This window comes from Pecten maximus, chromosome 15, assembly GCF_902652985.1.
Source record: "Pecten maximus chromosome 15, xPecMax1.1, whole genome shotgun sequence".
Classification (NCBI taxonomy): Eukaryota; Metazoa; Mollusca; class Bivalvia; order Pectinida; family Pectinidae; genus Pecten; species Pecten maximus.
Genome location: NC_047029.1, coordinates 31,259,131 through 31,320,078, shown reverse-complemented (window position 1 = coordinate 31,320,078; position 60,948 = coordinate 31,259,131). Strand labels below are relative to the sequence as shown.

General features: G+C 34.8%; 2 protein-coding genes across 3 annotated transcripts; one reads left to right on the top strand and one right to left on the bottom strand.

Moving 5' to 3' along the window:
- Nucleotides 1–589: 589 nt before the first annotated feature.
- Nucleotides 590–42,142, top strand: LOC117343212 (probable N-acetylgalactosaminyltransferase 9). Of its 2 annotated transcripts, none has more exons than XM_033905551.1 (11): nucleotides 590–941; nucleotides 14,262–14,428; nucleotides 14,553–14,730; nucleotides 26,042–26,242; nucleotides 28,963–29,080; nucleotides 29,389–29,476; nucleotides 30,236–30,333; nucleotides 30,599–30,733; nucleotides 31,776–31,883; nucleotides 34,019–34,150; nucleotides 34,775–42,142. In XM_033905551.1, the coding sequence occupies exons 1-11, from the start codon at nucleotides 604–606 to the stop codon at nucleotides 34,871–34,873; spliced, it is 1,662 nt and encodes a 553-aa protein (XP_033761442.1). In that variant the 5' UTR covers nucleotides 590–603; the 3' UTR covers nucleotides 34,874–42,142. The 2 variants fall into 2 exon arrangements, with proteins under 2 accessions (XP_033761442.1, XP_033761441.1); XM_033905550.1 differs by lacking the exon at nucleotides 26,042–26,242 and adding an exon at nucleotides 25,332–25,535.
- A 214-nt stretch (nucleotides 42,143–42,356) lies between these two features.
- On the bottom strand, nucleotides 42,357–56,188 carry LOC117343214 (adenylosuccinate lyase-like). Its single transcript, XM_033905552.1, has 13 exons — nucleotides 55,984–56,188; nucleotides 55,543–55,755; nucleotides 55,213–55,257; nucleotides 54,832–54,911; nucleotides 53,560–53,731; nucleotides 52,669–52,715; nucleotides 52,217–52,307; nucleotides 51,706–51,775; nucleotides 51,285–51,432; nucleotides 50,324–50,414; nucleotides 49,144–49,233; nucleotides 43,260–43,436; nucleotides 42,357–42,694 (listed from the first exon to the last, which is right to left on the bottom strand). Exons 1-13 carry the CDS (start codon nucleotides 56,140–56,142, stop codon nucleotides 42,608–42,610), a joined length of 1,470 nt encoding a protein of 489 aa, XP_033761443.1. The 5' UTR covers nucleotides 56,143–56,188; the 3' UTR covers nucleotides 42,357–42,607.
- Between the last annotated feature and the right edge of the window lie 4,760 nt (nucleotides 56,189–60,948).

Here is a 60,948-nt window from a genome sequence, read left to right as displayed (position 1 = left end):
CGTATGTTTTATGAATAAGGTCAAATTCCGTTTACATTATGCAAATAAATAAATGTGTTATTTTGTTATTAAAAAGACAATAATACTTTATAATCCTTAAAGTAAGACGAAGTAGCTAGGTTTAAATGCTAAAACGGCTGGAGTAGCGACATGAATGAAATGACGCTGCAAAATGGCCAAATTAATTTGATACCACTTAAGAAAGTGCTAGCCTTATTAAATAACCTAAATGTGTCGAAAGTAGGGCAGTATGATGACTTTAAAATGTTAAACCTGTCAACTATGTACCCTTAATATAACCAGAGTCTCTGATATAACCTCTCTGGTCGGTGTGACGTAATCTCTATCACAAGTCATATAACTTGTTTAATCTTAATGTAACCATAGTGCCTTTTTTTTCTAAAAACTACAAACTATCATCAAAGCACATCACTGTACGATATATAATTATAATATGGAAATAATTTCTAATAACGGATTCCCGAAGAAATCATACCGTCTTTCGGATCGAAAATTACTGATTTTTACGTTCGGATTTCATCGGGTGTTTACACATCTACAATACATAAAGCCAAAACCGTCCAGGTGAGCTACACTGACAACATGAATTTGCCACGTTTCCTCAGAAGAAAACGGTTAAGTTGGAAAGTTTTAGCAATAATCGCGTTATTAACGATAGCAATATACGGGTATATATACTACTATCGTTCAGCAGATCTACCAAATCCGAAAGTTTACCTTAAAGAGCGACGAAAACGCTTCATAGACTACAAGGCATCCGAGTCAAACAGGAAGGGTCTTGGAGAAAAAGGCGAACCTGTGATTTTAGAAGGAGAAGAAAAGGCATTAGCAGCATCTTTATTTAAGAAGGAAGCATTTAACATCATTGCCAGTGATAAAATATCATTAGAGAGATCAATCAAAGATGTACGAGATTCAAAGTAAGTATATCATAGAGAAGGCAAAATGTTTATAAACCTGCTGAAAACCACGCATTCGTCTTCTGACTACAGATCTACTGAACTGTCAAAAGCTATAATTTGTTGGATTGCATGCTTATTAATTATGCTGATCGTAGAAATACGAGATTTTATATGTGAAAGAATACTCCATATATATAAACATCAGGAATAATAAACGCATGCTGAAAATCCAAACTCTTGAAAGACGAAACTTCATTAAAACTGACTATAGACTACAGTAGTCTAGATGTTAAAAAATGTGATATTCAGATTTTGTTTTGTAAAATAAACTAGTTAGGTTGATTATAATTATTGCACTGACTCTTTTGCTTCCCCTTATACATGTGTAGCGGGACTGGACTGGGTCGACCATCGGTGACCAGGTGGCTCAATTGGTAGAGCTAAAGCTTCCGGCTAGTGTTCGGAGGTCCCTGGTTCGAACCCTGGTCTGGCCGCTACATTTTCTCCTCTCCTGTTACAAAATTGACACCCAGCTAAAATATCCACAGTGGTGGTATAAGGGTCTAGCGTGTCTTCGAGGGCGAAGACTTGGAAAAAAGGAGGGAGGTGTGTAGCGGTACTGGACTGGGTCGATCATACAGTAATTTAACCAGGTAGCTCAATTGGTAGAGCATCCGGCTAGTGTTCGGAGGTTTCAGGTCTGAACCCCAGTCTGGCCACTACATTTTCTCCTCTCGTGTTTTCCCCAACCTGATATAATGTAATTTTTTTCAGATTTTGATTTGGTTCAATTTGAAAACTGTTATTTATAGCATCGCCACTTGGCACAGGGTTGCCAGTCCTTCCACAAAATCGAAAAAATCTGATTGTGCTAATGGGCTGTAAGGCCAAAAGTCAATAAAATGTATTGAATTTATTGCTTAACATGCCGAACTCTGTTTGACAGAGAAAAAATCACGCCAAACTCTGTTTGACAGAGAAAAAGCAAGTCAAATTTTGCATGCTTGCATCCATTAACTTATTCAATGATAATCAACATCAAATGCAAAACCCTTGAAAGTTGTGAACATATGAAAACTGTTCCTGCTAGTTAATGTATAGGTATGTGTTTGTCTTGATTTACCAAACATTTTGTCGATATTGGCTCTGATAGTTCAAACTCTGAAGCATAATTTCATATAATTTCATCAATGTTTGTTTAGTTTTGTTCAAACTGACGGAAGGTTTACCGCACATGCGAAATTGATGCATTAAAACACGAAAAATAACTGAATAGTTGAGTGTCACGTATACCCAGCTGTTAATTATAAGACACGGAAATATAAAGCTGTAGCTATAGAGAGACTTTCTCTTTAGCTCATGACAATTTGGTTTTAATTTCAGTGTTAAAATGAATTCATTAATTTAGCACAGGGTCTCGGGTTCAATCCCAAGTTGATGAAAAATAATGTCCAGTCACCATGGCCACTGCAGGGCTTTTTTGGGGTTGATTTGGGGCCGAAATTCTGCCCCATTCCCAATTGCAAATTTGGATATTTTTCCCAATCTGACCAGTTGAAATTCCCAATCGAATGATCTATAAAAAACTATGTCTTTGAAAATCCAGATGGTGCCGTCCTGTCTACGTTTTATTGATTATTCTGGCCTGATGAAGGGAGATAATGCTCTAGAGTCTTAATGAATATAACATAGATCCATATTTGTGTCTACTTGTTATTTTTACCATTATGCCCATTTTTCCCAATTTACCTGTTGCCACACATTTTTTCCCAATCCCAAAACCATAGGCCCCATTCCCAAAGTAGTGAAAAAAAAACCTGCACTGTATCATATATAGTAGTCATTGGGATACTGAAGTGTAGTTAGCGAGGACAGTGTAAATTTAAACATTAATTACCATTATTTATAGGCTAACATTTTTGTCACACTGAGCCTTGGAAGTCTTTGATACTTTTTGTGACTTACTTGACATCCAGCAGTAGATCCTTGAGGGTATGATTTTTGCTCCTGAAAATTGGATCTGACTCTTATATTAAAGAGACATGCACATGGCCATGGCTATTTCGCTATGGTCTTGATGTTCAGATTTCTGAGAAATAATGATTTGACTTCTGAAATTGCTAAAAATTTAAATGGTGAACTGGATGCCCTGTAGTATAATAATTTGTGTTGTCATACATTTACCTTACACCTGTGCACACCAACATATACAGTAGTGCTAGACATTTCCCTGTAACACATACAGAATAAACACGATGTTTTGGAAATATTTATCAAAAGAAATTTATACTATGTTGCGAATTACAATTTCGAGATAACCTTCTTTTATTTACGACCTTATGTCTTTGATGCTCAAAATGACAACTTTATAAAAATACATTTTCACTGACATTATGAAATCTGGGTGTCGGAAAGGTGTAAAATTATTCTTCGGAAAAGAAAAAAACTGTAGTTGAGCTTGATAAGAAATTATACGGGGGCAGGCTCCTATGGAGAATTAACATGACTGGAAACAGGCCCTTTAAACATTAATTACCATTATTTAAAGGCTAACATTTTTGTCACACTGAATGCCAGCCTTTGAAGTCTTTGATACTATTGACATTTTCCTGTAACACATACAGAATGAAATATTTGATCCGAGAGTCTGACCCTGAGATAACTTAAATTAATATTACCCCAGATCACTTCAGATATAAACGATGAGGAGGTCAGACGCTAAATATATAGTTGCATATTCAATATAGCTATAGGTCCATGAGAGTGTCAACTAGCCCCTTTGACCATGCATTCCTGTCATAATCAACTGTCGCTTATTTGGAGGAGTCCATTCACTCTAGATCTAAATTGTTTCATTAGAATTCTGAAAAGTTCTTTAACCTTGCATTCATACCAAAGTTAAATAAGTTCATTATCAAAAGCCCACATACATAATACGATACCATTATTTTGTTAAATAAACCCATTGTTGTACAGGTTTTGGGATCAATGCTATCTGGCAATTTTCACCAAAAATCTTCTGCCTAGTTTCAAACCTTGACAGGTGTAAACACCTCAGGTGTATAATTACATTATGCACTCTCACTGCCAGTGGCTTGTCTATATATATAGCTATTGTATTGTATAAACTATGTTTACAAATAAAAGCAATGGCTATAGGCAGTATAAATGCAATTTTATCATGTATATATTGTAAATTGTCCAAATTTCTTATCTAAATGCAGTTTTCCGTACATCTGTATAAACATTATGACACATGCCACTTTTACTTTGGTGTTTTAATGGTGTTTTAATAATGTCACGTCATACAAAGGTAATAGGTATAGTTCAAGTTCAATTGTTTTATTTACATGTCAAGCATTACTTGTCGAGCAATGATTACAAGTAATTACATGAAATCACAATTGTGAATTGTTAATTAAAAGATGCCCAGCCAAATATGGCTTAATAGATAAGATGCTGAGCTCATAAAACACATATAACTAAAACCTACCAATCTTCATGAAAAACACAGGTACATGTATATATATAACCATTAATATGGAGGAGTGGCAAGTGCAAAATCAGTTTGGACCACTTTGTTTCACCTGTATGTGTGGGCCGATACTTTGAACCTCGAACTTGCCTTAAGGACTGCAATGATGCTGAATTCTTCTCCTGTCCTGTCAATAGATAGAGCATGGAAGGGCTAATTATGAGACACAAGGTTTTATTACATTTTCACCAGTGCAATATCGAAAAGTATTCATTCTATAACAGTGAAGTTTTTCACTAGTGAAAAATATGACTTTTTCTGGTTTGGCCAATCAAAACTCTGCTTACAAACAACAATGGGAGAACTTTAAAGCTGCCTTGGTAGATTTTGCTATAAATTTATATATACATGTATATGATATAATTATATATTAATTAAAGGAACATATATATTAGTTTATTTCCTGTTCAAATGATTGGTTAAGATGTAACATTTATTGTCACTGAATCAAGTTTGTTGCTATGATTTGGTAAACTTTGAAATAGCAGTAGCTATAAAATGTCAAAATTGGCTATCATGTGCAATTTATTTATTTCATTGTTATGTATATCAACCATATATCGGTTGATATACATATGTTGTTAAAGATGAATGGATTTCATTTAAAAAAAATACAACAAATAATTGTTGAAAAACTGATTTTCATGTGGCAGCATGTGTTTTATAAATGTACTAAATTATTGGGCAATGGTACAAGTTTTATATTTAAAAAATATGTTCATAGATTTGTATATTAAATGTTGCTAAAAAATAACATCAAACTCCTACATGTACAGTATTTTTTGTTATTGTTGATTTGTGGTTCTCCAGCTGTCTCTAAACATAAGGTACACATCTATAGGTGTTATGTTCATTTCCACTGGTAACATCATTTATATAATGATGTAACTTGGCCAGATGTGGGGCTGGTGATTGGTGACTAGCGAGCCACGATGGGCCCATCGTGATGGAAAAAATTGAATATTGAAATTTTGAAAAGTTAAAATGAAATCACTAATTCCGTGCAAAAATATAAAATTTAATAAAAGTCACTAATGGTATTTAAAACCTATTTTTTTGTTAAGTCTATATATATACACGAAAGTATGTATCTTAAACATTATAATCAGAACAACAATTGTTCTGGTTTGTTTAGATATGAGAAAATATTAAACTCACACACTTGAAACTGCAATTTTTACAAGGTTTCTTAACATCCACTGTTAAAGCCTTTCAATGGAAATAAGATATCATTCAATGTGTACCTGTTTTGCATTAAATTCATAATAATCTAATTTGCATGTTTCAACACTTTAAAAAAGCTCTAACTTAAATAGGTATTCCTGCAAAATTTACTTTATTTCTCTGTAGCATTGATCTATTACTATATTTATTCATTTTGTCCAAATTCAAATGTCATAGATATTGTTTAAATATTAGAATTATATATAGCCTTTCTTCATTTCAAAACATTTAATTGGTTATTCACCAATTCTGAAAGACCAATAATCAATCAAGTTGAAGGATCTGGAACCAACATGAAATTTTGGCTCCCAGTAGGGTGTAGGTTTTATAATTGTAGGGCAGTGGGATAACATTTTAAATTTGCTGACTGAACTGAAATAGACACGGTAGGGCTAAAAACACCTAATACCTGATCATGGTCAAACCATTTAGCTAAATAAATAAAGCATGTGTAAACATCGTGTATTAAATCATTTGAAACCGTCATTGATTTAAAAATGTAGTCTCTTTGATAAATTGTAAAACATTGTTGACATTTCACAATCAATTATGTGATGGGTATGTGTTAGGTAGAGTTACATTGATTGTGAATCCCCTAATGATGATGTACATATTACAAATTAGCCGGACATAAATCTGCACTGGTTGTTAAAAATTTAGGAAAAACTATATCGATGATGTGTTCTTTCATTGAGTGATTATATGCAATACTTGCAGCTTCGTTAACGTTAAAGTTTTGTTGAATATCATTACAATTACTCGCATTTCAAGTTTTGTTGAATATCATTACAATTACTCGCATTTCAAGTTTTGTGGAATATCATTACAATTACTCGCATTTAAAGTTTTGTTGAATATCATTACAATTACTCGCATTTCAAGTTTTGTGGAATATCATTACAATTACTCGCATTTCAAGTTTTGTGGAATATCATAACAATTACTCGCATTTCAAGTTTTGTGGAATATCATTACAATTACTCACATTTCAAGTTTTGTGGAATATCATTACAATTACTCGCATTTAAAGTTTTGTGGAATATCATTACAATTACTCGCATTTCAAGTTTTGTTGAATATCATTACAATTACTCGCATTTCAAGTTTTGTGGAATATCATTACAATTACTCGCATTTCAAGTTTTGTGGAATAGCGATCATTACAATTACTCGCATTTCAAGTTTTGTGGAATATCATTACAATTACTCACATTTCAAGTTTTGTTGAATATCATTACAATTACTCGCATTTCAAGTTTTGTGGAATATCATTACAATTACTCGCATTTCAAGTTTTGTGGAATAGCGATCATTACAATTACTCGCATTTCAAGTTTTGTGGAATATCATTACAATTACTCGCATTTCAAGTTTTGTTGAATATCATTACAATTACTCACATTTCAAGTTTTGTGGAATATCATTACAATTACTCGCATTTCAAGTTTTGTGGAATATCATTACAATTACTCGCATTTCAAGTTTTGTTGAATATCATTACAATTACTCGCATTTAAAGTTTTGTGGAATATCATTACAATTACTCACATTTAAAGTTTTGTTGAATATCATTACAATTACTCGCATTTAAAGTTTTGTGGAATATCATTACAATTACTCACATTTAAAGTTTTGTGGAATATCATTACAATTACTCGCATTTCAAGTTTTGTGGAATATCATTACAATTACTCACATTTCAAGTTTTGTTGAATATCATTACAATGTACTCGCATTTCAAGTTTTGTGAAATATCATTACAATTACTCGCATTTCAAGTTTTGTGGAATATCATTACAATTACTCGCATTTCAAGTTTTGTTGAATATCATTACAATTACTCGCATTTAAAGTTTTGTTGAATATCATTACAATTACTCACATTTAAAGTTTTGTGGAATATCATTACAATGTACTCACATTTAAAGTTTTGTTGAATATCATTACAATTACTCGCATTTAAAGTTTTGTTGAATATCATTACAATTACTCACATTTAAAGTTTTGTGGAATATCATTACAATTACTCGCATTTCAAGTTTTGTGGAATATCATTACAATTACTCGCATTTCAAGTTTTGTTGAATATCATTACAATTACTCGCATTTAAAGTTTTGTGGAATATCATTACAATTACTCACATTTAAAGTTTTGTGGAATATCATTACAATTACTCGCATTTCAAGTTTTGTGGAATATCATTACAATTACTCGCATTTCAAGTTTTGTGGAATATCATTACAATTACTCGCATTTCAAGTTTTGTGGAATATCATTACAATTACTTGCATTTCAAGTTTTGTGGAATATCATTACAATTACTTGCATTTCAAGTTTTGTGGAATATCATTACAATTACTCACATTTCAAGTTTTGTGGAATATCATTACAAGTACTCGCATTTCAAGTTTTGTGGAATATCATTACAATTACTTGCATTTCAAGGTTTGTGGAATATCATTACAATTACTCACATTTCAAGTTTTGTGGAATATCATTACAAGTACTCGCATTTCAAGTTTTGTTGAATATCATTACAATTACTCGCATTTCAAGTTTTGTTGAATATCATTACAAGTACTCGCATTTCAAGTTTTGTGGAATATCATTACAATTACTCGCATTTCAAGTTTTGTGGAATATCATTACAAGTACTCGCATTTCAAGTTTTGTTGAATATCATTACAATTACTCGCATTTCAAGTTTTGTGGGTTATCATTACAAGTACTCGCATTTCAAGTTTTGTTGAATATCATTACAATTACTCGCATTTCAAGTTTTGTGGAATATCATTACAATTACTCGCATTTCAAGTTTTGTGGAATATCATTACAATTACTCGCATTTCAAGTTTTGTGGAATATCATTACAATTACTCACATTTCAAGTTTTGTGGAATATCATTACAATTACTTGCATTTCAAGTTTTGTGGAATATCATTACAAGTACTCACATTTCAAGTTTTGTGGAATATTACAATTACTCGCATTTCAAGTTTTGTGGAATATCATTACAATTTCTCACATTTCAAGTTTTGTTGAATATCATTACAATTACTCGCATTTCAAGTTTTGTGGAATATCATTACAATTACTCACATTTCAAGTTTTGTGGAATATCATTACAATTACTCGCATTTCAAGTTTTGTGGAATATCATTACAATTACTCGCATTTCAAGTTTTGTTGAATATCATTACAATTACTCGCATTTCAAGTTTTGTGGAATATCATTACAATTACTCACATTTCAAGTTTTGTGGAATATTACAATTACTCGCATTTCAAGTTTTGTGGAATATCATTACAATTACTCACATTTCAAGTTTTGTTGAATATCATTACAATTACTCGCATTTCAAGTTTTGTGGAATATCATTACAATTACTCGCATTTCAAGTTTTGTGGAATATCATTACAATTACTCACATTTCAAGTTTTGTTGAATATCATTACAATTACTCGCATTTCAAGTTTTGTGGAATATTACAATTACTCGCATTTCAAGTTTTGTTGAATATCATTACAAGTACTCACATTTCAAGTTTTGTGGAATATCATTACAATTACTCGCATTTCAAGTTTTGTTGAATATCATTACAATTACTCGCATTTCAAGTTTTGTTGAATATCATTACAATTACTCACATTTCAAGTTTTGTGGAATGTCATTACAATTACTTGCATTTCAAGTTTTGTGGAATATCATTACAAGTACTCACATTTCAAGTTTTGTGGAATATCATTACAATTACTCACATTTCAAGTTTTGTGGAATGTCATTACAATTACTTGCATTTCAAGTTTTGTGGAATATCATTACAATTACTCGCATTTCAAGTTTTGTTGAATATCATTACAATTACTCACATTTCAAGTTTTGTTGAATATCATTACAATTACTCGCATTTCAAGTTTTGTGGAATATCATTACAATTACTCGCATTTCAAGTTTTGTGGAATATCATTACAATTACTCGCATTTCAAGTTTTGTGGAATATCATTACAATTACTCACATTTCAAGTTTTGTGGAATATCATTACAATTACTTGCATTTCAAGTTTTGTGGAATATCATTACAAGTACTCACATTTCAAGTTTTGTGGAATATTACAATTACTCGCATTTCAAGTTTTGTGGAATATCATTACAATTTCTCACATTTCAAGTTTTGTTGAATATCATTACAATTACTCGCATTTCAAGTTTTGTGGAATATCATTACAATTACTCACATTTCAAGTTTTGTGGAATATCATTACAATTACTCGCATTTCAAGTTTTGTTGAATATCATTACAATTACTCGCATTTCAAGTTTTGTTGAATATCATTACAATTACTCGCATTTCAAGTTTTGTGGAATATCATTACAATTACTCACATTTCAAGTTTTGTGGAATATTACAATTACTCGCATTTCAAGTTTTGTTGAATATCATTACAATTACTCACATTTCAAGTTTTGTTGAATATCATTACAATTACTCGCATTTCAAGTTTTGTGGAATATCATTACAATTACTCGCATTTCAAGTTTTGTGGAATATCATTACAATTACTCACATTTCAAGTTTTGTTGAATATCATTACAAGTACTCACATTTCAAGTTTTGTGGAATATCATTACAATTACTCGCATTTCAAGTTTTGTGGAATATTACAATTACTCGCATTTCAAGTTTTGTGGAATATCATTACAAGTACAGTGGAACCTCTATAAACCGAACATGCATGGGACATGACTATTTGTTCGGTTTATAGAGGGTTCGGTTTGGAGAAGTTGATCGAAAAATGACCGGTCAAATTCCGGATATAATTGGTTGGACAATGTTTTATTAGAATGCACCCGATTACAAAACTTAGACAATTTGGATTGTCTGAATAATATGCATATTATGAAAGTTAATCAATGTTTATACTGCAGAATATATAAGAAAGGCAAATGACTATAACAATAGTTTTAAACAGTATTTTCACATGTACAACTACACTTTACGGTCGGCCTACATTTTGTTACATCCGGTGAAGCTTCGTCATGTGGATGGGGCCAATAGTCCGATACGGAATATTTTACACATCAAATAATATTAAAGGGTGTGAAGATGTTTTGTTTCAATATCAATTACAATTGATCAGATGATACTGGTCGTATTTCCGACATCGCTGTTGTCTAAAAAAAACATCACGGGCTTCTTTACGAAAACAACCCCTTTTGGGCCTCATTTAAATTAAATGCGAAACTCGGGCTTCTAGCTCTACTTGCATTGAGAAGATAAACGAACCGACGCGCTTCAATGAAGTGTGGCATTGTTTCATAACTGTCGTGTTGATTATACACTAGGCCTTCCGTCATAATGCACCCTTGGGGTATATATTGGATACCTGTACAAATCACCTACGTAGGTCCCGAGACAATAAAGCTTCACACAATACCCGTCACAGTTGTTGTTTCACGGTTGACTGGCCTGACCTCGTGTCATAATCGCTCAGGTAAGGCCGGTTTTCAGAAGTAATTTTTGGTATATTTTAACAGGAACCGGACACAAAATCAGTCCGGTGTTCGGAATTCAGAGGGATCGGTATTTGGAAGTTTTTTAATACTATAATAAAGAAGGACCAATTCCGTACAATGACAATTCGTTCGGTATTCAGAGGTGTTCGGTTTTTAGAAGGTTCGGTTTTCGGAAGTTGCACTGTACTCACATTTCAAGTTTTGTGGCATATCATTACAATTACTCGCATTTCAAGTTTTGTTGAATATCATTACAAGTACTCGCATTTCAAGTTTTGTTGAATATCATTACAATTACTCACATTTCAAGTTTTGTGGAATGTCATTACAATTACTTGCATTTCACGTTTTGTGGAATATCATTACAAGTACTCACATTTCAAGTTTTGTGGAATATCATTACAATTACTCACATTTCAAGTTTTGTGGAATGTCATTACAATTACTTGCATTTCAAGTTTTGTGGAATATCATTACAATTACTCGCATTTCAAGTTTTGTTGAATATCATTACAATTACTCACATTTCAAGTTTTGTTGAATATCATTACAATTACTCGCATTTCAAGTTTTGTTGAATATCATTACAATTACTCGCATTTCAAATTTTGTGGAATATCATTACAATTACTCGCATTTCAAGTTTTGTGGAATATCATTACAATTACTCACATTTAAAGTTTTGTGGAATATCATTACAATTACTCACATTTCAAGTTTTGTGGAATGTCATTACAATTACTTGCATTTCAAGTTTTGTGGAATATCATTACAATTACTCGCATTTCAAGTTTTGTGGAATATCATTACAAGTACTTACATTTCAAGTTTTGTGGAATATTACAATTACTCGCATTTCAAGTTTTGTGGAATATCATTACAAGTACTCACATTTCAAGTTTTGTTGAATATCATTACAATGTACTCGCATTTCAAGTTTTGTGGAATATCATTACAATTACTCGCATTTCAAGTTTTGTGGAATATCATTACAATTACCTACTCGCATTTCAAGTTTTGTGGAATATCATTACAATTACTCGCATTTCAAGTTTTGTGGAATATCATTACATGTACTCGCATTTGAAGTTTTGTGGAATATCCTTACAATTACAATGTACTCGCATTTAAAATTTTCATATGACAGAGCTTGTTATAAATCATATGTGACCATATTTATCCATAATCCGGCCCCCTTCCCTATATATATGTATTGCTAGAGCAAACAAATTTGGAAGGCTTATTTGTGAACAACTTATAACCATTATAAAATTATTGATTTTGTCAAATATGAAGAAATAGGTCTTATTTTTGGGCAGGGGAATATTGAAGGATAAACATGTTACTACACATTTATTAAATGGTACCTGTGATTTTAAGGTAAGTTTTGCCGCATTAAATCTGCTGAACCCTATTGACAAAATCCTGGATCTTGCCTTGAGCATATCCTATAGGTAATTTTTATAAATGAATGTGAAGTTTTGTCATAATTGATTTTCATTTTTATAACGTACCAGCTGGGCTGCAGAGCTTGATTCATTTGAATAGTCAAGTTAATTTAGTGCTGGGCTGTTTTTCAAAATTCTAAAAACTAATGATTATTTTTTAGCTACATGAAAAAAATGCTTCTTATAATGAATCCTATATTTATTTGTAACAAAATCCTTATATAAATACACAATATGAAATTTTGTACCAAGACTTTAGTCATTTTTGCTATCTAAAAAAATAGTTTATTTCAGAATTCTGTGAGAATCAGTTTGTAGGAATCCTATTGGCTGTGGTACGCGGTTTACATGTACGAAATGGAGAAAAAAAGGCAATAAGAAATTATCTACGAGAATTAAAAAGATGTTATAGAATGAAATTGAAAGATAGGGAACCACTCTGTCATCTTCGAATATTTCATCCATGTACAGTTTATGTTTAGAACCTTAATCAAATTCAAGGTTGATCCAAGGGTAACCTGTATGCGCCCTTTCAAAATGATATAGCGTTCTGGGCCCATTGATATCTTGTATCAGGCCCACCATAAGCTGCAGTGGGTCTTATTCCACAACTGTTGGGCCATATATATGGGGGCTCCTTGAAGGGATCACTTGGTGCTAAATCCTGAACAATATAAATATGATTGTGTTTATATTAGCTTACCATTATCATATGGTGGGCTATTCAAATCACTCTTTGTCCAGTGTCCGTCCCTTAACAATTCTTGTTTTTACTATTTTTAGAGAAGCACTGGATTGCATGATCACAGTCAAATTTCATATGTTGGATATTTCTTGTAAATTTCATTTATATTCCTCTTGTATAAGTTGAAAGTTGGTTAACCCTTTTTCTCAGAGAGTTTTTGATGGATATCTTTCGTGGATTTACTCTGTAAGAGCTTGATCCTCTTGCTTTCAAATTAAAAGGAAGAAGAGAAAAGTAGAAGAAAATCTGTCATACAGATATCAAACAAAGGTCATTAAGGTGGGCTTCAAGATCTTTTATGTTTGAAAACTGTGTATCAGATCATCTCAAGTCCAAGTTAGGATCAGAATGTTGTATACAGTAGATCAAGACAAATGGAAATGACATCAACACCTGTGGTTTTATTGATAGGAGTGCGTAGGCTAAGATCTAGCTAGAGAATCCATGGTTTTTAGTATTGATTATTCAGCCATTAATAGTTTACTATGCTATAAGATACTTTTTCAGTACATGTACATCAATACCTTCAATTAATTATTAACCACAATCGTATATAGCAAACAAGTACTTCAGTATTGACTATTTTAGTAAAGGACTAGACATATAATTGATCAAGTTTTAGGATTTATTTTTTCACATGTGCTAAATTCTTTTCAAATAAATCCAGCAGATGTAGTCCAGCTGTTGGTTGTTGTCTGTAGAGCTGTAAGGGAATAAAAAAGGACAGTTTTATGATGTTTTCGACACAATGTGTTTAAATTATGACATGATGAAACATTACATACATTTATATTAATGTAATAATATAGGGTGTTAAGACACTGTGTATTATAATAAAAAAGTTGATGAGTCGTATATTGTTTTGCAGATGTAAAGATTTAGAATACCCAAAAGATTTACCATCCGCAAGTGTTGTCATCATTTTCCATAATGAGGCTTGGTCACCTCTACTTCGGACAGCTCACAGTGTGGTTAACCGGTCACCCCCGGAGTACCTTCATGAGGTCATCCTGTTGGACGACTTCAGTGATCGGCGTAAGTTCATGATATTTATTAATTTCCCTGCCTTTAAATTGACACAAAATCAACAAGTCATTTGATTGATAAAAGTTTAATAAATTGTTCCTACTTTTTTAAAGTTTTAACATTGATTTTACAGCGGAGCTTGGGGAAAAATTAAATAAGTATGTGGAGGAAACATGGCCTGATGGTATCGTTAGGATTGTCCGCACGATGGAGAGAAGCGGCCTCATCAGAGCGAGGCTGGCAGGAGCCGTAGCAGCTAAAGGCGATGTACTCATCTTCCTCGATTCTCACTGTGAGACAGCTACTGGATGGTAAGTCGTTATAAAATGACCACTGTTAAATGACCACTGTTATAAAATGACCACTGTTATAAAATGACCAGTGTTATAAAATGACCACTGTTTTAAAATGACCACTGTTATAAATTGACCACTGTTAAATGACCACTGTTAAATGACCACTGTTATAAAATGACCACTGTTAAATGACCACTGTTATAAAATGACCACTGTTAAATGACCACTGTTATAAAATGACCACTGTTATAAATTGACCACTGTTAAAAGACCACTGTTAAATGACCACTGTTATAAAATGACCACTGTTAAATGACCACTGTTATAAAATGACCACTGTTAAATGACCACTGTTATAAAATGACCACTGTTATAAAAAGACCACTGTTAAATGACCAGTGTTATAAAATGACCAGTGTTATAAAATGACCAGTGTTATAAAATAACCAGTGTTATAAAATAACCAGTGTTATAAATTGACCACTGTTATAAAATGACCAGTGTTATAAAATGACCAGTGTTATAAATTGACCACTGTTATAAATTTACCACTGTAATAAAATGACCAGTGTTATAAAATGACCTCTGTTATAAGATGACCACTGTTATAAAATGACCACTGTTATAAAATGACCACATTACTTTAAAAATTGTTTGTAAATTTCAATGTAACATGGAATATATATATACTGATAGTAATGACCCTTTCTAAGTATTCAGTTGATACCAGTCTCAAATTCAGAATCTAGTATTGCTGAGTGCTGAGATACAAAACAGTACATTGTATGTATATATTGATTCATCTACAGCCTAAGTTGAAAATTACACTATTATAAATAATTAAGTTTTAATGTAAATAATTTATCAGGATAGTGTAATTTTCACGAGGAGCCAAGGATGCTTTTTACTTATTTGATAATATTTCTTGCCGACAATTTTTTCCTGTATTTACAGCAAAATGAAAATATGAAAGACTAAATTCTTTGTGGAATGATTATATACACTGAGTACAATGTACAGGAACTGATTGTTGGTTTTGTATAAATGAACGTATATGATTATTTCAAGAGTAATGTTCTGTAAATAAAAAAAGTTACACATGGAAAAAGTTACAATCTTTTTACTAAAAGACACTGTATTTGATATCTACTCCATTTGGTAAGATATTACCTCAAATAAATTTGAAGAACAAAAATGATCTGTAGACAGCAAAACATATTAAAATGCATCCTTTGAAATCTTTCAGTCCTTTTTAAGATATGATTCCTATAAATGTACTATATGCTTGTCTGTGATGTGTTACACTGATCACTGATAATTAATCAAAGGCCACTGGTTCACAAACACTTTTGGACTTTATCATATTACTCGCCCACAATTTCCAAAAGAATGTAATGAATAGATTTCCTTAACTTGGAATTCCAATCAACATCAAATCAATATAGCTTACTGATATAGATATGGAAACTTTCAAGGTGAGATGATTCGTGAGTTAAGAGAAGTTTGAGAATATTGGGGTCTAGTGAGATTTCAATTTATTAATAAATTGTGTAATCTTACTAAGCGTCTTCGATTCTACGTCTCCAACACATTTTTTTCTATATTTTCACAAGCACTGATTAAGTGGTTTTAATTTTGATCTAATATAAAAACCTGTGTAATAAGAGAATCTGTTAAATAAGATCAGCCGTGTAATGTGAAAACCTGTGTAATAAGAGAATCTGTTAAATAAGATGACCTGTGTAATATAAAAACCTGTTTAATAAGAGAATCTGTATAATATAAAAACCTGTATAACATGAAAACCTGTGTAATATGAATTAAAATCTGTGTAATAAGAAAACCTTTGTAATATGAAAATCTGTGTAATTAGAGAACCTGTTTGTTATGAAAATCTGCCTTTCTCCAGCCTTAAGACCCAGGTTCCTCTGTGTGTATATGTGTTTTTGTGTACATGTTTTAACTCATGTTGTTTTATATTGCTCATAAGATATTTATAATGTTGTAACCTATTTATAGCTGGGCCTCTGTACAATATAGATACCTAGCTGTGCATTAAACCATGCCGTTCACTACACTCTAATTGCATGTATCTAGTAGTAAGCCATTGCAGGGCTCAATACATAGAATTTGACTCAAATAATATGATGTGTGAACATACACCATATTTGTCAGCAAGTGGGAAGCCTCCTTCTTTAAAAAACTTTAATACTTAATTTTACACCAGGGGAGGACAGATTATTTGAGGATAAAATGTGGTACCGTAGCATGTTCACTGAACTGACTAGCTGATGGCTTATTAATGGATAAATGCAGTCAGTTTGACTGATGCTTTAAACTTGCTCTCACATACATGTTTAAAGAGGAAATGTTTCCCTGATGCTTGAATTCATTTTTTGCCCACCTGACTTAGAGCTTATATGCCTTGGTACAGTGTCCGTTGTTCATCCGTCATTCAGTGTGTACTGTCATCTTTTCTATTTAAACGACTTCTTTTCATTAATCAAGAGGCCCACAGTCATGATATTTAGAGGACACAGAGATAGAGCCCCACAAAGTGTTCATAAAGAAACGGCCTTGACCCATATACAAAAGGTCATGGGTCAAATTTGTTAAAGCATTCAAACAACTTCTTTTTAGAAATCCAAAGTCCTAGAATCATGATATTTGACTGATAGGCGCCTTGGATAGAGCCCCACAAATTTTGCGAGAAGAAATTATCTTTACCCATATTCAAGGTCACAGAAGTCAAATTTGTTAAAACTAAAATGCCTTTATAGACTCATGTTATTGACTGCTTGGTTCCAGGGATGGAGCCAACAAAGCTTGCACATAGAAATGACCTTGAAGCTAATTGAAGGTCACAGAGGTCAATTTTGTTTAAAACATATGAAGAACTTCTTCTGGTCAACTGAAAGGCCTAAAATCAAGGGTTTTTTATTAATTATTTTTTGATTAAATCAATTTTGATTAAATGAAAGGCAGAGAATCATCAACCAAGTAAATACCAGGTCAGTGATGCAGGCCTATTCGGCCTCTTGTTGTAAATGTAGTCATAAGATTTCTTTTTCCCATATGTCACCATGCATGCTATACTGATCTTATATAAATGTGGATTACTTTAAAACAGCTTACAATACATGTAATTACTAAAAAAAAATTGCTCAATTGATGTTTTTTTCAGTCTCAGCTGGTGATCATAATCAGCTTTGGATTACTGGCCAAGTTTTTTGTTTGAAGGTTACTAGACTAACAATATGGAAGCTTCTTCAAATTTCACTTTGGTTAAAGCTGTCGGCAACATCACATTCTATTGACAAATTTTGACATAGATAACTTGACTAACTATGGAAGATTTCACTATCTTGTGTTTTTCATATTGAAATATAACAAGCCAAATGCATGTATTCTAGATATGTAATCCACGATTTGTTAAAACTGTTGTCTGGGGGTTAGCCTATTAAGGACTCACACAACTAAATAATTTACTCTATGTTATTACTAGTGACCCAATCCCTTTATTCGCTTGTTTGAAGTTCAAATGATGTGCAATTTATATCAAATAAAAGTTTGAAGTTTTTCTATCGGATAAATGTTGTTATTGTATAGGTTTAATGGCATATTAGAGCACACGGATACTCCGAAGACAGTAACCCTGGCATTAACAGTACACTGGAGAACCCCTTCCTGGGGAGTTCCCGCCTTTTTACACCTCGAATACTACGCCATTCTATTTTCAGTAGGAGTGTATATTTTGGATTTTCCAAACCTCAATACCCTACACGTTATTCTCGTATATAGAAAGTACCCATTTCATATATTAATTACTCAGGAAAACAGCTACAAACCCAAGAAACACATTTTCCTCAGGGACTTGGTTCACGTGAAACACCAGCTGATTGGCTGATTTAGTTGTGTGAGTCCTTAGCTGTATCTGGAAGCTGGAAAGAAACTGAAGTACAGAAGGAGTTAGATGATAACCAGATGCACAGGACACAAAAACTTGTTATGATATGCTTGTGAAACATTGTGTGGCCATGCATGTTCCCACATTTAAGAAATTTATGGAAAATAAGGAGCCTAACAAACGAAAATTAGCCAAGGTTCAAAACATCAAAATCAATTGTTATATAAACAAAGTAATAATAAAAACAAAAATGATAATAAAATCCATTTGACTGCACATGCATGCACAGCATTAAGTTTTACCCAAAAACATTTTCATGCGAAAGATCAGCACTTAACAAATTACATACATTACATTTTGTATATTCATGAATGCTGACAAAACTCTGCAAAAATTCTTATGTTTTCTATACTTCATCCACAATTATGATATTCAACAGTTGTACATGATATATATATACACATGTATAGTTGTCCAGTGATAATCTGTCTATTTACCACAAAAAAATTCTGTCGTAACTGCTTGGGGAGTCAACACTTTATCTTCTTTCAATCTTTACAGTTTTTAGACCACATGCATCAACATTGAAACCTACAATATATTTATTTTGCAATTTTATCAGTCTTTGGGTTAAATATATACTTCAAGGTCGAGCAAGGCTTCGTTTGTAATTCACCATCGCGGAACATGAAATTAAACACTGAATACTCTTGTCAGTTGATTTAACACCATATGTTAAAATATGTTAAACATACAATATATATGTTAACTACATATATATAAGTGCATAAATTATGCATGCTAATTAGGTCATAGAGAGGATATTTATTTGTATATAATTTATATTAGACCACGATTTGCATGAAAATATGAGTGATCAACACTAACTTTATATTTAATAGATCTACTTACTGTAAGCGGTACTAAAACTTCAATAGAAAAGTCAGTGGTCTTTTTACCTGGTATGGGCTTATTGTCAGAAAAATACACTAATTAACTTCAATAGAATAATCAGTGATCTTTTTACCTGGCATGGGCTTATTGTCAGATAAATACACTAATTAACTTCAATAGAATAGTAATTGGTCTTTTTACCTGGCACGGCCTTATTGTCAGATAAATACACTAATTAACTTCAATAGAATAGTAATTGGTCTTTTTACCTGGCATGGGCTTATTGTCAGATAAATACACTAATTAACTTCAATAGAAAAGTCAGTGGTCTTTTTACCTAGCATGGGCTTATTGTCAGATAAATACACTAATTAACTTCAATAGAAAAGTCAGTGGTCTTTTTACCTGGCATGGGCTTATTGTCAGATAAATACACTAATTAACTTCAATAGAATAGTAATTGGTCTTTTTACCTGGCATGGGCTTATTGTCAGATAAATACACTAATTAACTTCAATAGAAAAGTCAGTGGTCTTTTTACCTGGCATGGGCTTATTGTCAGATAAATACACTAATTAACTTCAATAGAAAAGTCAGTGGTCTTTTTACCTGGCATGGGCTTATTGTCAAAAATTTACGGTACTTAAACTGCAATATAATAGTTATTGGTCTTTTCACCTGGCATGGGCTTATTGTCAGTAAAATGCGGTAAAGTTTTGGTAAAACACTGTCATCAAAACGCATTATCAAAGTATCATAGAAAATTAAAAGAAGAATATAATCATCTGTCCCAGCCTCAATTGTCCATCCTAACCAATGTGTATTGCCCCGAACTGATTTCCCAGCTCAATACCTGCAGGTGCCTATATCAAGTTAATACAGGTGCGTCACCTATTTCGCAATTCATTAGAGGATACTTTTTTGTGCTCAATGATTGTCAGTCAAAAGAATTACGATTAAATGTACTTTAATGCAGTGAGTGTCCCATGTAGTGACTGTCCAATGTAATGATCATGAGTGTCCCATTTAGTGAATGTCCCATGTAGTGAGTGTCCCATGTAGTGAGTGTCCCATGTAGTGAGTGTCCTATGTAGTGAGTGTGCCATGTAGTGAATGTCCCATGTAGTGAGTGTCCCATGTAGTGAGTGTCCTATGTTGTGAGTGTCCTATGTAGTGAGTGTCCCATGTAGCGAGTGTCCCATAAAGCGAGTGTCCCATGTAGTGAGTGTCCCATGTAGTAAATGTCCCATGTTGTGAGTGTCCCATGTAGTGAGTGTCCCATGTTGTAAGTGTCCCATGTAGTGAGTGTCCCATGTAGTGAGTGTCCCATGTAGTGAGAGTCCCATGTTGTGAGTGTCCCATGTAGTGAGTGTCCCATGTTGTAAGTGTCCCATGTTGTAAGTGTCCCATGTAGTGAGTGTCCCATGTAGTGAGTGTCCTATGTAGTGAGTGTCCCATGTAGTGAGTGTCCCATGTAGTGAGTGTCCCATGTAGTGAGTGTACCATGTAGTAAGTGTCCCATGTTGTAAGTGTCCCATGTAGTAAGTGTCCCATGCAGTGAGTGTCCCATGTGGTGAGTGTCCCATGTAGTGAGTGTCCCATGTAGTGAGTGTCCCATGTAGTGAGTGTCCCATGTAGTGAGTGTCCCATGTAGTGAGTGTCCCATGTAGTGAGTGTCCCATGTAGTGAGTGTCCCATGTAGTGAGTGCCCATGTAGTGAGTGTCCCATGTAGTGAATGTCCCATGTTGTGAGTGTCCCATGTTGTAAGTGTCCCATGTAGTGAGTGTCCCATGTATAGTGAATGTCCCGTGTAGTGAATGTCCCATGTAGTGAATGTTCCATGTAGTGAGTGTCCCATGTTGTAAGTGTCCCATGTAGTGAGTGTCCCATGTAGTGAGTGTCCCATGTAGTGAATGTCCCATGTAGTGAATGTCCCATGTAGTGAGTGTCCTGTGTAGTGAATATCCCATGTAGTGAGTGTCCCATGTAGCGAGTGTCCCATGTTGTGAGTGTCCCATGTAGTGAGTGTCCCATGTAGTGAGTGTCCCATGTAGTGAGTGTCCCATGTAGAGAGTGTCCTATGTAGTGAGTGTCCCATGTTGTAAGTGTCCCATGTAGTGAGTGTCCCATGTAGTGAGTGTCCCATGTTGTGAGTGTCCCATGTTGTGAGTGTCCTATGTAGCGAGTGTCCCATGTAGTGAGTGTCCCATGTAGTGAGTGTCCCATGTTGTGAGTGTCCCATGTAGTGAGTGTTCCATGTAGTGAGTGTCCCATGTAGTGAGTGTCCCATGTAGAGAGTGTCCCATGTAGTGAATGTTCCATGTAGTGAGTGTTCCATGTAGTGAGTGTCCCATGTAGTGAGTGTCCCATGTAGAGAGTGTCCCATGTAGTGAATGTTCCATGTAGTGAGTGTCCCATGTAGTGAGTGTCCCATGTAGTGAGTGTCCCATGTAGTGAGTGTCCCATGTAGTGAGTGTCCCATGTAGAGAGTGTCCTATGTAGTGAGTGTCCCATGTTGTAAGTGTCCCATGTAGAGAGTGTCCCATGTAGTGAGTGTCCCATGTAGTGAGTGTCCTATGTAGTGAGTGTCCCATGTTGTAAGTGTCCCATGTAGCGAGTGTCCCATGTTGTGAGTGTCCCATGTAGTGAGTGTCCTATGTAGTGAGTGTCCCATGTAGTGAGTGTCCCATGTAGTGAGTGTCCCATGTAGTGAGTGTCCCATGTAGTGAGTGTCCCATGTAGTGAGTGTCCCATGTAGTGAGTGTCCTATGTAGTGAGTGTCCCATGTTGTAAGTGTCCCATGTAGCGAGTGTCCCATGTTGTGAGTGTCCCATGTAGTGAGTGTCCTATGTAGTGAGTGTCCCATGTAGTGAGTGTCCCATGTAGTGAGTGTCCCATGTAGTGAGTGTCCCATGTAGTGAGTGTCCCATGTAGTGAGTGTACCATGTAGTAAGTGTCCCATGTTGTAAGTGTCCCATGTAGTAAGTGTCCCATGCAGTGAGTGTCCCATGTAGTGAGTGTCCCATGTAGTGAGTGTCCCATGTAGAGAGTGTCCTATGTAGTGAGTGTCCCATGTTGTAAGTGTCCCATGTAGAGAGTGTCCCATGTTGTAAGTGTCCCATGTAGTGAGTGTCCCATGTAGTGAGTGTACCATGTTGTGAGATTTTTCCTTCTAGTTTATTTACTGGGAAAGGTTTATAACATACCTCAATGTCATAAGGAAATGAATCTGAAAGTTCCTTACTGTATATAATTTATTCTTGTATCTGATAATATGTTGTGTATTACCCCATCTCGTATCTGTGTGATAGTATGCAAATTAATCTACCATAAGATTTTTCCTTGGCAGATTTGTCTCTTTTTGCTCTATGATCCTCCGGGTAATAACAGTACATTACTGATCATTGTGGCAGAATCTATTCAAGTGCCTGCTTCGTGATTCACTGGAGTTTTATCTCATCTTCACTAGGTGGTGATCTTTTTAAATTAAGTTTTAAATCTGAACAAATCATTCTTTAATTGTAGTTTACACAGATATGAAAATGATATCTCCCATGCATATCGTAAGGCTAGAGTTTGCTATCTATGTTTCTCAGAAAATCCTGGACAGATCTTGTTTCTTGGTTTCGTTTCTGTCCTATTTTTGCAACATGATGTTTTGGATTTAAATAAGACCAGTGAAAGGTCAAAGTTTATCTCCCTGTTTCTCAGAAGTTCCAAGAAAGATCTTTCTTAAATTTTGTTCATTAGTTGTGTTTGTGGATGAAGACCAATATTAATATAGCCATCAGGTGACCATCTATGATCGATTTCAAGGCTGAAGTTTATAAATACATGTGTCACTGTTTTTAAGTCCTGTTTATAAATACATGTGTCACTGTTTTTAAGTCCTGTTTATAAATACATGTGTCACTGTTTTTAAGTCCTGTTTATAAATACATGTATCACTGTTTTAAGTCCTGTTTATAAATACATGTATCACTGTTTTAAGTCCTGGGCTTCACTGACTAAACATGCCATGACCTGCTCAAACAGAAAAATGCAGGAATCACATGATTTTTAATAAAAATTTAATTCTAAAGATCAAATAATCCACCCTTAGAATATTACCGTATTTATCCTGTAATTAACTGATGTGGCCAACACATAAACTTAGAATATATCGTATTTATTCTCGTATAAGCCCAATACATACACTTAGAATATAGGCCTACTGCTACACATAAACTTTGATTATACACAAATGTGTGCTGTATTTATCCTGTAATAAGCCCAACACATAAACTTAGAATATACTGTATTTATCCTCTAATAAGCGGATGTGGCCAACACATAGAATTAGAATATTCAGTATTTATCCTTAAACTTTGCTTCGTCTTAAGAAAAGGGTGGCCGTAATTATTGCAGGATAATTATGCAATGGGCATGGGATGGCTTATTACCAGACATTTGCTTATTACCAGACATTTGCTTATTACCAGACATTGGCTTATTACCAGACAATTGCTTATTGCCAAACATTGGCATTTTGCCAGACATTGGCATAATACCAGACATTGGCTTATTACCAGACATTGGCTTATTGCCAAACATTGGCATATTGCCAGACATTGGCTTATTACCAGACATGGGCTTATTACCAGACATTGGCATTTTGCCAGACATTTGCTTATTACCAGACATTGGCTTATTACCAGAGATTGGCTTATTACCAGACATTGGCATTTTGCCAGACATTGGCTTATTACCAGACATTGGCTTATTACCAGACATTTGCTTATTACCAGACATTGGCATATTGTCAGATAAATGTTGTATGGAATACACTATGACCAGATATTTGAAGACCGAAATTTAAGCTTGAGAAAATGGATTCATCATAATTATATGATACTTAATGGATTTCAACTAATTTTACAGTGGATAGATATTTTATCACATAATCAGACTCTTATTTAGTGATTTTGTCCATGTGATATTTTTTCATGTGTCCCCAGTGTAATGGAATATTTTTCATTAGCAGTGCCAGTGAGAAATTGATTGTGACATTATAATATGGACAAAGATGTTATCATTTTATGTTTACAGCATGCATTGAAATGGTGCCAAAAATGGCTGTCTCAATCAGTTTGATTTTGTCCAAATTTTTACAATAAAACCTGTCAAAATATAAATTTTCCAGGTTATGTGATTAAATGTATTTAGAATTTGTTTTACTTCATATGAGTTTTTATGAAACTCATCTTGAAAATTTTTTGGTTTGCCAAGGATTGCAAGGATTATGTTTTTTACCAAGACTCATTTTCATCTAAAAATAAATATAAATATCATGATGTGAAAACTCAATATTGGATTTATATAAGAGAGATTTTTCGATGCATGCTGACACTCTGTCACACTCAGCACATGTAAAAACCTGTAGACATTGTATTTATATAACATAAAAAAACAACAAATTTACAAGATCTTCACTGCAAGACGTTTCTGCCATTAATTTAAGGGCTTCTATATTTGTCACCAAGATACATAACTTCATCTTTTCTTATTTTATTTGATGTTTAACCTATCCATGGTAAATTTTGTGTTTGACCTGCATAGTAAATTCTATTTTAAACCTGCTTGCAGGTAAATTTTATGTTCAAACTGCATGGTAAATTTAATGTTTAGCCTGCATGGTAAATTTAATGTTTAATCTGCATGGTAAATTTAATGTTTAATCTGCATGGTAAATTTAATGTTTAATCTGCATGGTAATATTCCTAACACAGATTGTTTGGTGAGTGGGACGTTATCCGTGTACTGTTTCTTTGATAGGATTGAGCCCTTACTAAGTAGAATTAAAGAGGATCCTACAACAGTGCTGTGCCCCGAGATAGACCTCATAGACAAGGATACACTCCAGTATGGCGGCACGGGAAGTTTCTCCGTGGGCGGGTTCTGGTGGAGTCTTCATTTCTCGTGGCGTCCAATTCCTAAACACGAAAGGGACCGTCGCAAATCTGACATTGACCCGATTAGGTACAGTTACCTTGCTAGGAGCTGCGCATCATCAGTATTAACGGAACTTTTTGGTTTTAGCTTTCAGATGGAGTTGGTGCTGAGTTCTCTGTGAACCTGCTGGGTGTTGGGTAGACATAATTACCGGAGTAGGAAAATTTTGATAAACATCTATAGTCTTTGCAGTTGGTTGTTCTTTTCAAATCAGTTACACTGTATTTCTCATAAGATTAATTTTTTCCTGAATTTCCATGAAATCATATATTATATTAATGGAATTACATAACTGATTAAATCAAATACACGTATTTGAAAGTGGAAATATGAAATGATTGTTTGATATTGAAATATAATGATTTCAACCAAAGAGATCCCAATCATTGATAAAGTCTTTTATTTTTTCCCCGTCTGATAAACGAGAGCAACCACTGCTTTGAACTGTAGATTTTTTATCAGAATTTTTAGTTATGGTTTAAAGGTTCTTTGACCTATTGATGACCTCCACCTTGACCTCTTTTGACCTCTAGGATTGAGCCGCTGCTGGCCAGAATCAAGGCAAACCCTCAAGCTGTTTTGTGTCCCATAGTTGACGCAGTTGACGCTGAAACCCTTGAATACTCCGGAAACGGAGGTTACCAAGTAGGGGGGTTCTCATGGAGTATGCACTTTACCTGGAGGAATGTTCCGGAACGGGACACGGTCTCCCGGAAATATACAGATCCTGTGGGGTACGATTTTCCCAACAGCTATATTGATTATTAAAGTAGCCCTTCTGATCTAGTACTGCTGTAAGGATGTGCAGGAGGGAAAATTTCAACAATGTATAAATAAGTATATATAGAAATTTCTTACTATTTTTCTTTGCTTCAAGAAAACGTTGTATTTCATTTTTAGAAACAAAAATAGATATTTATAGGGAAGCAGAAAGATAGAGAGACAACTTTGACCATTTTTTTTTTCTTGTTTCTTTTTTTAGCTTAATAAGCAAGGACATGAAGTTTTATATTATTGTGAATTCATGACAAAGTTCATATTAAAAATCATCAAATGGATACTAAGATAGGTGTAATTCTAATCAAATGGGGGGAGGGGGGGGGGGGGGGGGGTAATATTTGTGATTGGACAATGATAGTGTTGTTAAATAAAATACAATAGTGATCAGATACCTTGATTGGAGTGAAATACTTCTAGTTGTTTAAAAGAAGACCGCTGATCTGTTTCATACGTACAAAATTACTAGGTAAAATGATCTACAGATAAAACAGTTGTCAATGAGATACAGTTTGGACGCATGAATTCAGATTTTAGACTTAGTTTGGAAAGTGTTGACAATTTTTTCTAGGACTGATTATTTTTTGTTTCCTTTGAATTTAGATTTAGATCTTTCTTTTTATGTTTTAGTCCGTGCGTGGATGTAATTTACATGTACGTGTATAGTCCATTGATAGTTTCCTTAGTCCGCATGCTCACCTGATGTTAGCCATTTTCATGACATAGAATGTTCATGCAGATTGATGTATCTGACATCAATTCGTCAAAATGTCTGGTTTATTTATGGCTGGTTTCGGGGACAGAGGAATCTCAGGCTTTTGTACTGTACAATTATTTTCAAGTACTTTAGTCTTGTTGTATATTTGTGGAACCAAATATCAGAGTTTTCCCCAGAGAATTTGAGTAACATTTTATTTTTAATTAAAATGATATGTGTAGATAATGGAAGATGGAAAAAATAATTGTATCTATAGGTATATAAAAGGTTGAAATATAGGTTAATTTTGTGTTCTACTGACCTCATGTTAGAATCTAAAATATTGACCTTGAGCTTCATCCTCGGTCAATATTTGAATTTACCAGGTCAATATAACACCTACTTGTACTGACTTCACCAAAGGTTCATAATTGGTAAATATAGAATGAAAAAAATACAGAGAAAGTTGTCATGAAAGCTTTTATTTTACTGAGGTTCATATGTGGTGCCAGGTGTATCATATGTGGTGCCAGGTGTATCATATGTGGTGCCAGGTGTATCATATGTGGTGCCAGGTGTATCATATGTGGTGCCAGGTGTATCATATGTGGTGCCAGGTGTATCATATGTGGTGCCAGGTGTATCCTATGTGGTGCCATGTGTATCATATGTGGTGCCAAGTGTATCATATGTGGTGCCAGGTGTATCATATGTGGTGCCAGGTGTATCATATGTGGTGCCATGTGTATCATATGTGGTGCCAAGTGTATCATAGGTGGTGCCAGGTGTATCATATGTGGTGCCAGGGGTATCATATGTGGTGCCATGTGTATCGCAGAATTTTATCTCTGAACATTTCACCTGTGAGTTTTGATTTTACTTCATGATAAAGTACTGTTATAAACAGCTCTGAGGTTATTGTAGGGATTATGTATTCACTTACTGCTGCTAGCAGTTGACAAAATTTCTAGTTTATATCTCAGAATGTGCTTATTCTGATAAGAATAAAATTTATCTATTGTCCCAGAAAATTTTAATGGGTTAAATACCCCCCCCCCCCCCCCCCCCCCCCCCCCTTAAAAAACTTGTATGTTCAGCATTGGTTTAATATAATAATATATATATGTTGTGATATATTTAGCTTTTTCTGTTTTTCTGAAGCATTTTATTATGCATGACTGAGTTGCTACAAGTCATATGAATGATATAGTTTTGTTTCTGTAGAAAGGTACAACTTTCTGGATCAATGGGGTAGAGCTGAAGTTATACTGCTAAAGCTGCTGAACAGTTCTGTAGCTTTTAAATGTTTGTTACATAGAAAGTGTATTGTGCCTGTCATCTGTACCTCAAAGTAGGTCTACAAGATATGTGGTAGAAATAGGTACACAGTGATATAAAACAGAGAGGCAGGGTTAAAGAGAAACTGGGGAATAAAGCTCTCAAATACTGCAATGGTGGCAGTCAGATCAGTTGTGGTTTTATCAGACTCCCCTGTAAAGAAAATGCCCCATTCTTCCCCCATATTAGTTGCCTTTTACATCATGCAGTGTAATACTGTTGGCCAGTTCCCCAGACCAGCAGGGGTTGGGTAGGAGTATGTATTATGTCAATCAACATGGATGGACCATGTATCTGTTAAAGCTTACATGGGTATGTGTATTACTAAAATGTAAAAAAAAAAAAAAAATGTGTGATTCTATCTAAACACTTACATGTGTAGGTGTATTACTAAAATGAAAAAAACATGCGATTCTAATATCTAAACACTTACATGTGTTTTACTAAAATGTAAAAAAAAAAGATATGATTCTAATATCTAATACTGTACGTTTGTTGAGAAGTTTCTACAAATAAACTTTTTCTGCAATATCATTGAAAAGTAAAGTTTGAGCTTTGGAGAGAAATGTAATAATTATGCAAGTATATTTATAGCATCAGCCTTTGTGTTCACAATTCAAAATACAGTCTGATCTATTACAGATCTCCAACGATGGCTGGAGGACTGTTTGCAGCTGACCGAGAATTCTTCTTCAATGTCGGGGCTTATGATAATGGCATGGATGTATGGGGAGGAGAGAACCTCGAAATATCCTTCAGGGTAGGTCAATTAAAGGTCATATGAAATAAAATCAGGTCAAAGATCATATGAAATAAAATCAGGTCAAAGATCATATGAAATAAAATCGGGCCAAAGATCATATGAAATAAAATCAAATCTTCATGGTATAAATGGTGCTAAAAGGTCCTTTCAATGTCTCGAGGCTCTTTTTTGTCGCTAATGTTTCATCACCAGGGTCTGACCTCTAGATCACTTATAATTGATATTTTATTCTGGGTCATAAAAGGAACATGTCAATCCCCTGTGTTTATACCTAGTACATGTTTAATCTTCATTTACCTGAACAGGTATGGATGTGTGGAGGCAAGCTGGAGTTTATACCTTGTTCCAGAGTTGGCCATATATTCCGTTCTAGTCATCCCTACACATTTCCAGGTAAGAGAGAATCACCTCAAAGGACAAATGAGCTATCCATCATGATTCGATATGTCATCTGTCTGGTGTCAAATTTGACCTTTCAAAAAATTTCTCAAAACTCAATCAGTCTAGGGTCATGTTATTTAGCATGCTGGGATTAAGGGCTACCAGGTTTGTTTTAATGAATGTCCTTGACCTACTTTCAGGTGTGAAATGTGGCCTCAAATACCCAATTTTAATGCTCTATGGCCGTAAAAAAAACACACCAATCACAAGCACCAATCTATCTTAGAATTTCTTCTTTTCTGGGGCCCTATAGAATATATTCTATATTTTACTGGATTAACCTTAAATCACATGATCAATTTGGCTCCGTAGTTTGGTTTAAAATGTAATTCATGAACAATCAATTAACACATATTTTCCTTTATGATTGTGAATATTTTTATGTTCATAGTTAATAAATACTGACTAAGGTTAACACAAGTTCTGTCTAAAAAATAACCCACCTCCTTATTGTAACTACTGAGTAACTCCCCTAGTACCAATTCTTCAGCAATCCCTGCACTGTTATCCGATCTAACCTACCTCTAGGACTGGTGTAGCATGGTATTTTGAATCATGGTGAAATGACCCCGGGGTCAAAATACCATAATGGTGAACCCGGTTCGCTCTACCCCTCCTTTTAGTTATATATCATAGGATTGACTTGTTTGTATTGATGTGGATATTTCTGTATTTCCATAGCACTTCAAAAAATAAATGTTGATTTTGCAGGAAATAAAGATACACATGGTATAAATTCAATGAGATTGGCCGAAGTGTGGATGGATGAATACAAACGTCTGTTTTACAGTCATCGGCGGGACCTCCTGGTCAGTACAAATATCGCAACCCCTTGACTTAGTATCTGTCTCGGGGGCTTGTATTTTGTCCCAGTATATCCTGAACATTTTAGAAAAGAATCTTTCTTTATCTTCTCTTGAAGACAATAGTGTAGTAGCCCATATTGGGAGGATCATGCCCTCGAGGATGACCAAGAAATTCTGTACAGCTAAATTTTGTAAATGGAGAGAGAATAATATTTCTGAAGATTTATTGCTTATAAATTAACTAACTTTACTGGTTTTTGAATTTCAGGGCCAAGACTATGGAGATATATCGGAGAGAAAGGCTCTCCGCGAGAAACTAAAGTGTAAAAACTTCAAATGGTACCTCGACAATGTTTATCCAGAGAAGTTTATACCTGATGAAAATGTACATGCCTGGGGTATGGTAAGTGTTGGTAGATCAGATAAAAACGTACATGCCTGGGGCATGGTAAGTGTTGGTAGATCAGATAAAATGTACATGCCTGGGGTATGGTAAGTGTTGGTAGATCAGATAAAAACGTACATGCCTGGGGCATGGTAAGTGTTGGTAGATCAGATAAAAACGTACATGCCTGGGGTATGGTAAGTGTTGGTAGATCAGATAAAAACGTACATGCCTGGGGTATGGTAAGTGTTGGTAGATCAGATAAAAATGTACATGCCTGGGGCATGGTAAGTGTTGGTAGATCAGATAAAAATGTACATGCCTGGGGCATGGTAAGTGTTGGTAGATCAGATAAAAATGTACATGCCTGGGGCATGGTAAGTGTTGGTAGATCAGATAAAAACGTACATGCCTGGGGTATGGTAAGTGTTGGTAGATCAGATAAAAACGTACATGCCTGGGGTATGGTAAGTGTTGGTAGATCAGATAAAAATGTACATGCCTGGGGCATGGTAAGTGTTGGTATAGATCAGATAAAAACGTACATGCCTGGGGCATGGTAAGTGTTGGTAGATGGGTAAAACAGGTCAAAGGATTTGCCATGTGGTGTGTGATGGGAACCAAAATGATTTTAATATGGATACTTCTTGTTGGAACTATGATTTGTTTGGTTATACAAATGTATGGATTTGTAGTTTTGATACAACAGGGAAAAAAATGATGTTGTGGGGGATCTGTAATAATTAAAAGTTTGAATTCATGTCCATAAACCGGTATACAGTCTCTCTGTATATGGCAGTTCATTGAAAAATAGACAAATATTGATTTGTAATTGTTTCATGATTAAATTAGATTAAGCTCTGTAATACATCAGATGGTGATTCTTCTCACTTACCAGGAAGAGGGATTTTGGGGTAAAAATGCTGGATTTAGTTGAATTCTAATAATCAGTGATTTTAGGAAATTGATATTTGTTTTTCAATGCAGCAATACTTACACATGTCTTTAATGTATATAAAAAAATGTAGGTTGCCTTCCATATTATGTTGTGTTTTTACAGGTGAGAAACCCCGGAAGCAACCTTTGTCTTGACACTTTGGGTAAAGATGAGAAGACAACATTTGACGTGGGACTTTTCAGCTGTCAGAACGGTGCCAGTGCTAGCGAGGTCGGTTTGTTTTTGTTTTACACCCCGCCATGAAATAGGAGTTGGGGGTGGGTCCCATCCTGTCCCGTCCCGTCCCGTCTTGTTGCAATGCTACTAGCTAATCTTACGGATTGCTGAAGTGATCCTCATGAAACTTTGTTTTGGGTTGTCAAGTGGCAGTGGGGGCATTTATATCTGAACATTTTCTAGTTTAGGGGTTTAACATCCTCACAACACCTAGCGTCATACATCTGTATGAAGACTGATTGTGCTGATGATCATGGACAGAGACCGTAGGATGATAGCATGGATGAAAGTTTTCAGTATTAATGCTGAATTCAGTATTTTGTAAATATGTTCGCCAATATATATTAGTGTTCATTTTTTGCAAAAAACAGGTATTTCAGTATTTTGATATTCCGACACTTTCATCGGTGTGATCAGTACACTTTTCGTCATTTTCTGCAAAATATTTTTTCAGGAACTTTGACAAATCAGAAGACTGCTTTCTTGAGGTTCAAATATAAACAGTAATGGCAGCCTCAACGGATTACCTTTAAGGGATAACTTTAAAGACTTTCACAAATCAGATATCAGTGCTTTTATGAAATGATCATCAAACCGTTTTGTTGTCGGCCATGACAGGGATCCCCAAAATATGTTTCACATTAAAGAATCCCAAAGTTTAAAATGTATGATGGAATTTAATTGGTTGCTATTTTTAGAGCCGAAACTAGATTCCCTGTACCGATCATACGGTCTCTGTCCACAAGCGTTAGGACTGTTGGTTATCCACGATGTGTGCAGCCCTAACTGGTGAAATATCATAGTGGTAACATTATTCATGTTGATATTGAAGTGGGACATTACCAGATACCTCATCTTCGCTAGCCAAGGCTTCTGATTACGTTACACTCCACGAACCCTTGGCGGATATAGTCGTGTTCAAACCGTTGCGCCCTGGAATCCCAGGGCACCCAATCAAATCGCGTTTTACATTCTGGCTTGGTTTCGCAGTAAACAAAAAATGCGGCACCCAGTACAGAGCTACATTGCCGACTATGTCATGGCATTTTACCTAAATACAAAAATCACAATCTTTGGGGGAACATTTGCAGTGTTTGATCAATTCATATAAGTCATTGATCACATATCTCATCAAAATGACACCAAACCTCGATGTGTGTTTGTAAACATCAACGATGAAGTAAATCGGTAACGCTTGTTTTGATTGGTCGAAAATCTCATACGTGAAGGGTGGTAATTTCGAATCACCGCTAGAGGGCCAGAACTGACGCCTATATCTGCCAAGGGTTCGTGGAGTGTAACGTAATCAGAAGCCTTGGCTAGCGAAGATGCAGATACCTATACATGGTAGTAACTTCAGTTTATATGAAGAATACCATAGTTATCCCACAATAAGCCCATGTATGGTAATAAGCCCATGTATGGTAATAAGCCCATGTATGGCAATAAGTCCATGTATGGTGATAAAATGCTAAACAACACTATATGCCATTGCACTGTATAAAGCACACCTTCTACCATCTTCGCTAGCCAAGGCTTCTGATTACGTTACACTACATGAACCCTTGGCGGATATAGTCGTGTTCAAACCGTCGCGCCCTGGAATCCCAGGGCACCCAATCAAATTGCATTTTACGTTCAGGCTTGGTTTCGCAGTAAACAAAAAATGCGGCACCCAGTACAGAGCTACATTGCCGACTATGTCATGGCATTTTACCTATATACAGAGACGAACTATCTTTAGGGAAACATTCGCAGTGTTTGATCAATCTATGTAAGTCATTGATCACATATCTCATCAAAATGACACAAGCCTCCATGTGTGTTTGTAAACATCTCAGATGAAGTAAATCGGTAACGCTCGTTTTGATTGGTCGAAAATTTCATGCGTAAAGAGTGGTAATTTTGAATCTCCGCTAGAGGGCCAGAACTGACGCCTATATCCGCCAAGGGTTTGTGTAGTGTAACGTAATCAGAAGCCTTGGCTAGCGAAGATGACCTTCTACAGGTCCAAAGTGTTGCTTCCCTAGGCTTATTACAGTGTTATACAGATAAGATTTTACAGACTGAAATATTTGGTCCCTTATTCAGAAGTGATATTAAACTGGTGGTGTCTTCGGATGCTTCAGGTATTTTCTCTGAGTATGGATAAAGAGCTACGTCGAGAGGAAGGTTGCATGGCGTACCATGGACAAACTGGCGGCCACCCACAGCTGGTCAACTGTAATGGGGCAGCCAACCAAAAATGGCAGCATGATAAGGTAAACTGAAAGTTTCTTACTTTACATATAAAACGGGGAAATAAGGCAGGGTTTATTTAACAGTAAAGGAAAAGGAAGCTTGATAACTGACTAAAAATATATGACTCAGGTTTAGGTATTTGCCTTCAAGAGGGTGGGTAAATCAGGTAAAGTAAATGTAACAGCCTTCAAGGAGTGGGTAAATCAGGTAAAGTAAATGTAACAGCCTTCAAGAGGGTGGGTAAATCAGGTAAAGTAAATGTAACAGCCTTCCAGGGGTGGGTAAATCAGGTAAAGTAAATGTAACAGCATCTTGGCTTTAGTAAGGCTTTATATGGAACATGAATGAAAAAATCATAGTTTTTTGACAAAAGTCATCAAGTGCATGTAAATCTTACCTTTTCCTTGTGCTTTACTACATATACTGTGTAAAAGATAAACAATTATATCTAAATATACTGTTTTATCCAAAAATGGCTTTCTTAAATTTTACTGAATCTTCAATTTTAAAACAGAAACCCAAATATGGTTCACAAAATTAGTCCTATCGAAACTTTAGAACTAAAAGTTTGCACTTGGGGGAGGGGGTTTATTTGACAATAAATGTTTTGTAAAAAATGACTGTTCTATTAACATATGTTACAGAATACTGGCACCATTGTCCATGAGGAGACAGGTCTGTGTCTGGATCGCGATAAAGTCGAGTCCGGAGGGTACAGTTTGGTGATGACCTGTACTCCCTAACAAAGACTCCCAGAAGTGGGCCTTTGAACACTACCTCGACATGTAGCCTCTTGTACCTCGACATGTAGCCTCTCGTCTAGCCTTCTTACACTGGTAGGGCTACAGGAATGTGTGGAAATCTACGCAACAGTTCAACTGCAAGTCACAAACTACTACATGAAGGTTGATCCACGGTACTGCCTGTAGGAACCGGTAGACAACCTTCACAACACTACAGCAAGTCTCAACTGTTGTCTGTTGCAATTAATGTATGAATCATTATCGACATATCAAGATATTTAATATTTTTTCATGCTATTTCTGAAAATATAAAATTTGAGTCCTTCATTCTTTGTACACAAGACACAAAAAACTGTGTATATATTTGTGTGTTTTTTTCTGATAGAAGGTAAAAATGACAAATATTATTAGGTACTAGAACGTACGTAAATAAGACTCAAAGTCTGTTTCTTTTAAAAGTAATCTAAAAATAACATTGTCACCGGGGGAAATGTACATAGTTGGTTGGTTGGAGTCAGACGTCACCTATCATATATATATAGGGTTACCAATTTGAGGGCTTATGATTATTTTCTGTTGAATATGAGATTTGTGATAAATAGAATCTTAAACTTGTGTCCATGTGATATTGAAATATGGAATTGGTTATTATAGAAAAAAATAACAAATTTTGACTACCAACTTACCTGTACTAGCAATATTTACCCTAGCTGCAAATAAGTTGGTCGTCAAATTTTGTTATTTTTTCCTATACATATAATATATTTTATAAAGCAGATCTGTTTGTAAGTATTGATGTATTATAGAAAACAGATGTGTATGTATTATCTACTTTTTTATAAGTATTGGTTCATAAAAAAATTGAATCTCTGGGTACGAAACTTAAATCATAAACTCATTTAATCTACCTTTTGCTGGGTTTATCGCCCGTGATCAGCCAAGGTCATTTTGTGGCAGATCTACTTAGTCACCAACTGCACAACAAATGGGAGGTCTTTTGTATGTCATCCAAAGCGATAAGGGTAAAGTGTCTAGCCTAAGAACCAGCCACGACAGCATAGACTGGCCAGTTTCTCAGCTTCCTGAGAAACACAAACCGACGCTGGTAGGGAACAAACCTCAGATCTCCACCTGAGGTTACATGGCTGGCGATCTAACAGACTGAGCTATCGCACCTCCTAAATTATTCAGCTGTTTCAAGTTAATATGTTGACATATAGATTATTTATTACAATATATCATGTATAAGTATTAATTTATGCATATTTTCTTAAAGCCACAGTTTTATTATATCATTACTTCGGGTACTGTATATTTTTACATGACTGACTTTATTGATAAGTTTTAAAAGTTTAAAGGATATTAACTAAAACAGGTTTTGTGACAGTGGAGTGAAAATTCCTGAATTTCTTATAGATTTCTATGATTATCTTTAAACATTTGTAGCTTATTGTCTCAAATATGTATAGATGGCACACTTCGGAGAGAGTATGGTTCATACAGACATTGATCAGTTCTTGAATTTCAGAACAGTCACAAACTTTTGAATTTTCCTGCAAAGTGCTTGAAAATTTTTCCTGTGAGTTGCGGAATTAAGGAATTTTTTTATTTTGTTTTAAATTTAGAATTTTTAAGAAATTTACTTTTAGCAACCAGACTTCATCTAACAGGTTATTTGAAAACAAATTCCATATTTTTTTTTCAAAATTATGTAAAACGCACTTAAAATATGAAAAATGCTTACCGGTAAATAGTACTTGAATGCACATGTACAAATCATGGAGTGGCATAAAATTATGAGGAAAAAAACCATGTTGAATGAAAAGACCTGTATATTTTGTACAAGAAGTATTGAAAACAAACGTCCAAACCATTCAACGAAGATGTAAATATTTTGTTATTAATGTTGAGGAATGGCAGATATTTGTTTGAGAATAATAATGTTAAACCATGATAGTGTACAAATGCTAGGATTTAATTTTCTATGTCACACAATGTGTTAATTATCAGTGAGATGTGATGATGGTTGTGTACCTCTTTACTATATACAACTCATTGTGTGGTATTCAGATGTATCCACTGTTTTTCTCATTGTTCTCATAAACGCCTTAATTTCACAGGTGAAATATTTGGTTCATGGAATAAATTTTCTGGGTACAAACTACAGGTGACACCATTTATTACCAACAGTTTTATCAAGTTGAAATTGAAGCTCTTGACCTTAGTAGTTATACTACTAAGTATGTATGATCGATTAAAAATACCCTGAAAACAATTCAGTAATTGAATGGTGTATAAAGTTACATAGCTTTCAAGTTTCAATGTTCATCACATCTAATGCATGTCTGCATGATTCATATTTTGATTTTTTTTTCTTAATTATTGTGTAAACTGTAAAGTCGCAAAATGGATTGAAATTTATTATATTCTGTAATTTTAATTTATAAAATAATCATCATTGACAAGTTATTGTTACAAATGTTGTCCCTTTTTTTATTTCTTTGCAAATGGCATTTCATTTGAGGCATTGCTATCCTTCATGTTAACGCAAAAATAAATATTTTAAGATATGGAAATTTTCTGGTAGAAAAACTCCATTAATGTCAAGATTCTCTGTTTCCAATTATTTTAAGCACAGTGCATTCCTATCTGCAATTTGCCAGAATAATTAGGATATTATTTTGGTATGAAATAATTGGTGAAATTTGTATGCTTGTCTGCCTATAGTCATTAGGAGTGATCTTGATAGATATTTTAAACCCATTTTTTGTACTTTAATATTAGATTTTGGGATGTTGCAATAATATACACACTACATTTTAATGTATACAGGGTCAGTGTGGGTCACCTGTCACTGTAATTATCCTATAAAAACCAAGGGTACAACACAAAAATTTTAAAATTAGTAAAAGGTTTATTGCAGGAAAACAACATAGGAATTGTGTTTTACTGAGCTGCAGTAGACAGGGGAGGGCTTATTACTGGGCATGAGCTTATTGCTGGATAAATACGGTATTCGTGTTTCAGCAGTTGTATCACTTTTGCACATACATATATGTAACTTTTTTTTTTAACTTATATATTGATATACAGTTGTGTGTAAAACATCTGGCATGTTAACACTTTTGACTGAATAGAAAAAACAGTTTCACCCAAATTTTGACCTGTCATATGCAGAAATACTGCTGATTTTCATCTACAACATAAATCAATATACTGTATTTAAAAATAATGTAAACAAAATATCCGATATAACAGGTATCAGGACATACTTGATATTTGTTTATGAACTGGAGGTATTGTACTTAGGATTACATTGAGTGGCTTACTGTATTTATCTTGTGTTAAGCCCAGAATGCCAACACACAAAGTCTGCGTTGGGCTTATTACAGGATAAGGAAACAGCATGTGATGATGATTTACTGAACTACAATAGACAGATGTGGGCATGGACTTATTGCTGATGATTATACAGAATTAGCAATAAGTACATCACAGATTTATTACCTGGCATTGGCTTATTGCTGATGATTATACAGAATTAGCAATAAGTACATCACAGATTTATTACCTGGAATTGGCTTATTGCTGATAACAGTTACAATATTAGCAAGAAGTAGGATGTAGAATTAACACATTAAATTGTAACATAAATTTATAATGATTGTACATATGTATATAAAATGGAGATATATTTTAGACAACAATGATAAATCTATCGGTTACCATGTTTACATTGAAATACTTTTGAGGTATATTTTAGATATTTTGATAAAAGGCTTCTACATCCAGTTAGTATATAGACAATATTATCCCAGCCTACTATAATGCAGAGAGTTGGGATGATTTCACAGGGACTTGGCACAATTATCCCAAAGTCCCTGTGTGTATGGATAATATTTTCTGCTTACTAACTGCATATAGTCACCTGTGGTTGGACCGATACATTTCATGATCATTTTTTATCATTTCATTTTCACATATTAATCATGAAATGGTTTGATACATTCATCAGGACCAATGGCAGTGTGTATGGTGTGTTTTACAATTCCCGTTGACTCGTATGATACATATAATGTATTACTATTGCCTGCGTGTGAGTGCTAATTTATTTGACTATGTCTTGTAGCCTTTGAAATACTGGTAGGTGTTCATACTGTCTGTTTTATCTGTCTCAAAACAAGTTCATGTCCGTTTATCTTTAAGAAATATTTTCAATTTTGTAGTACTTTTGGGAAAAGACTGTCTGATTGAATTACTAGTGGAGTCTATTAAGAAATAAAATATGAGAGAATGTAACTCTACCATGATGACTATTTTACTAAGTTACTAAGATTTGTACATGTGAATAAAAATGAAAATATTGATACATGAATGATGGTTAAAATCCTAGGATCAGCAATATTCATGTGTGAAAATGATGCCCAATTTTCAGGGAAAAGTCTCTCAGGTTAAAATTAATGAATGAAAAAATACCTTACCATAATTTATTTTCAGTGACATTATCCTAAATGAAGAGATATTGTTGATAGTTTACAGCCAAGCTAGAAGCCAAAATGCTGACCTAAAATATCTAACTAGACATGCATAATTCAGAGGTGACCATGTGTATAATTTACACTAAAACATACCTTATACAAATATGGTCATTGCTTGTCGTGAAACGATGGATAAATACTTTACTTGACTGACTGATAACTGTTCAGAAACAAATGATTATCTCCTAAAATCTTCAGCTGATCAATGTAACAATATGGTGTTTGCTCATTCGTAAATGAGATTTTAAGGTTTCCAGGTATTGTGATTTCTCACATACAAATGTATGAATAATGAATATCCTCTGTACAGATGCATTGGTACTGTCAAATATATTTAGATGGAAAATCAGACAGGCATATCACGGAGAGGGAGCTTTGTCAACAACGAAAATGTAGTAGGACCCTTTATTGCCTGTTAAAACCTCAGCCTTAAAAGGTTTTTATTGACATATGGCCTCACGTTTTTCAGGTGCTCACGTGTAGCTATCAGATCAGTCTGTGTTGATACAAATGCAAACAGAGTTTCAGTTGACTTTTTGTCATACCGATAATTTATTAATTTTTTCTTCACGTAATATTCACCTGTTCATGGCACAACAAAGGGAAATAATTATGATAGTGTATGTATACAAAGGGGAGATAATTCAAAGATATGCATCTACAAAAATACATTTTAGCCATTTTTAAGGGAAACACTGCCAAGGTTTTGCTTTTTGAAATTCACTTTATCTTACAACTTTTCTCACAAATGCTTGAAATATTAGCTTGGAGTAAGTTAGCTATTGATCAACATATTGTTTATGTAGTAAATAGACTTTCATTCCATCTTGACTCTTTTCGTTTTTATCGGCTTGTTGTGTATAGTTCCCGTTTTTTTCATAATGTGAATTTTATTTTTATTTTGTTTTTCAACATACCAATTACTTTGATATGAATTTGCAACATGTTGTGATGATTGCATACTGGGATCTTTTGCATTTTGTTTTCTTTGTATTTTTGTTTTCGCAGATGTGATCACAGCTTTCAAACACATTTAAGTGAAATATAAAAAATAAAAAAAAAAAATAAATAAAAAAAGATATTTGCAAAAAATTGATTAACACAGATTTTTAGAGCATATCGCAAAATTCTGCACCATGAAAGTAATCCTAAACCAATTATCTTCAACCTCAAGTCAAAAGTGTCTGTGTTGACCCCTTGGGCTTATTACAGGATAGATATGATATATACATGTACCATACACATAACCATATTACTTATTATTACATAATCTATTTAATTATATAATTTTAATTTTATTATATCTACTTAAAATTGAAGCATTCCATCAAAACATCAAATGACTTTAATTATGTATTGAATTTAATTCCATAGTGAACTACGTTTTATGTATTTCACATTATTCTGCAACAGCATACAGTTAGGGAGTCCGATTGCTCAATCTTCGAAATTCCAGGGATGAGTTAACCTCATTCTAATTAAAATTAAACTTGTAATTTTCACTCAGTATTTCTCTACGATAGTGGTACACATCAAATTTAGTTGATTTTAGAGGAGCAGAATTTGCAAATCTGATTTTAATTAGATTAACGCTCACCTATAATCTCTTAACAAAATAACTATTAGTAATTAAGAATGAAAACCTTGGATTCTGAAGATGCTTATGTTATTCATTTTCAATATCGAATGTGTACACTGTGTGTTTGCCATTGAAAGCATGCATGCTTTAAATTACTTTTAACCCAAAAGTACTTACACTGAAAATTCTGTAAATTATAATTTATTTTCTAATGCTTTACCTATATGTGGGCGAGTGAGAGGGGAAAACAAGTTTGTATGGATACCTGTAAGGTCCAGAAATATGTTGTGTGGAAGTTTTGTGTGAAGATTATATGTCAACATGTATGCCAGTTGAGAGTGAATAGAATTAAATCGTGAATAGTGAATGGAATTTTACAAGTAATAGGAAAAGATTACTCTCAACGTTCCTCATCCATAGCCTATGTAATTGGAAAACTTGTGTGAAGGAAATAATATTGAGGAAACATTTTTTACCTGTAGATATTGATGATTTAGTACCACTGTATGTTGCTTTAAAGGCTTATGTGAAAGCTTTATTAAATTTCTTTTTAAATTTGCTATACATGAAGAACAATAGACAGACAGATTTAAGGTTTAGTTTGTTTGAAGAAAGTTTAAAGTATAATTTGTTTGGAGGAAGGAAGTTTAAAGTAGAATTTGTTTGGAGGAAGTTTAAAGTAAATTTGTTTGGAGGAAGTTTAAAGTATAATTTGTTTGGAGAAAATTTGTTAATGTTATTGTTGATGACATTACTAAATGTTTGGTTATTTATAATTTTATTAAAAGTTAGTTGAAAATAATGTACATGTATATTGAAATTTTGACAATAGGTATTAAAAATTGTCAGGCAGTACAATTACATGCATGTTTGAGTAATCTCCCTTTATCGCTATGTCTTTGGTCATTGTCAGGCTATTTTCAATGTCTTTGTTAAATTAAATTTGATATGGGAATCTGAGTATGCAGGTGAAAAGGTAATTATTCTGAATTGTAATAATGCTGTACATTTTGTATTTCATCATAGACATATTGGTGAATACACTCCATGAATTTTTCCGATATGTTTGCACAAGTTACTCAATATCATATATTTTGAAATGTGTAATATGGTTTTACTTAACAAGAAAAATAATAAAATATAACAAAACGAGATGGTGTCTGTATTTTTTCCCTGTCTAAACGCCCCTACTATATAGTGTAAACATATACTACATCTGTCGGACTGTTGTACCTCTAAGGGTGGAATCCCATTGGACGGCGGGGATGTTAAATTGTATCTGTGGTCCGTTCATCTGTAAACAATTCTTACTATAACAGTTATTACATTTCCTCTTTTAAGTGACACAAAGAAGAGGAGACAATTATTATAAGTTCAATTTTATTCAATGGTAACAATTTTTTTTTAGAAGAGAAATATCACAATATTAAACTGATTTATTCAATCATTACAATGATTTTTCCTTCAATATTTCTCTTCATTTGAACAAATACAATTTTCAGATCTAAATACCATTTTTTTAATTACCATGGAACACATCAAAATAACTGATGTAGTGTTGGTAACAAATTTTGCGTCATCTTGTGAGATATCTTTAGTACTTCCTGGGGTCAAAGTCTAGAGGTCAAGTTCTGAGGTCACATTCATTCTGTCTGTGTAGATTTTGATACTTGGACTGACTTCTTCTTGGATAAACCTTGTTACCTGTCAACAGTAGAGAAAATCTTACTGATTTCTCTGTTTTATTGGTATCACTCTCTACAATTCATCGGATATTTCCATACTTTTAACATGTTCTCTGCAAATAATTAGGTTTTAAACCAAGAGTAGTCGAATCAGGCTTGTAGAGTCTGATGGTCGACAAACAAAAATTGAAAGCTTGTAAAATCATTCAATAAAGATGCCTCCCAGGAAAACATAACATATCCTACCGAGTTGCAAAGAGACCAGCCAAAAACTGAGACAGGAGATATCCACAAAAACAAGATTACCCTTGATTGATGGAAAACCCCATGCCATGATATATACTGTTAAAATTTAATGAACAAACAAGTATATATATATATAATTTGAGGAATTCTTTAAGACATTTCCCTTTAAATACCAATTAAAACAGAATGTTTAACTTACCAAAAATCCTGAAATAAATTTTTGTCATCATTTTTAGTACAGCTGAATATGTGAGAAAAACTGATCTAGTAAAAAGAATGAATTATATAAATGATAAATAGATCTCTGATGAAATTCCAATGAAACTGAAATAAAATACCTGTTGAGGTGCTCGACCAATAAATTTTTTTGGCTCCAGTAGTTCGTCGAGAGAATCTCTGACCGGTGCGAAGTAGGCAGATTTCTTTAACCTCTCCACCAGATCGTTTTCTCCTCCTTCCTGCTTGACAACCATCCCGGCCTCCTGGGACAGGACTCGAATCTGCTCATGGCATTCCTATAAACACAACATGACACTCCTAAATACAACATGACACTCCTAAACACAACACGACAATCCTAAACACGACATGTCACTCCTAAATACAACACGACAATCCTAAATACAACATGTCACTCCCAAACACAACATGACACTCCTAAATACAACATGTCACTCCTAAATACAACATGTCACTCCCAAACACAACATGACACTCCTAAATACAACATGTCACTCCTAAATACAACATGTCACTCCCAAACACGACATGTCACTCCTAAATAAAACATGTCACTCCTAAATACAACATGTCACTCCTAAACACAACATGTCACTCCTAAACACAACACGACAATCCTAAACACAACACGACAATCCTAAACACAACACGACAATCCTAAACACGACATGTCACTCCTAAACACAATATGTCATTCCTAAACACAACACGACAATCCTAAACACGACATGTCACTCCTAAACACGACATGTCACTCCTAAACACAACATGTCACTCCTAAATACAACATGTCACTCCTAAACACAACATGTCACTCCTAAATACAACATGTCACTCCTATAAACACAACACGACACTCCTAAACACAACATGTCACTCCTAAATACAACATGTCACTCCTAAATACAACATGTCACTCCCAAACACGACATGTCACTCCTAAATACAACATGACACTCCTAAACACAACATGTCACTCCTAAATACAACATGTCACTCCCAAACACGACATGTCACTCCTAAATACAACATGACATTCCTAAACACAACATGTCACTCCTAAACACAACATGACACTCCTAAACACGACATGTCACTCCTAAACACAACACGACACTCCTAAACACAACACGACACTCCTAAACACAACATGTCACTCCTAAACACAACACGACATTCCTAAACACAACATGTCACTCCTAAATACAACATGTCACTCCCAAACACGACATGTCACTCCTAAATACAACATGACACTCCTAAACACAACATGTCACTCCTAAACACAACACGACACTCCTAAACACGACATTTCACTCCTAAACACGACATGTCACTCCTAAATACAACATGTCACTCCTAAACACAACATGTCACTCCTAAATACAACATGTCACTCCTAAACACAACATGTCACTCCCAAACACAACACGACACTCCTACTAAACAAAACATGACACTCCTAAACACAATATGTCACTCCCAAACACAACATGTCACTTCTAAACACAACATGTCACTCCTAAACACAACATGTCACTCCTAAATACAACATGTCACTCCTAAATAAAACATGACACTCCTAAACACAACTTGGCACTCCTAAACACAACATGTCACTCCTAAATACAATATGTCACTCCTAAACACGACATGTCACTCCTAAACACAACATGTCACTCCTAAACACAACACGACACTCCTAAACACAATATGTCACTCCTACTAAACACAACACGACAATCCTGAACACAACATGTCACTCCTAAACACAAAATGTCACTCCTAAACACGACATGGCACTCCTAAAGACAACATGATACTCCTAAACACAACATGTCACTCCCAAACACAACATGTCACTCCTAAACACAACATGACACTCCTAAACACAACATGTCACTCCTAAACACAACATGACACTCCTAAACACAACATGACATTCCTAAACACAACATGACACTCCTAAACACAACATGGCACTCCTAAACACATGTCACTCCTAAACACAATACGTCACTCCTAAACACAACACGTCAGTCCTAAACACAACACGACACTCCTAAATACAACATGTCACTCCTAAACACATCACACTCCTAAACACAATATGTCACTCCTAAACACAACATGTCACTCCTAAACACAACATGTCACTCCTGAATACAACATGTCACTCCTAAATACAACATGTCACTACTAAACACAACATGTCACTCCTTAACACAACATGTCACTCCTTAACACAACATGGCACTCCTAAATACAACATGTCACTCCTAAACACAACATGTCACTCCCAAACACAACATGTCACTCCTGAATACAACATGGCACTCCTAAACACAACATGTCACTCCTAAACAAAACATGGCACTCCTAAACACAATACGTCACTCCTAAACAACATGTCACTCCTAAAAACAACATGTCACTCCTAAATACAACATGTCACTCCTTAACACGACATGACATTCCTAAACACAACACGTCACTCCTAAACACAACATGGCACTCCTAAACACAATATGTCACTCCTACTAAACACAACACGACACTCCTAAATACAACATGTCACTCCCAAACACGACATGTCACTCCTAAATACAACATGACACTCCTAAACACAACATGTCACTCCTAAACACAACACGACACTCCTAAACACGACATTTCACTCCTAAACACGACATGTCACTCCTAAATACAACATGTCACTCCTAAACACAACATGTCACTCCTAAATACAACATGTCACTCCTAAACACAACATGTCACTCCCAAACACAACACGACACTCCTACTAAACAAAACATGACACTCCTAAACACAATATGTCACTCCCAAACACAACATGTCACTTCTAAACACAACATGTCACTCCCAAACACAACATGTCACTCCTAAACACAACATGTCACTCCTAAATACAACATGTCACTCCTAAATAAAACATGACACTCCTAAACACAACTTGGCACTCCTAAACACAACATGTCACTCCTAAATACAATATGTCACTCCTAAACACGACATGTCACTCCTAAACACAACATGTCACTCCTAAACACAACACGACACTCCTAAACACAATATGTCACTCCTACTAAACACAACACGACAATCCTGAACACAACATGTCACTCCTAAACACAAAATGTCACTCCTAAACACGACATGGCACTCCTAAAGACAACATGATACTCCTAAACACAACATGTCACTCCCAAACACAACATGTCACTCCTAAACACAACATGACACTCCTAAACACAACATGTCACTCCTAAACACAACATGACACTCCTAAACACAACATGACATTCCTAAACACAACATGACACTCCTAAACACAACATGGCACTCCTAAACACATGTCACTCCTAAACACAATACGTCACTCCTAAACACAACACGTCAGTCCTAAACACAACACGACACTCCTAAATACAACATGTCACTCCTAAACACATCACACTCCTAAACACAATATGTCACTCCTAAACACAACATGTCACTCCTAAACACAACATGTCACTCCTGAATACAACATGTCACTCCTAAATACAACATGTCACTACTAAACACAACATGTCACTCCTTAACACAACATGTCACTCCTTAACACAACATGGCACTCCTAAATACAACATGTCACTCCTAAACACAACATGTCACTCCCAAACACAACATGTCACTCCTGAATACAACATGGCACTCCTAAACACAACATGTCACTCCTAAACAAAACATGGCACTCCTAAACACAATATGTCACTCCTAAACAACATGTCACTCCTAAAAACAACATGTCACTCCTAAATACAACATGTCACTCCTTAACACGACATGACATTCCTAAACACAACACGTCACTCCTAAACACAACATGGCACTCCTAAACACAATATGTCACTCCTACTAAACACAACACGACACTCCTAAACACAATATGACACTCCTAAACACAACATAGCACTCCTATAAACACAACATAGCACTCCTAAACACAACATGTCACTCCTAAACACAACATGACACTCCTAACCTAAACACAACATGGCACTCCTACTAAACACAACACGTCACTCCTAAACACAACACGACACTCCTAAACACAACATGTCACTCCTAAACACAACATGTCACTCCTAAATACAACATGTCACTCCTTAACACGACATGACATTCCTAAACACAACATGACACTCCTAAACACAACATGGCACTCCTAAACACAACATGTCACTCCCAAACACAACATGTCACTCCTAAACACAACATGACACTACTAAATACAACATGGCACTCCTAAACACAACATGACACTACTAAATACAACATGGCACTCCTAAACACAACATGTCACTCCTAAACACGACATGACACTCCTAACCTAAACACAACATGACACTCCTAAACACAACATAGCACTCCTATAAACACAACATGGCACTCCTAAACACAACATGTCACTCCTAAACACAACATGACACTCCTAACCTAAACACAACATGGCACTCCTACTAAACACAACACGTCACTCCTAAACACAACACTCCTAAACACAACACGTCACTCCTAAACACAACACGACACTCCTAAACACGACATGACACTCCCAAACACAATATGTCACTCCTAAACACAACATGACACTCCTAACCTAAACACAACATGGCACTCATAAACACAACATGACACTCATAAACACAATATGTCACTCCTTAACACAACATGGCACACCTAAACACAACATGGCACTCCTAAACACAACACTCCTAAATACAACATGGCACTCCTAAACACAACACTCCTAAACACAACATGGCACTCCTAAACACAACATGTCACTCCTAATCACAACATGTCACTCCTAAACACAATATGTCACTCCTAAACACAACACGACACTCCTAAACACAACATGTCACTCCTATGCACAACATGTCACTCCTAAACACAACATGTCACTCCTAAACACAACACGACACTCCTAAACACAACATGTCACTCCTAAACACAATATGTCACTCCTAAACACAACACAACACTCCTAAACACAACATGGCACTCCTAAACACAATATGTCACTCCTAAACACAACATGTCACTCCTAAACACAATATGTCACTCCTAAATACAATATGTCACTCCTAAACATGACATGTCACTCCTAAACACAACATGTCACTCCTAAACACAACACAACAATCCTAAACACGACATGTCACTCCTAAACACAACATGTCACTCCTAAACACAATATGTCACTCCTACTAAACACAACATGACAATCCTGAACACAACATGTCACTCCTAAACACAATATGTCACTCCTAAACACAACATGACATTCCTAAACACAATATGGCACTCCTACTAAATACAACATGTCACTCCTAAACACAATATGTCACTCATAAACACAACATGGCACTCCTAAATACAACATGTCGCTCCTAAATACAACATGTCACTCCTAAACACAACATGTCACTCCTAAACACAACATGACACTCCTAAACACGACATGTCACACCTAAATACAACATGTCACTCCTAAACACAACATGTCACTCCTAAATACAACATGTCACTCCTAAACACAACATGTCACTCCTAAACACAACATGACACTCCTAAACAATATGTCACTCCCTAAACACAACATGTCACTCCTAAACACAACATGTCACTCCTAAACACAACATCATACAGATGGAAGTTACAACTTGAGAGAATTTGTACATCAAGCTATAACTGTATTTATCTGACAATAAGCCCATCCCATATTTCAGTTCAGTAAAAATACAAATTGAAACCCTATGTCTTTTAGTGGATCAAGCAATATAGAAGCCTGTGTCTGGTGATAAGCCCATACTTATTACATTATCACTCCATAAAAATTATATTTTACAATGAATTTACATCCAGGAGGAGAGACAATGATGTTATGCTTTATTATAACAGACAACATACCTGTCTGTTACCACCAGCATTCACCATGGCGATAATAACATCCTCCGTAGCCATGAAAGGAAGCTCTTGTCGTACTCGCTTCTCTATCACCTGTAAAGGTAGATAATTTGTATTTTATACTGAAATTACTGTAAGCAGCATGATACCGTATAATGTAAAATAGTGTTATTTATTTGACAACAAGAAATCAAATAAATTTGAGAAAGATACGTGGAGAAACAAAACTGTAGGTTAAGGGTCAAATGTAGGTCTGAGTGACCTTTTGGTAAATGACACACTGTCTCATCTACCGTGGTGAGCCCGTATATATGCCCCAAGTATGATGTTACAGTGCAAACTAGAACTGTCGTCCAGAGGGCCAACTCATACCCCCTGCCCCTCAACCGCACCTCTTGTGAAGATTTTCAGATAAAAACCTGTTTTTAGTGAAAGGGTTACCATGGCAACCTAAATTTGTGGTGGAAAAATATGCATGAATATGTACACATTATGAGTCGCTAACATTCCTGTGTATTTCAAATGAAATAGGTTAATAGCTATATAGGAGTTGTCCGAGTTGTCTTAATTGACAAAGTTTTCCACAAGAATATGAGTACTGAAACCTGGTAACCATGGAAACCAAAAATTCTGTAGAGAAATATGCATGCACATTTACACATGGTCCCTATCACTCTGGTGTAGTTTAAGGAGTTGACTGGACAAAATTCCCTATCACCCAAAAAAACGAAGCAAAGTGACCTGGTTACGATGGTAATCACAAATTTACAACATGATATAGATTACACACATCTACAATGTATCAGTTATTGCCATAAAGTTTCGTTGAAATTCCCTCAGTAGTTTTGGAAGAGTAGCCGGTACATCGTTGTGTCCACAGACGGACAGATGAACAGACAACCTGATTCAAGTATACCCCCCCTAACTTCATTGCAGGGGGTATAATTATTCAAGGAGATAGATCCCAGAAAAGATTTTCCATTGTTGTAGGTCAAAAGTCAGAAGGTACAGTAAGTCAGTGTCCCAGATTGACCTTACGGACAAAGGTCGAGACCGATAGCCAACAATCTGATGATAGTGGGCTAAAAATGGAGACAACTTCAAATTCTAGGGATACCACCAAGCCCCACCTTGCCATTTAACATGATAATAGAACATCTGCGATTTCCTCGGATATTTGTACCTTTGGGTAGACCACAATGCCTTCGGAGATGTTTTGTAGCGTACTCAGGACAATGTCTGCCGTCAAGAAGGCTTCTGCCAAACACACTCTCCTGAAAAGTGTTGTGAATTTTACATTCAGTCTTGTGCTACTATACTACACGTAATTAGTGATTGGCACAGAATAAATTGTACATGTCAACTTTGTAGCCCAATACATTTGGAAAATTCGACAAACATTTAATTATCTACACCTAAAATCTAAAATAGATATCTACTATCAGCCACACAAAGAAACAAAGCCAGCAATATTAGACAGGACTTGATAGCTTGCCCATTGTCTGGTAAAAAGGATATGCAATTTAAATAAGTAAATCCCTTTATTGTACTGTAGATGTTTCGTGCACTTAAATTTCAGCATGTAATTGAAATCTAACTGACAACTATCATGTCGAGTCATCAAAGCTTTGTCAATACATTGTATATGGGTTGTGTCATAGAAAGCCAAATGTTCACAAAATCTACAATTTAAAATATTACCATCATTATTTATTGCAATATTCTAAGTGTGAAAACCCTAAACCCTAGACTACCACTAAAATATGTTAAGTCAAAGTCCAAAATATAAATCTTTTTGTCAATCCTATATGACAGTCAAGAGATGTTAAAAAAGCAACAAAATTGAAAAAAACACAACTTTTTGTCTGTACAGCTTTGATATTTGATCCCAAAGAATTTGCATACAAAACACTGCCATCCTATCATTACTAATTAATTAGTGAATAACAAAATCTGAATTTTTTTAGACAGAGTGACAGTGAGATAAAGTATAACACTTTACCAGATATTGGAGACTTGGGCTTGTATAAACAGACAACAAATTTATTGGTTAAAAACCAATTACCAAGAAACTTGACACAGATGCTTCTGCGAGACAGTTATCTAAGTATGAACTACCGAAAATGATTGTCTACGTTACAGACCTGTTCGCACTGTCGTCGAGTGTCCGTTCCATCCATTGAACAGACGCTGTCATTAGTGGGTCCTGGACCAGACACATCAGGTGACGCGCCAAGGCACAGCAACGCTCACTCCTCATAGGGTTACGTTTGTACGGCATAGCACTTGATCCTTTTATAATAGAAAATTATTTAAACCAGAGACGAAATCTTTCGTTTTGTAAAACTACTAAGAAAAGTTTAAATGCTTGTGTCGAAATTTTCAATGCTTGAGAACAGGCGTTTTAACCAATATTAATATCAATTGGATTTCAAATTCATGTTAATAAACCCTTAGTTTTCTAAAAATGACAACAACAGTTACTTTGCTGCATGTAATAAGCCCACCACCTATATTGAATAAGAGATTCTATGTTGGCTTCTGGGTTTATGACAATATAATTACCGATCTGCTCTTTTTCAAACGGTTCCTCCAGTTCTTTAAAGCTTGCTAATAATCGAATATCTGTACAAATCTGAAAAATATGTTATATTATGAACATCTGTACAAAATGTTATATCCTACATCTGTACAAATCTGTACAGATGTTTGTAATGTTTGTACATGAAACCATGGTTACAACTTTCAAAATCCATGATTGTGACACGTTTGCCTTATTGCATATACATGTACAATCAGTTTCAAATCTCCAAATGAATCATGCACAACTCATTGCAACTTTTATCTAAAATCTCTTTGAGATCTTCTCAAGAACTACTAATTATAACAAGAATTTTTTGCTGGATTGACCAAGGACAACAGACATGAAAGTGGGCTGAAAACCAGGGAGTCTTTGTTTTTTTAATTTTTCATCTGGTAGTATTTCAATATGGACACCTACCTTGTACGTGTACGGACGCTCCTAAACTGGCTGAAATCCAGGGAGTCTTTGTAGTATTTCAATATGGACACTTACCTTGTGTACAGACGCTCCTAAACTGGCTAATGTATTGAGACAGTCAACATCCACTTTTCTGCTATATGTCTGACCACAGATCAGAAAATTCCTGTAGGAAAAAAAACTTGTGTAATTACAGTCGTCTGCTTCAGGTAAGTATTTATAGAATAAAAAACCTGTACTCTTATTATATCAACAAGTTGTAATTTAAGGATTAAATATCAGACGATTTAAGGGAAACAAGATTGAACACTTGATTTACTAAGTTAAACATCCGATCTTCTATTAAATGGAATACCATTACAGATATATTTTTATGACAAATCAACAATATCCAAGAAATTTTAAACAAGCTGTTTATATGAAAACATTGTTAACTTGAAATTTAGCTTTTAAAATGTAAGTCCTCAGTTTTAACATTTGTAATAAAATGTCAACTGCTAATATGTATTTATTACAGAATTTCTTACGTTTTAAACCCTGCCTTTTCTGTCACAAGTTTGTCCAGCTCTTCAACCTGTGAAATAATTCAAAAATTCTATAGTTAGTAAATACGATATCATAAGTAAACAGATGTAAGACTTAGCCAAAGGGAGCCATTTTGACCTTTGAATTTGAATATATGGACCTCAGAATGTAAAGATACAGAAGTACTATGTTCCAAGTTTAAGAGTGGATACAAATCCCCTCCATACAGCACTAGTAAATTTGTCTATTTTTAGTGCGTTTCCTCTACTACTACCAGGGCCCAGTTTTTCCAAAGGTAATTAGGCTAATCACACTTTAACAACAATTTGAAAATCTTGATAAAATCATTTCTGGTAAAACAAACTTGACAAAATTTCATGAAACTAGTACCTTAGTCAGTCTTTTCCTACCTGCCTATTTTGAGGAATACATGTACACACACTCAGATTTTGATGTGAAGGAGAAATGAGATTTTCACTAATAAAGTAATTAAGCTAATCCCCTTTTGAACAACAGAGCCCAGGTTTTCATGTTCTGATACAATAATCTTTTGAAAAGACAATATCAATATATAATAGAGATGAAGCATACTGTAAATGTACTAATTTTGGCGCACTCCAATTTTAGCGCATTACTGAACTTAAACAGAGAAAGACGATGACTTAGAATTTCTACAATGCCTGCCATGAAAACCATGTATAACTATAATCTAGCAGAAAATAGCTAAAATAAGATTTAACTGTTAAATTATGTATACAGAACTACCCCAAAACCGACACAGGTAAAACTGACATCTAGTACAACGTATATTCAATATAGCAGAAACACAAATATAGTCTTTTAGCCCTGAATGAATTGTAACACAATATTATTTTATGATAAAGAATCAAAACCTTTTCATGGTTTCCTTTGAAGAGTGCTAGAAAACTGGCCTGGGTTCCTGTTGTCCCCTTGACGCCCCGAAACCTGAGGTTGTTTCGGGCAGTTTCTAAATTCTGTACATCCATAAGTAGATCTTGAATCCACATACACGCTCTTTTCCCCACAGTGGTAAGCTGAGCTGGCCTATAGAATAAGGTAAGGTTTTATCACATCATAAGGCGAGTCAAGCATATCTGATGGGATATAGTCAAACAAGGCTGATGGTTCATAGTCAAACAAGACTGATGGCTCATAGTCAAACAAGGCTGATGGGATATAGTCAAACAAGGCTGATGGTTGATAGTCAAACAAGGCTGATGGTTCATAGTCAAACAAGGCTGATGGGATATAGTCAAACAAGGTTGATGGTTCATAGTCAAACAAGGCTGATGGGTCATAGTCAAACAAGGTTGATGGTTCATATATATATATAGTCAAATAAGGCTGATGGGCCATAGTCAAACAAGGTTGATGGTTCATAGTCAAACAAGGCTGATGGGTCATAGTCAAACAAGGTTGATGGTTCATATATATATATAGTCAAATAAGGCTGATGGGATATAGTCAAACAAGTTTGATGGTTCATAGTCAAACAAGTCTGATGGTTCATAGTCAAACAAGGCTGATGGGATATAGTAAAACAAGGCTGATGGTTAATTGTCAAGCACGGCTGATGGTTCATTGTCAAACAAGGCTGATGGGCCATAGTTGTGCCCTTAAGTTCTACATACATTATTTTATCATGTCATAATGGAAGTTACAGGAACATTAATTATGTAATCAAAATGCCATTAAGAGAGTACAAATTATGTCTACTGAAATAAACAAAGGGCAATAACTCATGCAAAAGCAGTCAGATAAAATTGAAGAAATGATTATATGAATTTTGAAGAAATACCGGTAGTCAAATCAAAATATTCCTCTGAAAACCACAACCATATATCATGATGATAAATTAAGCCAAAATGTAGAGATCTCCAGAAACAATACTTATCACCCGGTAGACAGACAACACCATTCCACGATACTCCTGTAGCAGGAATGAACAAAAATTGTACACACATCCTGAGCTACAGTAATAAGGTGACCTATATTCTCCACTTTTACTGTCAAATTCTGATTGTTGTATAGGAGGAGGCTGCTTCTCAATTGACAAAATGGATCAAGCTTGAAAATAATTGCCAGTTAAAATACACCAGAGGGAGTTTATCAAAGACTAGAAACTAATGTGATTCAATACTTACTGTAAATGTGTATAGGCCAGACATGGCAGGTCTTTGTAATCATCAGCAAATGTTGTTAATCTCTGTATACATCTGGCCAACTGGGAAAAAATTGACAATCTAATGCAAATAATAATTCAACTTTTCCTAGTTTGAATTGAAAATTTCTTCCAATATTAAAGTGATAATTCTTAAATTGTTCTGATCATTTGATGAAAGATTCATTTTTTTTTTCATTTCTTAACTATCATCCTTACTAATTTTGAAACTAATCATCTGATTAATTAGTTTCACTTCATCTTCTGATTAACTTTTCCGTTAGCTTTTCATCATCATATATAATATAAGTTGTTCATCATCAAAAAGAAAGCGATTAAAATCAATAGTTAAGATGCCACATACCTTTGGTAGTAAGATATCAAATCCATCCCGCATTACTATGAGGTCCTGAAACACATCACACGTATATCATTTTATACACAAATTAATAGATCGGCAAAAAATAACCTATTAGTGCAGGTAGAATAATTGGTATGACTTTGACTTTGAAGGAAAAACCGGAAAAACTTACAATAACTTGGTGCTATAATAATATGAAAAAAAAAAAAATAGAAATAATAAACGAGTAAATTTAAGCATTAGATTAATTCATTCTACTTTCTGTTAAGTGAAAATATATATAAACAGATTTATGTCAGAATGTAAACAGCTGTCATTAAATGTTATAAATACCGTATTGTCTCCAACATAAGCAGAAGTGGCTCCTAGATGTATAATAGGTGCAGCCATAGGACAGCACGCAGCAAAGGTATGAACGTGGGCCATAACGTCATGTCTTACACGTTTCTCTTCAAGGGCAGCTCGCTCAAAATCAATATTTTCAACATTTGCTTTCATGTTGGTTATCTGTTCTTCTGTAATAGTTACATTTTCCAAACCTACTTTCTGTAATATGAAACAATAGTAAAATCAATTGAGTGAATTGTACAGTAGTTTGTTCAAATTTTAGTTAAATCTCAATATCTATATCGATTAGTATGTCATAAGAAAATGAACAGATTGGGGAAAACCACCACCTTGCGTATACTATACAACCTTAATTTCCTAGTATATACACTAATACGCTCGAGGTATAGATCTAGTTGTAAATGTAGTTGCTTAGTAAAACGGTACTTTTTCTGCTTCTGCAAGGTAAGTCCACAACAGCCTCCATGTGGAAAACTTTTTCAGTTCACCAAAGTTCTTGGCCATTTCTGGACTGGCATATCTGGAAACAAGAGGGGAGCGGTACTTCTCATGCTCTGAGGTTTTAGCGGGCACTGCACCTGCCATGTTGAAAGAATATGAACCGGTCGAGCTTCAAGCATGCAACTTCCGGTAGCAGTGTGAAAGTGAAAGTAGAGCAAGGTCACCCCAGCGCTTCGTTGCCCGGTGCATGTGTTATGAAAATATACATTACATCAGAGACGTTTATACTGATATACAAGTCTCTGATTACATGTAGGTTTTAAAAATGCTAAGTAGATTTACTTTAGCTATATTTGATATTCGGCGAGTCAGAAAAAATGTCGTATGTAACACATATAAATTCCATGATATGTATTTCCATTTATGTAGGAGTTATGTCCCTTGCAATGTTGGAAGTAGGCTACTACATGGCTTACTATTTTCTCCGAAGGCGAAGGGTGTCACTTTGAGAAAAGACTTGTTACATGCGATCTAGAATTATTAAAAAAATAAACAAGTTCATTTTGTTTCATTAACAAATGAATTACTTTATGCTTTCATTTTTCAGTTAATAGAATCGTTAAAATTGATCATACACCGATGGGGGTTTACTTATGTTTTCGGTGATTTTTGTAACTTCGAAAAATATATGTAACAATACAAGGCACACGCAAAGGTATTGTTTTATTCGGAGTCCAATTGTGAAATGCCGTTCAAAAACTTTAACGCGTTAAAATTATTTTCAAATGAAGTACCATTCAACTCGGTCAAGGTCGTTTATTATGGGGCTCCGTTTTACTATTTATTCCCATTTGGTGATATCACCCATTCGAATAGGTGATATCATTTAATGAAACGAATAGGTGATATCACCCATTCGAATAGGTGATATCATTTAATGAAACGAATAGGTGATATCACCCATTCGAATAGGTGATATCATTTAATGAAACGAATAGGTGATATCACCTATTCGAATAGGCGATATCATTTAATGAAACGAATAGGTGATATCACCAATTCGAATAGGTGATATCACTTAATGAAACGAATAGGTGATATCACTCATTCGAATAGGTGATATCACCAATTCGAATAGGTGATATCACTTAAAAATATTCTTAAGTGATATCACCTTTTCGAATTAGTGATATCACCTATTCGTTTCATTAAGTGATATCACCTATTCGAATTGGTGATATCACCTATTCGTTTCATTAAATGATATCACCTATTCGAATGGGTGATATCACCTATTCGAATAGGTGATATCACGTATTTGAAAAATGAATTGGTGATATCGCCTATTCGAATAGGTGATATCACCAAATGGGAATAAATAGTAAAACGGCGCACCATAGATATCACTTATGAAATTTTATAAGTGATATCACCTATTCGAATTGGTGATATCACCTATTCGAATGAGTGATATCACCTATTCGTTTCATTAAGTGATATCACCTATTCGAATGAGTGATATCACCTATTCGAATTGGTGATATCACCTATTCGTTTTATTAAGTGATATCACCTATTCGAATGAGTGATATCACTTAATGAAACGAATAGGTGATATTACTTATCCGAATAGGTGATATCACCCATTCGTAAAGGTGATATCACCTATTCGAATAGGTGATATCACCCAATGGGAATAAATAGTAAAACGGCGCCCCATAGTTTATTACGTTCAGAATTATCTTAACGTGTTAAATGCTAACGAATTAAACGTTATCAGATTAATCAATCAGTTACAGCCTGGCAAATCAGCATCAGGGTGAATATGGCAAGTCGTTTTAACATTTAATCCCATTTTCTCTTAAGGTAAAATATGTTTCAAATTTATTTCACTTAAGTGAAATTCTTTTCACCTTAAGGTGAATAAATTATTTGCATTACATTTGTATGTTTTTTCACTTAAGTGAGACTCTTTTTAACTTAAGTGAAAAAAATCCCCTTAAGAGGAAATGTGATTTAATGTTAAAACTGCTTGTCATAAATGTAGGTGAAAGTTGTTCAAGGAAGCGAGAAACGTGGATGCTTCGAGGAGGAATCGAATGTTTGTTTGTCCAAAAACAAAGGCTTAACGTATGACTACGAAGTGTGAATGCCGATTAACGCGTTTGGTTTCTTTTGCTCTACAGAGGCTATTGTTTTGAAATGTCGAACAGTTAAATGACAGAGTACCACTTTAACGTTGATACCAACGCATCAAAGACAACGTCTATATTTCCGAAAAGAAAAGAAAAAGATTTAAGCAAGGACCGTGTCCTTGTTTCAATGTGCCTCATTCTGTTGCTCATTTGTGTATCTCCATTGCGATAAGTGGGCCATTCTGATGACGTCACAACAAGTAGACAAGAACAGTTTGGTTTGGTTTATTTTGTTTAACGTCATATTAACAGCCAGTGCCATTTAAGGACGTGTCTGGTTTTGGAGGTAGAGGAAAGCCATAGAAAAATCAGATAGAATCAACTGTCAGGGTCATATGAGGACTATGGCAGGCTAAGTTGTCATTAATTCGTGGAGCAATGTTGATCCATTATTTTACCAAAAATTTAAGATATCTTTTAGAATCATAGTCTTCGTATCGTTGAAAGCTTTAGCTTGTTGGATGACACTTGATTGTCATTTCTTTAAGAGGAATGGTTACATTTCCATGTATGTGACATACCGGTTGTGTATTGATTACTTTATTTTTCCAATAATTATGATAATTGTTGTGAATATATTAATGCAGATTAATTTCACTCAAATTGTTCCTTCTAGTATTATGTACAGTTGATAAATAACAATGGCTAAAATGTGGATAAAAAGGGAGGGGGAGTAACTCCTTATATATCAACCTCCTTAGTGAATAGACACAGAAATAGATCAGTTACTGAAGAAATGATGGTTGGATATTTATTGGGTGGTCTTTCCAGAACTTGTTTAGTCTATCTTTAAAAGTGTTGATGGATGGAGCTGATACAACGTCTTCTGGTAGAGAGTTCCATGGTTGAATGACACGGTTACTGAAAAATGCCTGTTTGTTGATTCGGAAAATGCATGGTGTTTGAACAATCTTAGAGGGTGCCTTCTGATTTATTTATATTCCCTTGCATCAAATAATTTGTATTTGTCCGGATTATATTCGGCATATCAGCCCTTTCTCTGCGGTATTCCAAGATGGGCAACCAGGGATTTTTAACCTTTCTGAATATGTCTTGTCAAATTACGTAGGAACACGCTTTGTAGCTCTTCGTTGTAGCCTTTCAACAATAAGTTTGTCCTTGACATATACTTACATTGTAATGGGGACCGTATGATAAATGAATATCTCAGGTGTGGTCGTTATTGAGTCTTATATAGCGTGGTGAAGTTTGATGGGCTCATGTAGGTGAATGTAAGGAATGTAATGCTAGTGATCGAATTGACCTTATTTTCTGCTTCCTGAACATGTGTTTAATATTGTAGACCGTCATAGATGTAAACTCCCATTTTTTTCATTCTTATTTTGTTTATTGATGCTATTTAAACTTTATGATGTATGAAATATTCTGGCCTTGTTGTTTTTTACTTGTTTCTGTTTCTAGATGGTTACATGTTCCAATATTAAATAAGGCAGCTCAGCCCAATCGCACATTTTTGTATACATCCTTGTAGTTGTTTCCTGTCATCTCGAGCACAATCCCTTGAGGGACCCCACTCAATACTGGCAGGGGTTCTGAAACAGTATCATTGATGATCATCTGTTTTGATATGTTCTGGGGGGAATGATTGAATCCACGGAACAACTTTTTTCTTAATTCCATATTTTTGTAACTTGTACAAGAAGAACTTGTGAGAAACCTTGTCGAAGGCTTTGCTAAAATTCATATAGATAGCATCCATGTTTTTCCTCAGCCAGATGATTGTTCCAAATTTCCAAAGTTTCCAGGAACCGAGTAGTACAGGATTTACCAGACCTATAGCAGTGTTGATGTTCTAATAGTAGTTTGTTGCTATCTAGATGTAGGATAGAATTTCTTATAATCTTTTGCATAATTTTACTGGTAACTGAGGTCAAGCTGATAAGTCGATAGTTAAATGCTTCAGATTTTGACCCTGTTTTGAAGGTTTCAACATTAACTCTTTGACAATCCGTTGTAGTGATTTCCTATACACTATTATAAGGGGTGTTATTATACTGTCACAGGACTCAACAATTAATCTAGGATGGGTGTTATCTGGTCCAGATGCTTTACAGGGTTTTGTTGTTTTTATAGGTGTAATGACACTTTCTTTACTAATATTGATGCTTTCTAGTGGATTTCTGTAGTTCCTATCCCTAAATTCTGGAAATGGAACATTACCATCCTTAGACACTTCGGAAGTATGAATGAAAATATAGCAGTATCCTAGTCGTCATTTTGGTCCTTGAGTTATTGTCTTAGACTTTGTTCTACACCTGACAGAATAGTTTAGAACTGCTTTTGGTCTTTTTCATAGGTGTATCGGAATTCCTTGATAGGCAGGTATACAAATTCCTGGCCTTCTCGTAGACAGCAACATTATAGTCAGTTTCAAAGTGTATGTACTTTGTCCAGCTCCTCACTTTGTCTTTTCTAGCGTCTCTAGCAACTTGATTCAGGTAGGTCACTGTTGTGGAATCGTTGTGTCTTTCCTTACTCACATGTATGTACTTTTCCATAAGGTTATAAAGGAAAACGGTAAGGTAGGCCAAGGTCGTATTAACATCCTTCTGAATTTCAAGTTCTCTAATATTAAAATAGTGTAAATTCTGTATGATGGACACATACCCTCCTTTAAAGAGGTTATATTTGGGAGTGCTATCTTCGGGTTTTTTGGTTTGTCTATATATCTTATAAACTCAAAACATGAAGGATTTTGTCTACAGTAGATAGCAACTCCATTGATCCTTTGGTC

Bases quoted from the DNA above. Each gene is read 5' to 3' on its own strand.
- LOC117343212 (XM_033905550.1), top strand. From the start codon at position 604: ATGAATTTGCCACGTTTCCTCAGAAGAAAACGGTTAAGTTGGAAAGTT. The intron at 29,477-30,235 runs GTAAGAGAGAAT...TTGATTTTGCAG, and splicing joins TCATCCCTACACATTTCCAG to GAAATAAAGATACACATGGT. The intron at 31,884-34,018 runs GTCGGTTTGTTT...CGGATGCTTCAG, and splicing joins ACGGTGCCAGTGCTAGCGAG to GTATTTTCTCTGAGTATGGA.
- LOC117343214 (XM_033905552.1), bottom strand. From the start codon at position 56,142: ATGGCAGGTGCAGTGCCCGCTAAAACCTCAGAGCATGAGAAGTACCGC. The intron at 52,308-52,668 runs GTAAGAAATTCT...TTTTTCCTACAG, and splicing joins GAAAAGGCAGGGTTTAAAAC to GAATTTTCTGATCTGTGGTC. The intron at 42,695-43,259 runs GTATTTTATTTC...TACTGTTGACAG, and splicing joins TTGGTCGAGCACCTCAACAG to GTAACAAGGTTTATCCAAGA.